We start from the raw sequence: 64,314 nt of genomic DNA, 5'->3' as shown, positions 1-64,314 counted from the left end.
CTTCCAAGTCTCTGTCTGAGAGAAGTTCTCAGGGCAAAGTGAGAGAAACCTTTGGTGAACTCTTTAAACATGATTGTTTTCTGTAAAATATACTTTCAAAACACTCCATCATTGATCAGATATGGAACAAACGGAAAAATCACGTCACACTTGGCAAAACTCATATTACTTGTTTGAGCATGTTTCATACTCTCTGAAAACCGTAAACTTCCATAACAACCCAAGGCTAGCTGGCAAATTTGATCAGAGATAGCCCTAAGGGTTAGAGTTAGGGTTAGGAGCTCCAAGGGGATCTGATCAGAGATAGCCCAGAGGGTTAGAGTTCGGGTTAGGAGCTCCAAGGGGATCTGATCAAAGATAGCCCTAAGGGTTAGAGTTAGGGTTAGGAGATCCAAGGGGATCTGATCAGAGATAGCCCTAAGGGTTAGAGTTAGGGTTAGGAGATCCAAGGGGATCTGATCAGAGATAGCCCTAATGGTCACAATAGCTACAAGGCACAAAAAGAAATTCCCCCAAAAACCCACAATCCTCACAAGAGGCAGAATATCCACTGCACATGTTTAAATTAACATAAAAGTATTGTACCTTCTCTCTGGAATCTCCAGCTGTTTTCCTCAAAGGACAGTGGCAGGACGCAGAGGTCTCCATGGCCGTGGTGGAGCCTACTGGAGTAGACAGAGAGAGAAATGGCAGAAAAGGAAAGGTAAACAGCTTTGGGCCGCTGATGCCAGGAGACTGGTCTGGGGCTCACAGTGATGATGGCCTATCACTGAACAAAGACCATCACTGCCATAAACCAACAGCAATAATGGATATAAAACTCAATGGGTAGGAGACAGACACACACAGCAACCGCTCAGGGGAAAGTCTCAGGTAGTCTCCTCCTTCTCCATTCCAGTTTCACAGTGACTGTCTGTTCCTTAACCTGTGTGAACCAGTCAACATGTAACCCACTCATAACCCATTTTAACATAAACCAGCCTACATGTAATCCACCATAACCCATTTTAACATAAACCAGCCTACATGTAATCCACCATAACCCATTTTAACATAAACCAGCCCACATGTAATCCGCCATAACCCATTTTAACATAAACCAGCCTACATGCCCATATGGTCATTTAGACCTACACTGTATAGACCTGTGAGTACCGTGTTTTAATTCCTTAATTCAAGAAAATAATATTGACATCCATCCTTGTGTAATATACTCTATGTGACACCATTCACTGTAACATTGAATTATTTGCAGTTACCTAAACGTTAGATCTGCCTGTGGCTCAGTCATACTGAGAGTACCTGAGGAGAAAAGACGAGTGTGAGCTTGTAGGGCTGGCATCATGCGTACAGAATAATACTGGTGGATAAGTGTGGGAATGTGCGTCAGACGAATATGACTCATGGCAAGACGATGCATGGGTGGACGAGGACCAAATACTAAAACCAAACACAGAGACAATTTGCTTAGAAATTTGTGAGTCCAGAGAAATGTTTTTGTTTTGGGATAGAATAGAGTTTATCGGCAATAGAAAAGCAAAGAGATTCCAGGGTGCAATGGAAGTTTAAAACACAAATTGTCTCAGTAGTTTATGACATCATCAGAATAAGCTCCCAACCCCTTTTGTCTTCTTGTATGGCGTTATCCTCTCGCTCAACGTATCAGCAGCAGTGCAGCTTGGAACTGACCAGAGCTGGAGCAGACTGGGCCTCAAACCGGACTGAGTCAGACGTGCACTGTCAGGGCTCTCAGCTCTCACTCTAGGCTCTGTCTCAAATGGCACACTATTCCCTAGATAGTGCACTACTTTTGACCAGCGCTGGTCAAAGGTAGTGCACTATATAGGGAATAGGGTGTCATTTGAGACAGAGCCTAGAGACATCAGGCCACGAGACTGAGAGGTAGTCACCACTAGGATTACCTTCGCAACACCCTCTCCTCTTAGCAGTCCAGGTGTTTGTATTGCAGTGAGTAAGTAAGGAGGCCAAACAGAGCGGTTGATAGGGCTGCTATAGTTGTCATTTAATTTTATTCAGGGTTGCTTTCTCTAAAGTCTGATAATATTCCAAAATAATGTACAATCTTTTTTTGACTGTCTATTATATAATTTACAGTCATTTAACAGTCATTTGTGCTGGACTGCATTGTGTAAACTGTAGCAATCCGCCAGGATTGTGGGTTTGACTCCCACGGGGACAAGTACAAAAAAGTAAGAAAATGTATTCACTCACTACTGTAAGTCGCTCTGGATAAGAGCGTCCACTAAAGGACTAAAATGTAAATGTAAAACGCAATACCTCTTTGTTTTTTGTCACTCTGACAGTCTGGTTCAGCTGTTGCTCAGGGTTGGCACATTAATAATTGAGGATAGAGACTGGAGACTCGAGACTGTCACCCTCTGCAGCTATACAGGAGGGGAGGATGTCACTCACGACAATCACTGCAGGAGCAAAGTCAATTTAAGAAAGATTACTGTGACATAACTAAGGGGGACAGCCCAGACTGGCTCTATTGTGGCTCTGTCCCCTTTTAGAGGACAGTGAACAAAGACTACCCTACTTGGTTTATAATAGACCCAGACCAGGGAACTGCAGGCGTTTGTACTGAGAGAGGAAGAAAAGGACACCCAAGCTTCTAATTCTTTAGTAAAGGTCCTCTGATGGTAAAATGAAGTTGTGATTCTTTCAAATTTGAAACACTTTCATGAAGCAATTTTTGCTTCAAACACGTAACACAATAGAGAGACTCAAAAAAGACTTGAAGATTGGTTGGGCCTATGTTCTATTTTCCTCACACAAACATCCATGATGTCAAATATAACCATCTGATGGTGATCAATGAACCCCAGCTTGACTCTGACTGGATTTCCCTTGGTATTATTCACAAACAATCACTGCGTATTTCATCGATTCTGACATATCCTGGAGTGCATTGTACAAATGAGGTAAATCAATGTGTCTGAGTGGCAAAGGTTGATCCCCCGGGGCCCTTCACCACTCAATCTAAATTTAAACATGGCCATGTGTCCCACAGCTTCCAACAGGAGGTCCTATTGTAGATGAGGTAACCTTTACACGGGTCGTGACTACCTGACCAAGTTGAGAAGTCGGAAGATCCTCCTATTTCTACAATTTCTCTTCTTAAAAGCTGATTACAGATTTTAAACCTGACCATGACCCTGACCTTAACCTTAACCCTAAACATTAACCACACTGTTAACCTTATGCCAAACCATAACCTTTAATTAAGACCAAAAAGCTCCTTTTAGTTTTCATACATTTTTACAATATAGTTGACTTGACTTTGCAGTTTGGCCATCTAGTGAGAACCCTTTCCACATGACTGTGTCCACATACGTCAGTGTCCAAGAGGGACAGCATTAGTGTAGAGCTCAACACACCTACCTACCTCACCACTTGATTGAGAATTCTACCAAATGTATTTCATTATCTCCATTGAGAGGTATTGGGCTTGTTGTTAGACCCCTGTCAAGACTCATGTTCACACTACACACGTTTCTTTAAGTATTGATAAATGTTGATAAAATACTTTCTAATTCTTCAACTTATTTTTCAGCCTTCCTCTACGAATGAATTATATATCTCTTTCTAAATGTATCTTTCCTCTCCTCAGCAGCCTCCACTGTTCTCCAGCTGTATGAGCATGACTCAGAGGAATCAAAGGTTTTGGTCACCAATGAATGAATGGTCATACAGTATGTCATTCTGACTCAACATGTTTTGTTTTATTGTCTTACGTAAGGAAAACACAGAAACAATGTTTGAAACATTGAAACAGTAAACCAAGATTTTTGAGGAAAGCAGACTATGGAGAAGGATCACGGCTTAGAGGATAATGGGCAGAGACCAGAATAAAGCAAAATAAGGCAGATATTTTCCTTCTTCCAGCAGAGTGATGGAGAACCCTGGGTGTCCTGTAACATGTGGTGGTTCAGAGTGATGGAGAACCCTGGGTGTCCTGTAACAGGTGGTGGTTCAGAGTGATGGATCGCCCTGGGTGTCCTGTAACAGGTGGTGGTTCAGAGTGATGGATCGCCCTGGGTGTCCTGTAACAGGTGGTGGTTCAGAGTGATGGAGAACCCTGGGTGTCCTGTAACAGGTGGTGGTTCAGAGTGATGGAGAACCCTGGGTGTCCTGTAACATGTGGTAGTTCAGAGTGATGGAGAACCCTGGGTGTCCTGTAACAGGTGGTGGTTCAGAGTGATGGATCGCCCTGGGTGTCCTGTAACAGGTGGTGGTTCAGAGTGATGGAGAACCCTGGGTGTCCTGTAACAGGTGGTGGTTCAGAGTGATGGAGAACCCTGGGTGTCCTGTAACAGGTGGTGGTTCAGAGTGATGGAGAACCCTGGGTGTCCTGTAACAGGTGGTGGTTCAGAGTGATGGATCACCCTGGGTGTCCTGTAACATGTGGTGGTTCAGAGTGATGGAGAACCCTGGGTGTCCTGTAACAGGTGGTAGTTCAGAGTGATGGAGAGTCCTTTGTGTCCTGTAACAGGTGGTGGTTCAGAGTGATGGATCGCCCTGGGTGTCCTGTAACATGTGGTGGTTCAGAGTGATGGAGAACCCTGGGTGTCCTGTAACAGGTGGTGGTTCAGAGTGATGGAGAGTCCTTTGTGTTCTGTAACAGGTGGTGGTTCAGAGTGATGGAGAACCCTGGGTGTCCTGTAACATGTGGTGGTTCAGAGTGATGGAGAACCCTGGGTGTCCTGTAACAGGTGGTAGTTCAGAGTGATGGAGAGTCCTTTGTGTCCTGTAACAGGTGGTGGTTCAGAGTGATGGATCGCCCTGGGTGTCCTGTAACATGTGGTGGTTCAGAGTGATGGAGAACCCTGGGTGTCCTGTAACAGGTGGTGGTTCAGAGTGATGGAGAACCCTGGGTGTCCTGTAACAGGTGGTGGTTCAGAGTGATGGAGAACCCTGGGTGTCCTGTAACAGGTGGTGGTTCAGAGTGATGGATCGCCCTGGGTGTCCTGTAACAGGTGGTGGTTCAGAGTGATGGAGAACCCTGGGTGTCCTGTAACAGGTGGTAGTTCAGAGTGATGGAGAACCCTGGGTGTCCTGTAACAGGTGGTGGTTCAGAGTGATGGAGAACCCTGGGTGTCCTGTAACAGGTGGTGGTTCAGAGTGATGGAGAACCCTGGGTGTCCTGTAACAGGTGGTGGTTCAGAGTGATGGAGAACCCTGGGTGTCCTGTAACAGGTGGTAGTTCAGAGTGATGGAGAGTCCTTTGTGTCCTGTAACAGGTGGTGGTTCAGAGTGATGGATCGCCCTGGGTGTCCTGTAACATGTGGTGGTTCAGAGTGATGGAGAACCCTGGGTGTCCTGTAACAGGTGGTAGTTCAGAGTGATGGAGAACCCTGGGTGTCCTGTAACAGGTGGTGGTTCAGAGTGATGGATCGCCCTGGGTGTCCTGTAACAGGTGGTGGTTCAGAGTGATGGATCGCCCTGGGTGTCCTGTAACATGTGGTGGTTCAGAGTGATGGAGAACCCTGGGTGTCCTGTAACAGGTGGTGGTTCAGAGTGATGGAGAGCCCTGGGTGTCCTGTAACATGTGGTGGTTCAGAGTGATGGAGAACCCTGGGTGTCCTGTAACAGGTGGTAGTTCAGAGTGATGGAGAACCCTGGGTGTCCTGTAACAGGTGGTGGGGAGGATAATCCAGGTAAAGTCTTTAATGCATGGAAGGGAGGACCTGGAAGAGCAAGGGAGGGGCGGAAGCCAATGGAGGCGGAGGAAAGGCGTGCACAACAGGGAGGGCTAATCGGGGCCCCCTAATCCCTCCCTGGCCCCCACCTCCTCCTCCTGAGGGAGGCCAAGCAGGAGATGACTCCACCCGGCTCTGGACTATTCAAACGGACATAAGGGGGACCAGGGATCTATCTGTAGGCCTATTTACAGGGTACCTGCTGGACAACACTGTGCTCAACTCTGACGATTCACCATAGAATGAGTCTTTGTCTCTTACCTGTCCTCTTTCCTGCCTTCTGAAGCACATCATTCAACATGGGAGAAGTTCAAAAGGTAATCCAGCGTTGCTACTTTCTGCTGATCTTTGAGTTTGATGGGAATGTACATGTTGATGAGTCCTAGAGCGTGATTCAGGGACAGATTGTTTTCCCTTTTTAATAAGAAGCTAACTGATGAGTTGACACTTTCTCTGCAAATAAACTACATAGTAGTCCCTTACAAGCTTCCTAATTGCTTTCTGTGTCTGTTTGTAATATCCTATTCTGTCTCATTTCGCTCAGGGGTTCTTTTCGGTGCTACAGAAATTAAAAGGAACCACAGAACAGGAACTTCGGATAGTCCTCCTGGGTCTAGACAACGCTGGCAAAACAACGCTGCTAAAACAGCTATCATCCGAGGATGTCAACACCATTACTCCCACACAGGTCAGATCCGATCCTGGCGTGCTCTGAACTTACATAAGCAGGCCATGTAGTTTTGTAATGACAACCCTGTGACACTTCCTCCCTCAGGTTGTTGCCCAAGGCAACGTACCACATAATGGCACTTACTCAATAGAAGCATTTTTTTTACCTGCCTATTCAAAATCTGATCTCTGATCATATCAATGTCTTAGATGACTGTACCAGGGTCAGGACACTCCAGGTCAAACGCTACGCGGCTCTGGAAGTAGACAAGTAGTATACTCCAATCTGGACTTTAACACATCAAATAAGATGTTCATATGTCTCAAAATACCACAGAAGTGATGCTTGACTTGGTTCTTCTTCATACCATGTTATCTGGTAGCAAAGCATCACAGCCGGTTGGTTTGTGCAGTCCCTCTGTCGCAGAAAATAGCACATTTGCAATTATACATTTAGCTAGACTAAGAATAGAGACTAGGCTGAGACTTTAATCCGGGGGTTGAAGATTACTTAACCATAAAGTCAGATAGGGTGCAACACGCATTTTGTAAGCTCCAGGTAACAAATCGAGGTTCAAGTTTTATATCATTGTATCTGTCTTTCTGGTCATGTCAGGATTTGGTTCTAATAAAATGATGTTATAAATAAATGCTTATTTAGAGCCACTAGTAACAGAATAAAGCTGTGTTCTGCTAAACTGTGTTAGATCAATGAATTTTGCTTCTCCATTGATGCCAAAGGGCTTCAACATTAAGAGTCTCACGTCTCACGGAATGAAACTGAACGTGTGGGACATCGGAGGACAGAGGAAGATCCGGCCCTTCTGGAAGAAATATCTGGAAAACACAGATTTGTTGGTGTGTAAATTATGTTAGCACTTTTCTCATTTTATTTTGTCTTATTACAGTGGGGCAAAAAAGTATTTAGTCAGCCACCAATTGTGCAAGTTCTCCCACTTAAAAAGATGAGAGAGGCCTGTAATTTTCATCATAGGTACACTTCAACTATGACAGACAAAATGAGAAAAAAAAATCCAGAAAATCACATTGTAGGATTTTTTATGAATTTATTTGCAAATTATGGTGGAAAATAAGTATTTGGTCACCTACAAACAAGCAAGATTTCTGGCTCTCACAGACCTGTAACTTCTTCTTTAAGAGGCTCCTCTGTCCTCCACTCGTTACCTGTATTAATGGCACCTGTTTGAACTTGTTATCAGTATAAAAGACACCTGTCCACAACCTCAAACAGTCACACTCCAAACTCCACTATGGCCAAGACCAAAGAGCTGTCAAAGGACACCAGAAACAAAATTGTAGACCTGCACCAGGCTGGGAAGACTGAATCTGCAATAGGTAAGCAGCTTGGTTTGAAGAAATCAACTGTGGGAGCAATTATTAGGAAATGGAAGACATACAAGACCACTGATAATCTCCCTCGATCTGGGGCTCCACGCAAGATCTCACCCCGTGGGGTCAAAATGATCACAAGAACGGTGAGCAAAAATCCCAGAACCACACGGGGGGACCTAGTGAATGACCTGCAGAGAGCTGGGACCAAAGTAACAAAGCCTACCATCAGTAACACACTACGCCGCCAGGGACTCAAATCCTGCAGTGCCAGACGTGTCCCCCTGCTTAAGCCAGTACATGTCCAGGCCCGTCTGAAGTTTGCTAGAGAGCATTTGGATGATCCAGAAGAAGATTGGGAGAATGTCATATGGTCAGATGAAACCAAAATATAACTTTTTGGTAAAAACTCAACTCGTCGTGTTTGGAGGACAAAGAGGGCTGAGTTGCATCCAAAGAACACCATACCTACTGTGAAGCATGGGGGTGGAAACATCATGCTTTGGGGCTGTTTTTCTGCAAAGGGACCAGGACGACTGATCCGTGTAAAGGAAAGAATGAATAGGGCCATGTATCATGAGATTTTGAGTGAAAACCTCCTTCCATCAGCAAGGGCATTGAAGATGAAACGTGGCTGGGTCTTTCAGCATGACAATGATCCCAAACACACCGCCCGGGCAACGAAGGAGTGGCTTCGTAAGAAGCATTTCAAGGTCCTGGAGTGGCCTAGCCAGTCTCCAGATCTCAACCCCATAGAAAATCTTTGGAGGGAGTTGAAAGTCCGTGTTGCCCAGCAACAGCCCCAAAACATCACTGCTCTAGAGGAGATCTGCATGGAGGAATGGGCCAAAATACCAGCAACAGTGTGTGAAAACCTTACAGAAAAGACTTACAGAAAACGTTTGACCTCTGTCATTGCCAACAAAGGGTATATAACAAAGTATTGAGATAAACTTTTGTTATTGACCAAATACTTATTTTCCACCATCATTTGCAAATAAATTCATTAAATCCTACAATGTGATTTTCTGGATTTTTTATCTAATTTTGTCTGTCATAGTTGAAGTGTACCTATGATGAAAATTACAGGCCTCTCTCATCTTTTTAAGTGGGAGAACTTGCACAATTGGTGGCTGACTAAATACTTTTTTGCCCCACTGTATATCTGTAATCTGTTTCAGAGAGTAAAATAGTTTCCATTAACTACCGTTTAGATTTAGACTACAGCCTGTTCTATTGGTTGGGGGAAAAAACTGGGCATTAGTTTACTTCAGAATCTTCAATCTCAATAAAAGCTAGAAACCGAATAGAGAATCAAACTTATTTATGTTACAAGATAATAAATGTCTCAGTTTGATTCATTATTCTTCTTTCCTCTTTTCTCTATCCTCCAGATATATGTCATAGACAGTACAGACAAGAAGCGGTTTGAAGAAACAGGACTGGTGAGACCAACTGAAATAGCTGTTATACCCTATTCCACAAGTGTTGTCTTGTGTAACGTTAATGTTAACAGTAAGCTTTGCATATTAACAGTGGACATGCAAACCTTGAAGTGCTGGCAACACAGATGTAGTCTCCAAGACTTTGTTCAGCTCTGAGTCAGATAACACTGCTGGTCCTTTGATCTCTCAGGAACTATCAGAGCTGATTGATGAGGAGAACCTGAAGGGGGTTCCGGTGCTCATCTTTGCTAACAAGCAGGACTTGGCCACGGCCTCGCCCGCCAGCGAGATCGCAGAGGGCCTGAACCTGCACACATACCGCGACCGGGCGTGGCAGATCCAGGCCTGCTCAGCTGTCTCTGGAGAGGGTGTACAGGTAGGCCACAACATCTCTCTCAAAATAGGACAAATCATATCAGTTTTATGAAGTTAGATGGACACCGTATCATGATATAAAATAACAACAGTACTGTATCATCCTCTAGGATTTACAAGACAGATATTAAAGGCATCATCCGATATCAGTTCATGTTCTATTCCTCTTCATGTGGTACAGAAGGGGAAGTGCAGCCTGTCTGCACTGTAGAAAATATCCTCTTCTCACTCTGTTCATGTAGTAAAATAATTGAGAGCCCACAGGAGAATCAGAAGTTATTCTCTGCTGGCCACCATGTCATTAGTAGAATCTTTTCCTAATATTTTCAGATCGTCTCACATACTGTGCAGGAGATTCTGTCATTACAGTTTACAGTAGGGTTGTCGGAGCAACATCTCAGTAGGGGGGAAATTAAGAGCGAAAACAAACTGGTGGGGGGGTCGACAAATGTTTTGCCTCATTGTCGTGACACAACATGGATGCCGTGTAAAGCTCCAGATTATCATCTGCCCCTGAGTACTGTGCTGGAGGATCAGGTCAGGAGGTCAGGCATGATGTCCTATGACCATACGTAACACAGTACAGTATACATTTACAACCGGTGTATGCTTTGATTGCTTTGGGAAATTCTGTAGCTTGGAATATTTCATGTGTATATGTGATGTATTTGTTTTCACAGGACGGCATGAACTGGATTTCCAACAACATTGTAAATAAGAAGAGAGATGACTAACCCCTGAATACCCAACGTGATGCTTTTTAAACACACTTTTGAGTGTTTCACGTACATATGTTGACACCCAATGCAATGGTGACAGGTTTTATAGATGAAGCCTTCTCTCTGAAGATGTCCCCAAAACATTTGAGAGCTTGCTGGCTTTTCAAATCCAGCCACAAGAAAATGGATGGAAGATTTTGGGTTCACAGAGACCATCAACAAGAGAAAAATCACAACTCCCGGTCCCATTAAGGGTTATTGCCACTGCTCTGGAATGATACTTTCTTTGATTTAGTCGATGAAAGAAAAAAACGATCCTTGAAGAGCACAAGTAAAAACAAGGGACAGAGCGTGTAATGGGCGAATAGCCCAGCAACGTTTTGAGTAGAACATCTCTCTTTAGTTTAAGGCTTCATTCATACACTCACAAAAAAAGGTTAGATTTTGTAGTTTGTGTGGTTTCACTGTTTGTAAAAAAAAAAAAATACAATAAATCTATATTGTGTGAATTGAGACTGTGATATCAAATAAATATTGAATTGGAAGAATCTCTTCATACTTGATGTGATATGCTTGCTTTGTACCATTAATGTAGACAAGCACCATTCCATCGCCTGTCACTGGTTGCCTTGTTGTCAGACAGTAAGTCAGTGCTGCCGCACAGTGGGCACTGTCGTCATTACACTTGAGGCAGGAATGGTAAACACACAAAAAAAACGATTTGGTCTGTGTCAAATTCATTGTACATTAATGTACTGTATATTCCTGAAGACTATTCAGTAAAATGTAGGTCACACACACGATGAGGGCACAGTGAACAACTGAGAGAATAGTATCTGTGTCTTTATAGACTATGGCCCTTAAATTCTATTGACCTTGATGCCAGTTCCACTGCTTCTTTTAATTCTTCCCTCGTATCAGGGACTGATTTAGACTGTGGACCTCGTAAGGTAAGATTTGAATACCCCTGGACTATGGTGTCCACTCAGGGTCTGTGTCAGCTAGATCATGTTTTTATTATCGGGGATAATGTGAGGAGCACACTCTGACTAGTGACCACCATTCACTAAAATAAGCCTGTGATCTAAGGTGGGTGGTCCGACCGTCAGAACCCAGTCTTCCACTAGCAAAGGAACCTCTGCCTTGAATAAAGAGACATAAGCAATTATTAAACAGTTTCTTACAGCCTCATTCAGGAGTGAGTTTGCTGATATCTGGAGGTAGTTCTGGAATTTCAATAGCAGGTAAGACATCATGATGACACAAGGATCTGTTCTGTCGGTTAGTCTCACATTATTACTGTATAACTCCGGTATAACTCATGTTCTATATACATTGTACGCTGCGTGACATTCGACAGAATGGCTTGGCTGTGACCAGTTTACTTGTCATATCTCTGGATGTTTACTTGTTACTAAGCTGGATTTTTATGTAGTAACAAGATTAGGGGAAAGGGAGATACCTAGTCAGTTGTACAACTGAATGCCATCAACTGAAATGTGTCTTCCGCATTTAACCCAACCCCTCTGAATCAGACAGGTATGGGGGGCTGCCATAATCGACATCCACGTCTTCAGTGCCCGAGGAACGCTGGGTTAATGCTCACGGGCAGAACGACAGATTTTTACCTTGTCAGCTCGGGGATTCGATCGGTTACTGGTCTCAACGCTCTCACCACTAGGCTATCTGCCGCCCCCTTATAACATAAGAACAACACATGCTTACAGAGACTGTTTCTATCTGCCATACTCTCTGATGGCAGGGTGTAATCATACTAGTCTCTGATGGCAGGGTGTAATAATACTAGTCTCTGATGGCAGGGTGTAATCATACTAGTCTCTGATGGCAGGGTGTAATCATACAACTCTCTGATGGCAGGGTGTAATCATACTACTCTCTGATGGCAGGGTGTAATAATACTACTCTCTGATGGCAGGGTGTAATCATACTGCTCTCTGATGGCAGGGTGTAATCATACTGCTCTCTGATGGCAGGGTGTAATAATACTACTCTCTGATGGCAGGGTGTAATCATACTGCTCTCTGATGGCAGGGTGTAATCATACTGCTCTCTGATGGCAGGGTGTAATCATACTAGTCTCTGATGGCAGGGTGTAATCATACTAGTCTCTGATGGCAGGGTGTAATCATACTACTCTCTGATGGCAGGGTGTAATCATACTGCTCTCTGATAGCAGGGTGTAATCATACTACTCTCTGATGGCAGGGTGTAATCATACTAGTCTCTGATGGAAGGGTGTAATCATACTACTCTCTGATGGCAGGGTGTAATCATACTAGTCTCTGATGGCAGGGTGTAATCATACTAGTCTCTGATGGCAGGGTGTAATCATACTAGTCTCTGATGGCAGGGTGTAATCATACTAGTCTCTGATGGCAGGGTGTAATCATACTACTCTCTGATGGCAGGGTGTAATCATACTAGTCTCTGATGGCAGGGTGTAATCATACTAGTCTCTGATGGCAGGGTGTAATCATACTAGTCTCTGATGGCAGGGTGTAATAATACTACTCTCTGATGGCAGGGTGTAATCATACTAGTCTCTGATGGCAGGGTGTAATCATACTAGTCTCTGATGGCAGGGTGTAATAATACTACTCTCTGATGGCAGGGTGTAATCATACTACTCTCTGATGGCAGGGTGTAATCATACTACTCTCTGATGGCAGGGTGTAATCACACTAGTCTCTGATGGCAGGGTGTAATCACACTACTCTCTGATGGCAGGGTGTAATCATAATAGTCTCCTTTTGGCAGGGTGTAATCATACTAGTCTCTGATGGCAGGGTGTAATAATACTAGTCTCTGATGGCAGGGTGTAATCCTACTAGTCTTTGATGGCAGGGTGTAATCATACTAGTCTCTGATGGCAGGGTGTAATCCTACTAGTCTTTGATGGCAGGGTGTAATCATACTAGTCTCTGGTGGCAGGGTGTAATCATACTAGTCTCTGATGGCAGGGTGTAATCCTACTAGTCTTTGATGGCAGGGTGTAATCATACTAGTCTCTGGTGGCAGGGTGTAATCATACTAGTCTTTGATGGCAGGGTGTAATCCTACAACTCTCTGATGGCAGGATGTAATCATACTGCTCTCTGATGGCAGGGTGTAATCCTACAACTCTCTGATGGCAGGGTGTAATCCTACAACTCTCTGATGGCAGGGTGTAATCACACTAGTCTCTGATGGCAGGGTGTAATCCTACAACTCTCTGATGGCAGGGTGTAATCCTACAACTCTCTGATGGCAGGATGTAATCATACTGCTCTCTGATGGCAGGGTGTAATAATACTACTCTCTGATGGCAGGGTGTAATCCTACAACTCTCTGATGGCAGGATGTAATCATACTAGTCTCTGATGGCAGGGTGTAATCCTATAACTCTCTGATGGCAGGATGTAATCATACTAGTCTCTGATGGCAGGGTGTAATAATACAACTCTCTGATGGCAGGATGTAATCATACTAGTTTTTGATGGCAGGGTGTAATCCTACAACTCTCTGATGGCAGGGTGTAATCCTACAACTCTCTGATGGCAGGATGTAATCATACTAGTCTCTGATGGCAGGGTGTAATCATACTAGTCTCTGATGGCAGGGTGTAATCATACTGCTCTCTGATGGCAGGATGTAATCACACTAGCCTCTGATGGCAGGGTGTAATCATACTGCTCTCTGATGGCAGGGTGTATTCATACTGCTCTCTGATGGCAGGGTGTAATAATACTAGTCTCTGATGGCAGGGTGTAATCATACTGCTTTCTGATGGCAGGATGTAATCATACTGCTCTCTGATGGCAGGGTGTAATCATACTGCTCTCCGATGGCAGGGTGTAATCATACTAGTCTCTGATGGCAGGGTGTAATCCCACTAGTCTCTGATGGCAGGGTGTAATCATACAACTCTCTGATGGCAGGGTGTAATCATACAACTCTCTGATGGCAGGGTGTAATCATACTAGTCTCCGTTTGGCAGGGTGTAATCACACTAGTCTCTGATGGCAGGGTGTACTCCCAATAGTCTCAGATGGCAGGGTGTAATCATACTACTCTCTGCTGGCAGGGTGTAATCATACTACTCTCTGATGGCAGCGTGTAATCATACTGCTCTCTGATGGCAGGGTGTAATCATACTGCTCTCTGATGGCAGGGTGTAATCCCACTGGTCTCTGATGACAGGGTGTAATCATACTGCTCTCTGACGGCAGGGTGTAATCATATTGGTCTCTGATGGCAGGGTGTAATCATACTGCTCTCTGATGGCAGGGTGTAATCATACTAGTCTCTGATGGCAGGGTGTAATCATACTAGTCTGGTGGCAGGGTGTAATCATACTAGTCTCTGACGGCAGGGTGTAATCATACTGCTCTCTGATGGCAGGGTGTAATCATATTGGTCTCTGACGGCAGGGTGTAATCATACTGCTCTCTGATGGCAGGGTGTAATCCCACTGCTCTCTGATGACAGGGTGTAATCATACTGCTCTCCGACGGCAGGGTGTAATCATATTGGTCTCTGATGGCAGGGTGTAATCATACTGCTCTCTGATGGCAGGGTGTAATCCCACTGGTCTCTGATGGCAGGGTGTAATCATACTAGTCTGATGGCAGGGTGTAATCATACTAGTCTCTGATGGCAGGGTGTAATCATACTAGTCTCTGATGGCAGGGTGTAATCATATTGGTCTCTGACGGCAGGGTGTAATCCCACTGGTCTGATGGCAGGGTGTAATCATACTGCTCTCTGATGGCAGGGTGTAATCATACTCTCTGCTGGCAGGGTGTAATCATACTAGTCTGATGACAGGGTGTAATCATACTAGTCTCTGATGGCAGGGTGTAATCATACTAGTCTGATGGCAGGGTGTAATCCCACTGGTCTCTGATGGCAGGGTGTAATCATACTAGTCTGATGGCAGGGTGTAATCCCACTACTCTCTGATGGCAGGGAGTAATCATACTAGTCTCTGATGGCAGGGTGTAATCATACTAGTCTGATGGCAGGGTGTAATCATACTAGTCTGATGGCAGGGTGTAATCATACTAGTCTGATGGCAGGGTGTAATCATACTGCTCTCTGATGGCAGGGTTAATCATACTGCTCTCTGATGGCAGGGTGTAATCATACTGCTCTCTGATGGCAGGGTGTAATCATACTAGTCTGATGGCAGGGTGTAATCATACTAGTCTCTGATGGCAGGGTGTAATCATACTGCTCTCTGATGGCAGGGTGTAATCATACTGCTCTCTGATGGCAGGGTGTAATCATACTGCTCTCTGATGGCAGGGTGTAATCATAATAGTCTGATGGCAGGGTGTAATCATACTAGTCTGATGGCAGGGTGTAATCCCAATAGTCTGATGGCAGGGTGTAATCATACTAGTCTGATGGCAGGGTGTAATCATACTGCTCTCTAATGGCAGGGTGTAATCCCACTGCTCTCTGATGGCAGGGTGTAATCACACTGCTCTCTGATGGCAGGGTGTAATCATACTAGTCTCTGATGGCAGGGTGTAATAATACTAGTCTCTGATGGCAGGGTGTAATCACACTAGTCTGATGGCAGGGTGTAATCACACTAGTCTCTGCTGGCAGGGTGTAATCATACTAGTCTGATGGCAGGGTGTAATCATACTGCTCTCTGATGGCAGGGTGTAATGACACTAGTCTCTGATGGCAGGGTGTAATCATACTAGTTTCTGATGGCAGGGTGTAATCATACTAGTCTCTGATGGCAGGGTGTAATCATACTGCTCTCTGATGGCAGGGTGTAATGACACTAGTCTCTGATGGCAGGGTGTAATCCTATTGACAGGGACGATGCAGGAACCAGACTGTGACCTGGCCAAGCAGAGGAAACAGTTGGTCCAGGAACTGTGCATGGAAAAACAAGGAGGTATGGCAACCACCACAGTCCACAGAGGGAGTCAAGACTCAGGACGAGCTATTGAAAAAGAAGGCCACATTGCATTATTATTTTATAGGAGAATTCCAGTATCTTTTGTTTCCCTTTCAATCCAGAAAAGTTCATATATTCAAGCTCAACAGGGCAAACGGCATTACTTCTGAGCTCAACTGTGAGAGTTGTGAATTATGAGGGAGTGAAGGGAGCGAGAACCCAGTAATGTATATCACTCCAGGGGAGGAATATCATTATGCTGAGGCGAGGTGTGACTCATAGTAGCAGGGTGGGGCAGAGCCATGAATCCAACATACACTACCTCATAACAAGAACAGCATGTCCCATACTCCTACAAGTGTCATGTTTAATGATTAAACATCTCCAGCAATCAAACACCTTCCTGAAGTAACCATCCTCAATCAGGGTCTGAAAACAGAACTCAATGTGCCAGAATCAGATACTGTTACAAACAGTGAGAGGTTAGCTGTATGATGTGTCTGAAATTCAGTCATGTACTGTTAGAGCCAGTTAGCCATATTCTATTGAACACAGAAGACATAGAGAACTTTGAATGAATCCAACTCCAGCTTGGGCAGTGACTTTGCTTGTAAGGTAAAGAGGTCACTACAGTCAAGTCAATAGACTGGAGGATATTGATACGTTAGTCTGTGTTTACCTCTCTACTTATTTGATTGTTCATCTGTCTACACTATCTACGTGTCTGCCTTTGTATGTTCTCTTGTCTCTGTGTTGCTGACACCTCAGAGCACTTTGACCTGGGAAAGAAGATCAGCGTTCCTCGGGACGTGATGATGGAAGAGCTTAACCTGCGGTCTAACAGAGGTTCCAGAATGTACCAGGAGAGACAGAAGAGGGTGGAGAGGTTCACCTTGGAGAACGTAGCACCAGACACTCACAGGGTGGTGCCCCTCGACCCCCAGCAGCCAGACCATAGCAGTACACACAACCAGGGAGCCTTACAAGGGGGGAAGAATAATTACCACACAGAGGTCTATATTGGACAACCAGGAAGAAACAGCCTAGTGAGATCCCTGAAGAACACAATAGCCAGTAAGGGAAACCCCAGTGTCCTGGCCCCAGGTAACTGAGTGTGAGAGTGTCTGTCTGTCTGATGGAAGGGGACAGGGTACTACCCCTACAATAACAATCCACCTCTCCCTCAAAGGTTACAATGGGCCTCTGAAAGAAGTTCCTCATGAGAGGTTCAACGTCACTGTGATTCCCAAGTCCTACTGCTCCCCATGGCAGATTCAGGACCAGAACGGTAACAGTGACAAGCTGCTGTCTGCCATCTCTGCCCATCTCCCTGAGCTGCCACAGAAGCTCACCCCAAACAACTACAGGTGCTTCAACAGGTGAGCCCAAGTGACTGGCTCTATAGCCTGCCCTTGACCACTCCCTACACCACCACAAAGCTTGTGGTTGACTAACCAAAGTGTGTGTTTTTGAGAAATACTCAAGAGTCAACCTTTCAGTACAGTCAAAGAATGTTTTAGGCCTCTGGTTTCCTCCTTGGCTGGCTTCTGAAACCTCTTTCTAAAAGGCTGTCTGCTTGTGAAACCAGAATCTGGCGCTGGCTCACACCAGACTGGGCCACTGAGTAAAGCATCTATTTTAAAACACAGTCTGTAAGCTGATGCCCACACAACTCTAGAAAACACTCAAGACAGATTTATATCAAGATACAAAGGTAAATTACTAATCAGAACTAGTCATCTGTTTGAGTCATTAAACTTTGAGAATCTACTCACCATGCTACCATGACCCACACACACACCAGAGGCCTTTTGATCAGATACATTTAATTTAATCTGTGGTTTAGGGAAAGGGGGATACCTAGTCAGATGTCCAACAATTTATTCAACTGAAATATGTCTTCCGCATTTAACCCAACCCCTCTGAATCAGAGGTGCAGGAGGCCGCCTTAATCGACATCCATGTCTTCGGCGCCCGGGGAACAGTGGGTTAACTGCCTTGCTCAGGGGCAGAATGACAGATTTTTACCTTGTCGGCCTGGGAATTCGTTTTACTTACTAACTGTAGATCCTGACACCCATGTATTTCTGTAGGGCCCCGATGCCATTTGGGGGGACAGCAGGTAGTGTGAGGATGTTCCCCCTGCCTGGGTTTGAGCTCCTGCAGGCCCATACTGAACCGAGTCGAACCTGGGAGAGCATATGTGACCGGCCCAACTTCAACCGCACCCCAAGGGGCTGGGCTGCCCACTACACTGCTGAAACAGAGACTTCAGACCTCTGAGCCCATGGCTGTGACGGAGAGCATCATGGGTAACTTGTGACTGACTGACCTACAAATAATATTTAGTTATTTATGCTGGAAGGTGATTTGTTGATCAGTCTCGACTCTCCTGTAAAGTCGGCTTCAATGTCGAACGTGCTCCATGACAGCTTTAGATAACCTCGTTACACTCTTACAGACATGAACTGCAAGTCCAAATAGTGGATACTAATGTGCAATTTTCTAGCATGTAATCACTTTAGAAAAATAATGTTCTCTCCTTGTCTTGTTCTGCCACAGCTAATGATATCCACCATGTCTTAGACCAGGTCATACTGCATCAAGGTCACAACTTGTTCAATTGTGCTATTACAAAAAATTAAAAAAACACTTTAAAAGAAAGGATAATATGTTTAATGAAGCAAAAAACGTGAACCATACACTTTTCACAGTTATAATAAAAGACGTTGACAATGCTGTGGAGTCATGGACACCTTTATCAATCTTAGATAATAGTGCCACCACATAGAAGTAAAATGGTCTTAACAATTGGATGTTCTGAAGACCGTTAACATCTGACAATTCTGCATAAAATGGTTTATAAGGAAAAAACATTTGTAGAAATGGTGACATTCTCTTCTATAAGGTTCAGTACAATATGCACAACTTGCAAACGTAACCCTCCCCCCTTTCAAATCTACAAGCCAGAGACAGAACATACACGTAACTGCCAAAATAAAGGAAACACTTTAGAAAATGAGGGATACAAAGTGTATTGAAAGCAGGTGTTTCCACACAGGTGTTACTGAGTTCATTAAGCAATTAACTTCCCATCATGCATAAAAATGCTCAGTTGCCCATTATTTTGGCTACCATGGTTAGAAGAGATCAGTGACTTTGAAAAAAAAAAAAAAGGCGTCTCATAGGAGCATAGGGGGTTTAAAATGTGTGTGTGTCTCAGTCACCAGGTCTCAACCCAATTGAACACGTACGGGAGATTCTGGAGCTGCGTCAGACAGCGTTTTCCACCACCATCAACAAAACACCAAATGAATGAATTTCTTGTGGAAGAATGGGTGTCGCATCCCTCCAATAAAGTTCCAGACGCTTGTAGAGTTCTATGCCAAGGCGCATTGAAGCGGTTCTGGCTTGTGGTGGCCCAACGCCCTATTAAGACACTTTGTTTCCTTTATTTTGGCAGTTACCTGTAGGTTCGATGGAGGAAGGTATAACGAATCATTTAAAACTATACTGTTCAGCACTCCAGTTTCCTAACGAGCAAGACCTTGCTGGTGCACAAAACAGAGGTTCTTCTCCATTACGCTTATATAAAAGAAGCATCTCACATCTGTGAACTGTGACTATAGTCACTGTGTCGGTTATTAATAGGGCGAAATTGGTCAAATTATCACGATGTTATTCATAAACAGTGAGGTACGAGGGTCTAGGAGCCTCCGTGACGGCTGGCGTGTGCACCCATGCGCTGTGGATCCTGGGAGGGGTAGTGGACATGACCAGGGGGCCTCATGCCCATGGGAGGGGGCATCCCCATGGGGTCCATGGAGTGGAACATGGGTGGCCCAAAGCCTGTAGGGAAAGAAACACCACAGGCTATAAAATCTTAGTTGAGGGGGATACAAAAATAAACTTGTCCTAATTTACTGTCTATCTGTACTTCAGAGGACAACACAATGAAAACACTTTAAAAAAATGTTTTATTTGTGGTCCACTTCTGGAGGGAGGTTCTTGTTTTACCTGGAGGGGGGGGCATAGCCACACCAGGGGGTGGGGGTAGACTGATGTTCATGACAGGAGGAGCTGAGTTTGGGCCCAGGTTGAAGTAGTTGGTAGGGGTGTCTTCATCCACAGGCGGTGGAGGTAGCGCTGCAGGACACACAGAGAGGGTCAGTATTGACAAGTCACATTACTGGAAGAGTATGGTAAAATGTCTGTGAGGGTTTTACTCGGGTTGAAACCGAAATTATTTTCAAATCGTTTCATTATGAGCAGAACCATTATATTTTTTATTCCGTTCCACTGCTCCTACCAGCAACCGGTTCGAACCCCCAAAAACGTACTGGTTGATATTGTTCCTTTTTAAACCTCTAAACCATTAAAATACTTCACCAATTAGTGGGGCTAGAGTAGCTTGCTATGGAGTGGGTAAGCAATTTAATCTGTATAGGAAAGTTGTATTTTGCCATAACAGCATGATTTCTGTTATTCAGCATGGTTTAATCATGACAAACCCACGCACTGTGCTGCCAGTTACAGTGTATGCCGCGAGATGCAACTGAAATTTTGCGAGAAGATGGAGGAAGCTTACCTTGAAGCGCTGGGTATCTTTTTATGACATGCATTATCTGAATTAGTCCCACAGAATTACCCCTACGGAGGGGTTTCTATGGAGGAACTTTGAATGTCTGAACTTCCGAGTTGGTTTAACATTGGACCAGAGCAATCGTTAGCAAGCTTGTGTGTACAGAGGAGCACAAGAATTAGAAACACATCTTAACTTTTTGTAGTTAATAAATCCAATGTGAAACATATAACTATAGTATCCTTAACTAGCATTGAAAAAGTTAATCCATTCTTTTAAAACATCTCTCCCTCATTTCTGAATCATGCTTGTAACGTCATCAGTAGGCTACAGTAACCTAGGCTTCAGTAACCTAGGCTTCAGTAACCTAGGCTTCAGTAACCTAGGCTTCAGTAACCTAGGCTTCAGTAACCTAGGCTTCAGAGGGGAGGAGCAGATAGCCTACACGCACACCTACTAGCAAAGACTTCCAGCTGGCAGGCGGAAGCTGGAATACGTTCGAGTGACAGAGTGAGGGTTTTGCATAGGCGCTTTGTTGCACGACTGGGATTTTTTGGGGGAATGTAATAGAGCGTTATTAACCGGTTACCCATGCATAAACATGTTTAGCATCTCCAGGCCTCCACACATACAAGTCGCTGATGCGTACCTTTGGAACGTCGACAAGTCTAATAAATCAATGCAATATACACCATCACAATAAATCCATTATTTTTGTCAGGTCTAAAGAAACATGATATGAAGAAAATGGATTTCAGAAGAACAGAATGAGTTGGCCTCCTGTATGCTATCTGGCTATGCATGACGCTGTAGGCTGGTTCGTTTAGCTGAAAATATATGCTTGTAAGTGCCATTATTTTATAGTAAGACGAATATAATTGAACTTAGCTGAATAAATAATAAAGGACAGTTTCCCCATTCTGGTGCGAGAATGCATGCATACGAATTGGCTATGTTGAGTGTAAAAGTTATCATTTGAAACAGGTCCGAAACTGTAGATTTAGAGTTATTTGCCAACTCTAGTTGTGAATGATACAAACCTTAGAAACCAAAACATATATGGGCTGCATGATGGGACTATAGGCTATGGATGATTTGAGAAAGTAGTAAAAAAAAAGAAGGTGTTTAAAGCGTGTGCTCTGTTCCTTGCCTCAGGCTGCACTCTGTATGCCATGGGCTCTTCAAACATGTTCCTGCAGCTACCCAATACTTAATTTGGGAAACCAAGTGAAGTCTGCTCAGGAACACAAATAGTAACGTGTTTTCACAACAACAAAAAAATCATTAAACTGTTGACAGCCCCACTCTCTTCACGCTGGTGGAAGAAACGTGAAAAGAGGAAATGGAAACTCTGATGAGATATTCTGTAGCTAAAAAGGTAAATGTTTCAACCTGTTAATTATGAAAACATAAAAACATGCCCTATTACTAGGCTATTCAAATACAAATTAACTATAGGCTGAATGTATTTAATTTATGCTAGACCAATAATGTTCCAAAGAGATCTCAAACCAGTCATTTTTATGCCGTGTGTAATATGCAGTAGGCTAGGGCTGGGCGACATGGCCAAAAATCTAATTTCCCGATATAGGTCATTTCATATCCCGATAACGATACATATCACGATATAGACATTCTGTAAATTCAATGAATATTATATAAAATGACCACACAAACAGGCCTATTCCTTTTACATTTTGAATTAACAAATAAAATGTATTTGCATTTGGCACCTTGGGTCGGGTGTTTGCACCAACTCACGAAACCCGTTTCTCGACCGTGTAAATTGGTGCCATGTCTTTGCAGACGTAAGTTTTAACGGCAGCTGCTATCTCCTTTCATCTTCGTGATTCTTTGCCATATGGTGTGTTGCGTGAAAAAGCCTCTTGCAACGTCTGAGTCTGGGGTTTGTTTTGAGCACTCAACTGTAGTTTTTTTGGGTCTCATCTGTAGACTTTCTCCATACTGTTTCACATGATTCTTGCGTAGGTGGTAAAGGAAGTTAGTGGTGTTTGAGCCTGTTGTCGGGACCGGCCTGTGGCATATTTTGCAGAGGAGGGATTTCTGGTCCGTGTCAGACTGTTCATACCCAAACCACGCCCATGCAACCGAAGTAGCCCCTCTGTTAGGTACGAGCTCTGTGTCTCCGTGCTCTGTCACGTTCACTCTCCTTCATGTTTGTTTGTGTTGCAAATTTCCTTCCACGCAAAGCGAAGTCCAATTGACTAAAATATTGCAGTATCGTGTGATTTGCAACAACTAAATAAACGATAGAGCATAATATTAAACGATAGAAAAATGTCATCCCACGATATACAGTTGAAATCAGAAGTTTACATACACTTACTTAGGTTGGAGATATTAAAACTCGTTTATCAACCACTCTGCAAATTTCTTGTTAACAGACTATAGTTTTGGTAAGTCGGTTAGGACATCTACTTTGTGCATGACACAAGTAATTTTTCCAACAATTGTTTACAGACAGACTATTTCAATGTATCACAATTCCAGTGGGTCAGAAGTTTACATACACTAAGTTGACTGTGCCTTTAAACAGCTTGGAAAATTCCAGAAAATGATGTCATGGCTTTAGAAGCTTCTGAAAGGCTAATTGACAGCATTTGAGTCAATTGGAGGTGTACCTGTGGATGTATTTCAAGGCCAACCTTCAAAATCAGTGTCTCTTTGCTTGACATCATGGGAAAATCAAAAGAAATCAGCATTTTTTTTTGTAGACCTCCACAAGTCTGGTTCATCCTTGGGAGCATTTTCCAAACGCCTGAAGGTACCACGTCCAAACAATAGTACGCAAGTATAAACACCATGAGACGACGCAGCCGTCATACTGCTCAGGAAGGAGACGCGTTCTGTCTCCTAGAGATGAACGTACTTTGGTGCGAAAAGTGAAATCAATTCCAGAACAACAGCAAAGGACCTTGTGAAGATGCTGGAGGAAACAGGTACAAAAGTATCTATACCAACAGTAAAACGAGTCCTATATCAACATAACCTGAAAGGCTGCTCAGCAAGAAAGAAGCCACTGCTCCAAAACCGCCATAAAATAACCAGACCACGGTTTGCAGCTGCACATGGGGACAAAGATTGTACTTTTTGGAGAAATGTCCTCTGGTCTGATGAAACAAAAATGGAACTGATTGGCCATAATGACCATCGTTATGTTTGGAGGAAAAAGGGGGAGGCTTGCAAACCGAAGAACACCATCCCAACCAATATTGAAGCAACATCTCAAGACATCAGTCAGGAAGTTAAAGCTTGTTCCCAAATGGGTCTTCCCAATGGACAATGACCCCAAGCATGCTTCCAAAGTTGTGGCAAAATGGCTTAAGGACAACAAAGTCAAGGTATTAGAGTGGCCATCACAAAGCCATGACCTCAACCCTGTAGAACATTTGTGAGCAGAACTGAAATAGCGTGTGCGAGCAAGGAGGCCTACAAACCTGACTCAGTTACACCAGCTCTGTCAGGAGGAATGGGCCAAATTTCACCCAACTTATTGTGGGAAGCTACCCAAAATGTTTGACCCAAGTTAAACATTTTAAAGGCAATGCTACCAAATACTAATTGAGTGTATGTAAACTTCTGACCCACTGGGAATGTGATGAACGAAATAAAAGCTGAAATAAATCATTCTCTACTATTATTCAGACATTTCACATTCTTAAAATAAAGTGGTGATCCTAACCTAAGACAGGGAATTTTTACTAGGATTAAATGTCAGGAATTGTGAAAAACTGAGTTTAAATGTATTTGGCTAAGGTGTATGTAAACTTCCGACTTCAACTGTATATCATCATATCGCCCAGCCCTACAGTAGGCCATGTATTGTATAACAGCGCAATCATTATTTTAATTAATTAATTGAACTTCTTTCTTTAAATTAATCAATCACAGTGAGGTGAGTTTTAAAAGCACGTACTGTTTCGATGATAAGTGTTTGATGTGATTTCGATTGCATTGATGTCAGAGTGGTTAGAGGGACAATAGAGTCCTGAGTACCAGATCATTAGTGACCTGATGAGTGTTAGCGAGTTGGGTACTACTAATGCATGTCCTGAGGGCACAAGAGGAGATTATCGTGACCGAGTCACGTAGAATTTTACTGCGGTCATGACTACCGGTGTGGTGATAATACGGTCACCGCGACAACCCTGGTTCCATTCTTCTAGCCTCCTTCTCAAACCCCATTGGAAGAGGTCTGAGGTCCCTCATCCTCTGACCTTCTCATCTAATGAGGATGAGGTGAGAGACAGAGGTAGCTAGGAAACAAGGAAATTAAATTGAGAATCTCCCTGTGTATAGCTCTCACCTCCAGGCAATCCAGGTACAGGCTCTAGCTTCAGCCCCATCTCAGTCAGCCCTTCTCCCCTTCCGTCCTTCCCCCCTCTCCCGTCCCTCCTTCCCCCCTCTCCCTGGGACCTGGAACAGAATAACACACAGTCAATCCATCACATCAACTCATGTCACACTGGAGGTGTTTTTACTTGCAATATCTGTGATAACAGAGCAATCAGTCAACAGAAACACAGGTACCTGCTGCCACAGCCACCTGTCACTAGTATTAGGAACCACAGGTGGAAATGTATGAGACTGTCATATCATAGGATGGTACTTTACCTGCCCCATTTGACGTTGAGTCTGCGACCGTTGATAATGAGCTTGTTGAAGGATTTCTCAGCAGCTAACTCTGCAGCCTGACGGGTGGCAAACTGGATGAAGGCACACTGCTGCCTCTGAACGATGGTGGTGGTTCGGATCTCCCCAAACTGGTAGAAATGGTTCCTGTTGGGGGACAAGCAGTTATATTGGCTCATTTATCCCCCCTCCTCTCCCCTGTAACTATTCCACAGGTCATTCCTGTAAATGAGAATGTGTTTTCAATCAACTTACCTGGTAAGTGAGCCCAGTCTGCTTCATTTGGAGTAAAAATGCATTATTCTGGGCAGGCACTCACCTGAGCTCCGAGTCTGTGATGGAGTCTCCGAGCCCCCCCACGTACAGTGTAGTGATGGACTTGTCCTCTGGAGTGTCCAGTCTCGGCATGGTGGAGGCTCTCTTCAGCAGCTTGTCAGCTACAGGGTCGTTGATACCATAGTAACGGTCCTTAATGTTCTGGTCTGCCAGGGGATCGTCTGGATCAGTTGGCTTCTCATGCCTGGAGTGCAGTAGTTCAGAGATAATGAGAGTTAACGCAAAACGTCTGTCAACATCTTGGAAACAATCTTCTTATCTTGGCCAATGTAGAGAACCAGACCTGTGCCACTGCATTGACTTTTTTTCCATTGGCTCATAAGTCAACAACTGCCCGATGCTTAACATGTGTCACGTATTTCTTTGCACCTATGGTTTCATGATGTTGAAAGTTGCTCACCTGTAAGGACACTCCTCTCCTCTCTTACACTCTCCCTTCACCCAGAAGGAGCAGATGTGTGGTCTGTTCCTCTTGTAGTAAGGCGTGGTGCGGGCTAGCTTCAGCAGCATGTCACTAGAGCTGGGGGCCTTACCCAGGAGACCCACCGGCCGGGTACCATCAGAGTTCCCTATCTGCAGTCAGGAGAGAGCGAATGTCAAGTGGATGCATTTCACCCCATTTAAACCATTTCATTTACCAGATCTCATGAATACTGAAATAATGACAAATGACCTGGCCACGGAAGGTCCACAACTAAGACCAGAGGACCAAAGACCAGATATTTCTGGGTGGTCCTTATGAATAAGTCATGTGACGTGGCGAGTAAACATTGTCTGGAATCTTGAAGGGAAAATGAGAAGGGTCAAAGGGTGCTATCTGAACCTTCTTGGCATTGAACACACTGTAAGGATATTTATGAAGCAAGCAGAATTAGGCTAGACGACAGAATGTAAACATTGATCTCTCTGGTAACATTACTGCCGTCACACAATTAGAAGTTTACACACGGGACTCAGATAATAATGTTACCAACTACCTTCGATCTTGAATAAGGGAAAATACATCACCTCTCTTTCCATGTTCTGTGTGTAGTATTCCTTGTTGACATCTGATTTTGGCACGTCGTCCTTGATTGACAGACCAGTGTCTCGGACCTGTATTGGCAAGCCTAGATGAAGGAGTAATGAAAATTAACATCCACACTGAACTTGTCGGACATGCAATTTTTTATTTTTTTTATACCTGTACAACTCTCTGTGTGTGTGTAGTCATTCTCTGGATGGTACAGATATAACCTGTTCCAAACCCTGTCCTTGTTGACTCACCATACTCTAGATCCAGCAGGCAGGTCTGACAGACATTCTTTATCTTGCTGCACGTCTGGCACGCCTCTGTCTTCTTGAAGCGCATGCGGGTCCCAGGACACCATCGGAACACAGTGAATGGTCTGGCACATATCTAAGGAGGACATAGCGGAAGCAGGAGGTCAGTGAAGGTTTAGATTGCAGTGGCATACTCTGTAGCAGGGTACTCTACTTATGTACAGGGTTTCTCCTCAGAACCTATGTTGGAAAACTCTGCTATATGTGTAACTGTGACTGATTAATCCAATTGAGCATTAATGCACTTGTGAATTTCTTACCTTGCACTCCTTGCCATACTTCTCCTTGGTCTAGCAAAAAAAACAGATTGTGATACAGGATGAGTACTTGTTTTGAATTACCATATGTAGAAGGACATGTCATTTAAAGATTCAGCTACATGGACATACATTTTGCAAAAAGGTGGTTAGCTCCTCGCTCTCGAAAACTCTAGGCAGCCTTCTGCCAACAGTTCTCAGCCATTAGCTTTGCCCATGACTGCCTCGAGTGAGCTACAGTCACGACACTGTGTTTTAACGCTTAGAAACGTCAATCAATGTTTGGGATATGGCTTTCCAACTATATGGCCCTTACCTTATATCAGAGAAAAACATAGGTTTAACAAAAATAAGCACTTATTGTAGCGGTTTTGAACAGATCCATACAGCTACGGGTGACTCCATCTGACAATCTACACTTCTGCTGCACTTCCCGAGTTACGCTTACACACAGGTGTTTGGCGCATGAGAGATCGCAAATTAGCACAGGTGGTCACCTCTTGTCTTCCGTCTCCAAACATGGATATATGGCTACACTAAACCTATGAAGGTGTGTATCAATTCACCTTTTTTAAAAACAATTATTTATCGCTGATATATAACAGTCTAGGTCCTTCCAAAAACGTACCGCAAGTGATACGTGTTAATGTTCTGACTGAGTGTCGGGGATCTTAATACAACTTCCCCCTACAGAAGACGCTCTTCGTCCAATGACTTGTGGTATGTGTAATGTAACTGTTAATGAACGGATACTCATGATAATGGGCTAACGTTAGTTAGCTCCCAGAGAACATTAACCCGAAGTCAGAGAATTGATTAAACGTACCATTCGAATATAAGGATTCTCTCCAAGACATGTCTGGCAGAGAATGGGGAAATCCTGTGGAAGGGAAGATGGCAACAAACAAAACAATTAACGTTAGCTAGCTAACATACAGTAGCTACTAGTAACGTGGTTAGCTAACGATAAAGCTAAAATCTGATATTTAAAAAAAATAGCTAGCTAGCTACTTTGAATAATCGATTAAATAGTTCAAGAACATTACATTTTTAGCTACGCAGCTGTGAATGTTTATTTTGCTAACTATTAAAAAGGGCAACGACTTAGCTAACTAGAAACCATCGGATTTGTCATTAAAGTTAGCTAACGTTAGTTAGCTAAGCGAGCTCCCAGGAAAACACTAAACGTATCTCGGGTACCACTGCTTATTGACACAATCAATATCGCAGAATAACAATTACATATTACATTTTCCTTTCAGATTAACTGAAAAATATCACTTAAAACATACCGCGTCTTCCCAATTTTGTCTATTGTAAGTGTTAGCTCCTAAAGATGTCGCCATTTTAGAAATCCTCTGTCAGTGTCTTCCCGGTAATCACTAGTTACCACAGCCACAAAGTCATAAACCACGCCCATTTCTAAAATGTATATATGTTTTTTAATCTGATCTTAAACCTAACCTTAACCACACTGCTAACCTTATGCTTAACGCTAACTTTAAACTAAGCCCGAAAAGCAAATTTTTGTTTGCATGAATTTTTACGATAGCCAATTTTGACTTGTGGCTATAGTAACTAATAGAATCCAATGCTTTGCACTAGATGACCAATGGGGGCGCTGTGTTGAAGCCACAGTGCCTCCATCTTGGCACTCCTCCACCGTTGTAAACAAATATTTTGGACGCTATAGAAATTTGTTAATGTCTACATTTGTTTTTTCCACATTTATTCTATTACTGACACCTTAATACATACTTTTAAATGATATTATGTGAGCTAAAACTAAACATAAAAACATAAAAAAATTAAACATAAAACATTTGTAAAACATAAAAAAATTATAACATTTCTTGACGACACAACAGTGGTAGGCCTGATAACCGACAGCGATGAAACAGCCTATAGGGAGGAGGTCAGAGACCTGGCAGTGTGGTGCCAGGACAACAACCTCTCCCTCAATGTGAGCAAGACAAAGGAGCTGATCGTGGACTACAGGAAAAGGCGGGCCGAACAGGCCCGCGGCTGTAGTGGAGCGGGTCGAGCATTTCCTTGGTGTCCACATCACCAACGAACTATCATGGTCCAAACACACCAAGACAGTTGTTAAGAGGGCACGACAACACCTTTTCCCCCTCAGGAAACTGAAAAGATTTGGAATGGGTCCCCAGATCCTCAAAAAGTTCTACAGCTGCACCATCGAGAGCATCGTGACCGGTTGCATCACCGCCTGGTATGGCAACTGGTTTTTGCCCTAGCACTACACAGCTGATTCAAATAATCAACTCATCATCAAGCTTTGATGATTTGAATCGGCTGTGGAGATAGTGATAGGGCAAAAACCAAAATGTGCACCCCTTGGGGTCCCCAGGAACGAGTTTGGGAAAACCTGCCCTTCACCCATTAAAACCGCACTACTATTCCACTACTTTGGCCCTGTCTGATCCTACACCAGGTCGGCAGCCTGGGAGAACGGACGCTGTCGTTCTACACACCTTGTAATTCTTTTGCAATAAAATCTTGTACACCCAAGAACTTCTCTGCAGCTGCCACCACAACATCTATTTTCGGTGACTTATGTTTAATGCAGTAGAGTTGATAACCATGGCTATGACCACTAAGAAGCCAACCTTACTGAAGCACATGTTATTCCTATGGTCTCTATTGGCCTCGGCCTACTCACAATGTCATCTTCAACCTAGCTTACGGACCCATCTTCCTTTACTACTGTCTTCACTGCCTCAGCATATGACACCTTCTGTACTACTCTGACCCTGGCTCAGTGTCTTCCCAGCATACACTGCAGCAAAAAGCATTCTCAAGTGATCAGACCAAAACACACACACACACACACACACACACACACACACACACACACACACACACACACACACACACACACACACACACACACACACACACACACACACACCACATAGACAGTTTTATAAAAGTGTATAACTATTATTTCAGTGGAAACAACATCTTCAACATTTATCTGTGGATAATTTTCTTGTGTATGGTGAATAATTCTAACCGCATGGTTGTGTATATATATAGGAGTGGTTCATTGAGGAAAGGGGAAAGTAATTTACCCCCAGTCTCTCAGGTGATGATAAGCATCCTGAGCTGAGGTTAAATATAACCTACTATTATTATTTTTAAATCACTTTCTTGCCATTTTCACAAGTATTTTGTACATTTTCGCAACTCTAAGCACAAAAATCTAAACAGATTATCAAAACAGCTCATGTTTCATAACTCTAAACACAAAAATCTAAACAGATTATCAAAACAGCTCATGTTTCATAACTCTAAACACAAAAATCTAAACAGATTATCAAAACAGCTCATGTTTCATAACTCTAAACACAAAAATCTAAACAGATTATCAAAACAGCTCATGCTTCATAACTCTAAGCACATTTTCAATTCACTGAGTAAAACAAAATTATTCACAAAGTCACTTGTCCACTGCACCAAATCACTCTTTCAATTTGGTAACATATTCAATCTAAGTATCTGCTTTTCAAAATGCAATATTCACTTTACTTTTGATATGATTTTCGTCATTTAGTCAAACTTCTCAAAACTACTGAACCAAAATTATGTAGTGCCTAGTTAAAGTATATAGTTTGATAACTGATGAACACTGTAAATGTCTATATTTTTACCTTATAAATGCAACAATTTGACATCAATTTATGTTGGAAGGTAAAACCAAATTATATATGGATGTGGCTGTAAATTCTACATCATCATTCTCCATCAGCCAGTATGCTTCAATAGGACATAGTTGAAGTGTACAATGCACTGCTGAAATACCTGGGTTGTATATAACAATATATTCCACTCATCATCTGAATTTCATTGATACACTGTAAGCTGATAAATTTTGCCAAGCAGAGAGACAGGCGATACTGTATCAGATGACAAGTCATATAGAAAAGGTGATCTTGTACAATGTTGCATGGGGCAGAAATGGCAGACAACACCGTAATACGTTTTCACAGTAGCCAACTGCTATACAGCACCCCTATTTCTGATGTTTTGTACAAGGTTAATGAAACTGTAAGACTAACATTTCTCAACATGCTCACAACCTGCCATTGGATACAAATTGTGAAGAAAAAAAATGTGCATGTCAAATACTGTATGGAAAATTATATTTATCATCCACTATTCTTTCTATTCAACACTTCAAAAAGAACAGTTTTGAATTGTGTATCTTGTATTTTTGATATTGGATAACAATTTGTATTAAAATATGTTTTATTGTCGCATACACCGGATAGGTGCAGTGAAATGTGTTGTTTACTAAAGAAAATGTACTCATTATATTTCACTGAACTTTACTCAGGGGCAGTGGCGGTTCTTTTATGGCTCCCTGGGTGAACCCCCCTGCACTAACTGTACCATTCTGCACTAACTGTCATTTTTATTCAGACATTTGGAACAACACAAATAAATAATCATAACATTTAAAACTATATAAATATAAAAATATTGACAAAAATAAGACTCATATCAAAAAGAAGTAACAAAGACAAATAGAAACAAATTTGTGTTGATTTGGCACTGAGCATCAATAAATTACCCATCCCCCAACACTGTTGGAGGATGGGTCAAGAATAAACCAATTCACCTTGGTGGTGTGCAGACTGGTTTTATATTATTCTTAACGATTTCACATAAACCAGAAAAAAAAGCTAAAATATGTCCGTGAAACTATATATTCACAGTATTATGAATGAATTGTGGTTAATTTGGTAGTATTTCGTAGTGTGACTGATTTACTAATTGCATTAGTACTGTGCAAAGTTAGAGGTGCGCTATTTGATAGATTCCCCCGCTCCCCCTACCTCTGGCTTCCAGTGGGGAGACCTGAGGTCAACCTACCCCCGCCCTCCTCCCCATCTCGTACTTCTGTTAACTATCAAATAGCGCTATCAAATAGTTAACTGTTAACTCAGGTTAACTGACCCACAGTCCCACACGGTGACATGATATCATTGCCGTGACGTGCAAATGAGCGATAGAAAACCGATCACGCAAATGTCACCATTCCGATTTTTTTTTGTGTGGGTGCAGGGGTGAAAGATGCATGAAACCCCAATGAATGCACAATTAAAGGTTCTGAACATAAGATAGGGGGCATTGCAAGTGTTATCAATTTAGTGTTATAAGAAAATATACCACTTGCATCTGAACATGGGTTTGGCCGGGGGGGGGGGGGGGGGCTTTACTTGGCTCATTGCGCTCTAGCGACTCCTTGTGACGGGCCGGGCGCCTGCAGGATGACTTCGGTCGTCAGTTGAACGGTGTTTCCTCCGACACATTGGTGCAGCTGGCTTCTGGGTTAAGCGGGTGGGTGTTAAGAAGAGTGGTTAGCCGGGTCATGTTTTGGAGGACGCATGACTCTACCTTCGCCTCTCTCTCTCATAATTGGATAGAAATTTGGGAGCAAAAGGGAGTAAAAATACATATATATTTATATCACAGAAATACCTTATTTACATAAGTATTCAGATCCTTTGCTATGAGACTTCAAATTGACCTCAGGTACATCCTGTTTCCATTGATCATGCTTGAGATGTTTCTACAACTTGATTGGAGAGTCCACCTATGGTAAATTCAATTGATTGGACATGATTTGGAAAGGCACACACCTGTCTATATAAGGTCCCATAGTTGACAATGCATGTCAGAGCAAAAAATCAAGCCATGAGGTCGAAGGAACTGTCCGTAGAGCTCCAAGACAGGATTGTGTTGAGGCACAGATCTGGGGAAGGGTACCAAAATATTTCTGCAGCATTGAAGGTCCCCAAGAACACAGTGGCCTCAATCATTCTTAAATGCAAAAAATTTGTAATCACCAGGACTCTTCCTAGAGCTGGCCACCCGGCCAAACTAAGCAATCGGGGGAGAATCAGGCCTTTATGGTAGAGTGGCCAGACTGAAGCCACTCCTGAGTAAAAGGCACATGACAGCCCACTTGGAGTTTGCCAAAAGGCACCTAAAGGACTCTCAGACCATGAGAAACAAGATTCTTTGGTCTGATGAAACCAAGATTGAATTATTTGGCTTGAATGCCAAAAGTCACATCTGGAGGCAACCTGGCACCATCCCTATGGTGGTGGGGATGTTTTTCAGCGTCAAGGAGACTAGTCAGGATCGAGTGAAAGATCAACTGCGTAAATTACAGAGATCCTTGATGAAAACCTGCTCCAGAGCGCTCAGGACCTCAGACTGGGGAGAAGGTTCACCTTCCAACAGGACAACGACCCTAACCACACAGCCAAGACACTGCAGGAGTGGATTCGGAACAAGTCTCTGAATGTCCAGAGCCCAGACTTGAACCTGATCGAACATCTCTGGATAGACCTGAAAATAGCTGTGCAGCGACGCTCCCCATCCAACCTGACAGAGCTTGAGAAGACTCGAGGCTGTAATCGCTGCCAAAGGTGCTTTAACAAAGTACTGAGTAATGGGTTTGAATGCTTAAGTAAATGTGATATTTCAGTTTAATATTTTTAGTTAATTTGCAAAAATGTCAAAACTGTTTTTGCTTTGTCATTATAGGATATTGTGTGTAGATTGGGGGGAGGGGGGCAATTTGATCAATTTTAGAATAAGGCTGTAACGTAACAAAATGTGGGAAAAAGTCAAGGGGTCTGAATACTTTCCCGAATGCACTGTAGGCCTATGTATGACAGTGATTTTAATAAGTGCATTATGGCATGCACAGATCTAAAGACCCATGTATCTGTTGAAAAGCAATGGACCAACTGTAAACTCAGAGGACATTCAGGTCCCTGCCCCATAAGTGTCAGAAGGCATCTAGTATGAAACCCATTTTCCTTAAAAGTGGGAGATTGCGGGAGCTAGAGAGAGACTTTTCTTATCACATCAATAATATTCAGTGGAATGCCATACAAGCATCATTGACCATAGTCATTTTTTCCAAAGTAAATTTTTTTCAACAATAGAAAATTACAATGAGCCCTATCAGCTTGTTTTCAACATACAATTGCTTTATAAAACAGTATAGACACGTTTGTTTTGTTTTAGTTGGATGGAGGGGGCGCAGGGCACTGGAGGTGTTATTACGCCCTCTAGCGAGCAATCGCTTCTCCGAGAAGGCGACGAGGTGAAGGAGGGTGGCGAGTCCTCATGTTTCTCTCCACCAGTAACAAACCACATCTAAACCGGGACGCCCCAATACTGGTAAAGCTAGCTACTGCCTAATGTCAAACTCTAAATCCAGATTGTATACACCAAGCTGGTCGTGTCGACGAAACAATCAAGTTGGTAAGTTGCTATTTTGTTAAATGTGTTTGTCTAGTAAGCGTGCAGCTGGAAAGCACGCACGGTTTATGGGAACGCTAGCCTCTGAAAGTCCCCTTTCTCCGAATTCGACTCAAGAGTGAGTGGCAGCTAGCTAGGTAAGCTACAAAGCAACGAGGACATGGCTAACGTTAGTTAGCTAGATATGTAAATGTTCGTGTCTAAAATCTTAACTACTGTTGCTTGTGAGCTGTCTTTATAACAAAACAAAGAGTTTACAGTGATTTATTATTCTGGAAAACTGCCATGCTGTTGCATGATAGCTCGTTTGCTAGCCTGTTAGTTTTTCACTGATTCAATTAGCCAGCTAGTTCATTTAGCCAGCTAATTATGACTTGAAAAACCCCGAAACTAGCTGGCAGGCTATGTTATCTATTAAACTGACTAGCTAGTTAACGTTGGGGAGGATAGCGTTTACGTACATTGTAGCAAGAACATTTGTTTTCATGCACAGTTGCTGAGTAATGATTGATGATTAGATCTACTATAATGCGTGCTGATTTAACGTTACTTAGATTTCAGAAGACTCACACTTTGCTTTGGGCTGATAAATATATAACAACATAGTAACAAGGATATGTTGAATGCATCTTATTATGCCTATGTGTAAGTGTAACCATACCGGTTTCCAATGCACACTTTATAATATAACGTGAGAACTCCAGTGATGGAGTCTGCCGCAATGGAATTCGCACGTAAACCATAACATTCGTTTTGTGTGTACTTTGCCATGGCTACTAAATTGGTAAATTACGCTCCCAGTTTGAGTGTAATAACTGAAGTGTAACTAACTTAAAATGCAATAATGCCAATTTTTGGTTGTCACTTGTGTGTTGAAGTAGGCTACCTTTGTTGAGTTGACTGGTCTGTTGTACAATGCCATTTCAAATCGACTCGGTTTGCTATGGATATATCGTGCTTTCAGAAAGTATTCATGCCCCTTAACTTATTCCACATTCTATTACAGCCTGAATTCAAAATGACTAAAATAAATTCTTAGTCTACACAATACCTTATATTGACAAAGCGAATTTCTTTTTAGAAATATGTTTACAGATATCTCATGTACACAAGTATTCACATCCCAGAGCCAATACCTGTTAGAATTACACTTGGCAGTGATTACAGCTGAGTCTTTCTGGATTGTACAGTATTTGCACATTCTACTTTAAAAAGAATAATTCTTCCAGCTCTGTCAAGTTGATTGTTAACCATTGCTAGACAGGAACTCTGCTGAAAGGTGAATTCATCTCCCAGTGTCTGTTGGAAAGCAGACTGAACCAGGTTTTTCTCTAGAATTTTGAGTGTGCCTAGCGATATTCCATTTATTTTTGTTTAAAAAAAACCTCCCTAGTCCTTGCCTATGACAGGCGTACCCATAACATGATGCAGCCACCATCATGCTTGAACATATTAAGTTGTTGCAGTGTTGTTAGATTTGCCCCAAACAGCCGTTCAACTCTATCTGTTTTAAAGTCACCATTGGGCTCATGGTGAAATCTGTGAGTGGTTTCCTTCCACTCCTGCAACTGATTTCAGAATGACGCCTGTATCTTTGTGGTGACTGGATATATTGATACACGATCCAACGTGTAATTAAAAACTTCATGCTTAAAGGGATATTCAACGTCTACTTCCCCCCCATCTGCCAATAGGTGCCCATCTTTGCAAGGCATTGGAAAATCTCCCTGGTCTTTGTGTTTGAATCAGTGTTTGAAATTTGAGGGACCTTACAATTATCTGTATGTGTGAGGTACAGAGATGAGGTAGTCATTCAAAAATTGTTAACCACTTATCACAGTCAATGTACAGTTGAAGTCGGAGGTTTACATACACTTAGGTTGCAGTCATTAAAACACCGTTTTTCAACCACAGCACAAATTTCTTGTTAACAAACTACAGTTTTGGCAAGTCGGTTAGGACATCTACTTTGTGCCTGACACAAGTCATTTGTCCAACAATTGTTTACAGACCGATTTATTTCACTTATAATTCACTGTATCACAATTCCAGTGGGTCAGAAGTTTACATGCACTAAATTGACTGTGCCTTTAAACAGCTTGAAAAATTCCATAAAATGTCATGGCTTTAGAAGCTTCTGATAGGCTAATTGACAGCATTTGAGTCAATTGGAGGTGTACCTGTGGATGTATTTCAAGGTCTACCTTCAAACTTAGTGCCTCTTTGCTTGACATCATGGGAAAATCAAAAGAAATCAGCCAAGACCCCAGAAAAAAAATTGTAGACCTCCACAAGTCTGGTTCATCCTTGGGAGCAATTTCCATACGCTTGAAGGTACCACGTTCATCTGTACAAACAATAGTACGCAAGTATAAACACCATGGGACCACGCAGCCGTCATACCGCTCAGGAAGGAGACGCTTTCTGTCTCCTAGAGATGAACGTACTTTGGTGCGAAAAGTGCAAATCAATCCCAGAACAACAGCAAAGGACCTTGTGAAGATGTTGGAGGAAACGGGTACAAAAGTATCTATACCCACAGTAAAACGAGTCCTATATCAACATAACCTGAAAGGCTGCTCAGCAAGAAAGAAGCCACTGCTCCAAAACCGCCATATAATAGCCAGACTATGGTTTGCAACTGCACATGGGGACAAAGATTGTACTTTTGGAGAAATGTCCTCTGGTCTGATGAAACAAAAATGGAGCTGTTTGGCCATAATGACCATCGTTATGTTTGGAGGAAAAGGGGGGAGGCTTGCAAACCGAAGAACACCATCCCAACCAATATTGAAGCAACATCTCAAGATATCAGTCAGGAAGTTAAAGCTTGTTCCCAAATGGCTCTTCCCAATGGACAATGACCCCAAGCATGCTTCCAAAGTTGTAGCAAAATGGCTTAAGGACAACTAAGTCATGGTATTGGAGTGGCCATCACAAAGCCATGACCTCAACCCTGTAGAACATTTGTGGGCAGAACTGAAAAAGCCTGTGCGAGCAAGGATTGAGTGTATGTAAACTTCAGACCAATTTAGGAATGTAATGAAAGAAATAAAAGCTGAAATAAATCATTCTCTCTACTATTATTCTGACAATTCACGTTCTTAAAATAAAGTGGTGATCCTAACTGACCTAAGACAGGGAATTTTTCCTAGGATTAATTGTCAGGAATTGTGAAACTGAGTTCAAATGTATTTGGCTAAGGTGTATGTGAACTTCTGACTTCAACTGTAACTACTAAGTGCATTTTTACTCCTGAATTTATTTAGACTTTCCATAGCAAAGGGGTTGAATACTTATTGACTCAAGACATTTCAGCTTTTAATTTAAATAATTTGGAAAAATATTTTAGACTTCCACTTGCCATGATGGGGTATTGTGTGTTGGACCGTGACATATAATCTCAATTTAATCCATTTTAAATTCAGGTTGTTGTTTATCCACAAAATGTGGATAAAGTCGAGGGGTGTGAATACTTTCTGAAGGCACTGTATGTTCAAAGTCTTTGCTGGCTTTTTTTGTGTTAAGTAACGGCTCCTTACAGCTATAGCATAATCCATGCACACCAATAGCCAATTCTCATTTAATGTAAAAGGACTCATGAGCACGAACGTGATGGGACCATATCATATTGGATGTCAAATGAAAGCTAAGAGTCTATATATTTTTGACAAATTAAGGCATATATTAATTTTCCATCCTAGAAATTAGGTTTAGGGGAATGTTTTGATTTCTGTTCAGACAGATGGAAAAGGGGTCTTTGAAAACATCTACCAGAAACAAGTGTTAAAGTATTAGAAATACATCAAAACACAATTTTGAAGACCCCTGCCAACTAATATGAACACTTTTATATATACACTGAACAAAAATATAAACGCAACATGTAAAGTGTTGGTTTCATGGGCTGAAATAAAACATTCCAGAAATGTTCCATATGCTCAAATCTTTTTCTCAATTTTTGTGCACAAATTTGTTTACATCCCTGTTAGTGAGCATTTCTCCTTTGCCAAGATAATCCATCCACCTGACAGGTGTAGCATATCAAGAAGCTGATTTAACGTCATGATAATTGCACAGGTGCACCTTGTGCAAGGGACAACAAAAACCCACTCAAATGTGCAGATTTATCACACAATGCCACAGATGTCTCAAGTTTTGCGGGAGCATGCAGTTGGCATGCTGACTGCAGGAATGTTCATTAGAGCTGTTGCCAGAGAATTTAATGTTAATTTCTTATCGTAAACCAACTTATGTTTCAGCATGATAATGCACAGCCCCATGTCGCAAAGATCTGTACACAATTCCTGGAAGCTGAAAATATCCCAGTTCTTCCATGGCCTGCATACTCACCAGACATATGCCACCCGTTTGAGCATGATTGGCATGCTTTGGATTGACGTGTACGACAGCGTGTTCCAGTTCCTGCCACTATCCAGCAACACAGCCATTGAAGAGGAGTGGGACAACATTCCACAGACCACAATCAACAGCCTGATCAACTCTATGCGAAGGAGATGCCGCGCTGCATGAGGCAAATGGTGATCACACCAGATACTAACTGGTTTTCTGATCCATGCCTCTACTTAAAAGATATGTGACCAACAGATGCATGTCTGTATTCCCAGTCATGTGAAATCCATAGATTAGGACCTAATGAATTTCTTTCAACTGACTGATTTCCTTATGAACTGTAACAAAGTAAAATCTTAATTGTTGCATGATACATTTCATTTTGTTCATGGTATATATGACGTCAACGCTACGGCTGTCCGCTTTACAGCGCTGTATGGGTTTCAACTGACGGCCCTTCTAATCGTGTGTACCACGCACAGAAAAATGTCCCCATCCCTCCCGCTAATTGGGATTCTTTTGCAGTTTTTTTTTTGTGAGGGTGAGGGGAATGCTGTATATCGAGATGAGTCGATGTGCTCTGAAAGATGAGTTGTTTATAGTAAATAGTTTTGATGTCATACAAGCAAGCCACACACCCGAGAGTACAAATGTGCACTTCACATTTCCATATTTGAAAATTCATGTTATTTACAGTATGAACATTTATGATCGCTATGTTTGATATACCCTGGGTTGTCCTGATAGGAATGAGCCTATGTTTGATGTACAGTTAAAAGGATGACGTGCGCTATACCCTGGGTTGTCCTGATAGGAATGATCGCTATGTTTGATGTACAGTTAAAAGGATGACGTGCGCTATACCCTGGGTTGTCCTGATAGGAATGATCGCTATGTTTGATGTACAGTTAAAAGGATGACGTGCGCTATACCCTGGGTTGTCCTGATAGGAATGATCGCTATGTTTGATGTACAGTTAAAAGGATGACGTGCGCTATACCCTGGGTTGTCCTGATAGGAATGATCGCTATGTTTGATGTACAGTTAAAAGGATGACGTGCGCTATACCCTGGGTTGTCCTGATAGGAATGATCGCTATGTTTGATGTACAGTTAAAAGGATGACGTGCGCTATACCCTGGGTTGTCCTGATAGGAATGAGCCTATGTTTGATGTACAGTTAAAATGATGACGTGCGCTATACCCTGGGTTGTCCTGATAGGAATGATCGCTATGTTTGATGTACAGTTAAAAGGATGACGTGCGCTATACCCTGGGTTGTCCTGATAGGAATGAGCCTATGTTTGATGTACAGTTAAAAGGATGACGTGCGCTATACCCTGGGTTGTCCTGATAGGAATGATCGCTATGTTTGATGTACAGTTAAAAGGATGACGTGCGCTATACCCTGGGTTGTCCTGATAGGAATGATCGCTATGTTTGATGTACAGTTAAAAGGATGACGTGCGCTATACCCTGGGTTGTCCTGATAGGAATGATCGCTATGTTTGATGTACAGTTAAAAGGATGACGTGCGCTATACCCTGGGTTGTCCTGATAGGAATGATCGCTATGTTTGATGTACAGTTAAAAGGATGACGTGCGCTATACCCTGGGTTGTCCTGATAGGAATGATCGCTATGTTTGATGTACAGTTAAAAGGATGACGTGCGCTATACCCTGGGTTGTCCTGATAGGAATGAGCCTATGTTTGATGTACAGTTAAAATGATGACGTGCGCTATACCCTGGGTTGTCCTGATAGGAATGATCGCTATGTTTGATGTACAGTTAAAAGGATGACGTGCGCTATACCCTGGGTTGTCCTGATAGGAATGAGCCTATGTTTGATGTACAGTTAAAAGGATGACGTGCGCTATACCCTGGGTTGTCCTGATAGGAATGATCGCTATGTTTGATGTACAGTTAAAAGGATGACGTGCGCTATACCCTGGGTTGTCCTGATAGGAATGATCGCTATGTTTGATGTACAGTTAAAAGGATGACGTGCGCTATACCCTGGGTTGTCCTGATAGGAATGATCGCTATGTTTGATGTACAGTTAAAAGGATGACGTGCGCTATACCCTGGGTTGTCCTGATAGGAATGATCGCTATGTTTGATGTACAGTTAAAAGGATGACGTGCGCTATACCCTGGGTTGTCCTGATAGGAATGATCGCTATGTTTGATGTACAGTTAAAAGGATGACGTGCGCTATACCCTGGGTTGTCCTGATAGGAATGATCGCTATGTTTGATGTACAGTTAAAAGGATGACGTGCGCTATACCCTGGGTTGTCCTGATAGGAATGAGCCTATGTTTGATGTACAGTTAAAAGGATGACGTGCGCTATACCCTGGGTTGTCCTGATAGGAATGATCGCTATGTTTGATGTACAGTTAAAAGGATGACGTGCGCTATACCCTGGGTTGTCCTGATAGGAATGATCGCTATGTTTGATGTACAGTTAAAAGGATGACGTGCGCTATACCCTGGGTTGTCCTGATAGGAATGATCGCTATGTTTGATGTACAGTTAAAAGGATGACGTGCGCTATACCCTGGGTTGTCCTGATAGGAATGATCGCTATGTTTGATGTACAGTTAAAAGGATGACGTGCGCTATACCCTGGGTTGTCCTGATAGGAATGATCGCTATGTTTGATGTACAGTTAAAAGGATGACGTGCGCTATACCCTGGGTTGTCCTGATAGGAATGAGCCTATGTTTGATGTACAGTTAAAAGGATGACGTGCGCTATACCCTGGGTTGTCCTGATAGGAATGATCGCTATGTTTGATGTACAGTTAAAAGGATGACGTGCGCTATACCCTGGGTTGTCCTGATAGGAATGAGCCTATGTTTGATGTACAGTTAAAAGGATGACGTGCGCTATACCCTGGGTTGTCCTGATAGGAATGATCGCTATGTTTGATGTACAGTTAAAAGGATGACGTGCGCTATACCCTGGGTTGTCCTGATAGGAATGAGCCTATGTTTGATGTACAGTTAAAAGGATGACGTGCGCTATACCCTGGGTTGTCCTGATAGGAATGATCGCTATGTTTGATGTACAGTTAAAAGGATGACGTGCGCTATACCCTGGGTTGTCCTGATAGGAATGATCGCTATGTTTGATGTACAGTTAAAAGGATGACGTGCGCTATACCCTGGGTTGTCCTGATAGGAATGAGCCTATGTTTGATGTACAGTTAAAAGGATGACGTGCGCTATACCCTGGGTTGTCCTGATAGGAATGAGCCTATGTTTGATGTACAGTTAAAAGGATGACGTGCGCTATACCCTGGGTTGTCCTGATAGGAATGAGCCTATGTTTGATGTACAGTTAAAAGGATGACGTGCGCTATACCCTGGGTTGTCCTGATAGGAATGATCGCTATGTTTGATGTACAGTTAAAAGGATGACGTGCGCTATACCCTGGGTTGTCCTGATAGGAATGAGCCTATGTTTGTCGTATTGTGACGAAAATTAGCCGTGCAACACCCACTTGACTGCACTCATGACTCCATTCTAGGCACACCAAAATTACAATCTGTTTGTCTGAATTGCCCTGTGAAAGCCTAACACTAAGGTTTTATGTTATAACTTATGTTGGCAATATAACAGGCTTTCAAATGATGCCCACCTGACCCAGATTGAGATTTACAATGGAATGTTTTTGCATTGCTTAAACAACAACAGTAATTGTGTGGATGTAGGGCTGTGTTCTAAACAAACTGTGTGGTTGCTTCAGTTCCTCAATGGCAAAGATAGGAGAGCTAAAAAACAACAACATTTTAAGGCTATTTCCTTCAGTCAAAAGTGCTTTGAAATTACTTAGGATCTGTGCTCAGTTTGGAGAGGTGTGTGTGGCCACTTGGAGACAAAGGTCAGAGGTCTGATACCAAACCCTTGTAATAATTTTTTTCTAATGTTGCACCTACCCCAACATTTTCAGGAATGCTCTTTTCAGATTTTTGTTGTTGACAAATGCTGCGAGAAGTACAGTAAATGTCAAATGCACAATATCAACAGTGTAATGTTTTGGAGTCAGTCTTGTCAGGTGAACTGTTGTCCTCACCTTCTTTTTTTTTTTTTTTTGGTCTGATCATTTCTCCAAAGTTCTCTCTCTTTCAGTGCTACCATGGTCATCCATTTGCTTTTTATAGTTCTTCTGTAAGAAACATTTTAAATGTTGTCCTATCCATGTAGGTGTGTTAAGCCTCACGCTTCTCCTATGTGATGGATTGTAGAGTAATAATAACTAATACTCACTCTTCTTATTCCACCATTTAGTGTAATTGACCACAAGCAATTGCGTTTCAGCCCATCTTGTGCTCGTATAACCTGTCTAATGGACCTTTTTTTTAGCAAAATGAAGACCAGCTGTTTTTACACAGTAATCTTTTTAATGTTGTATGGACCCAGACTGTAGATTTTAGTATTCTTGAGAATTATCCCTCTAAGCTTTGAAATGCTCTTTTAAAAGCTGCACTGTTTCTCGGTATTATCAAGATCATCCTAAACTTGTGCAATATCCATTAGTATATTCCATTTAAACCTTTACCAGAGATGCTTATGCATGTGTTAGTGTGCCGCAGATTGATATGCTCCCCAGATTGGCTTCCCCCTGCTCCCATAACCGGCATTGTGTCGGTGTCCGGTTGAAATATTGGTCAATTGAGATGTAGTGAATGGTGAGACAATCCTACTTAAATAACTATTTTGAGGCTGTGAAGCATGACCTGGGTTGCTCATCAAGCCATCTATTGCTTGTGCAATAATGTTCCCATTTTGTAATGTTTGCCGAATAAAAGTTAAGTAGCTCATCTCCCATTCAGATAGCCTATCAGCTTGGTAGTTGTATCAGGGGGTTCTACTTGGTCCATGATTGCACAAAATAAGTAACTTAAGATGACATAGACTTACTCAAATCAAAGTTTATTGGTCACGTGCACACGGTACAGTGAAATGCTTGCTAATTTTCCTCAATGCAGTAACATCAAGAATCAAATGCCATCTCAAAGTCCAAAAAATAAAAAGTAGTGGTAATAGCAGTATGAAAGATTAATCAAAATGAATGAAGACTAGTAAAGTGACTCTGTATAGCAGCTTAAATAAATAGTATTAATAAATAGTAACAGTAATAATATCAACTCTCATGTCCCGTCATTTGGCTCTGTAGTCTAAAATATACTGAACAAAAATATAAACGCAACATGCAACAATTTAAACGATTTTACTGAGTTACAGTTCATTTAAGGAAATCAGTCAATTGAAATCAATTCATTAGGCCCTAATCAATGGATTTTACATGACTGGGAAGAGACGCAGCCATGGGTGGGCCTGGGAGGGCATAGGCCCACCCACTGGGGAGCCAGGTCCAGCCAATCAGAATGAGTTTTTCCCCCACAGACAAATACTCCTTAGTTCCATCAGCTGGCCGGGTGGCTTGTCTCAGACGATCCCGCAGGTGAAGAAAACGGATGTGGAGGTCCTGGGCTGGCGTGGTTACACATGGTTGTGAAGCTGGTTGGAAGTACTGCCAATTTCTCTAAAACAATGTGGTAGAGAAATGAACATGAAATGATCTGGAAACAGCTCTGGTGGACATTACTGCATTTAACATGCCAATTGCACGCTCCCTCAACTTGAGACATCTGTGGCATTGTGTTGTCACAAATTTTTGTGGCCTTTTATATTCCCAAGCACAAGGTGCAACTGTATAATGATCATGCTGTTATCGGCTTCTTGATATGCCACACCTGTCAAGTGGATGGATTATCTTGGCAAAGGAGAAATGCTCATTAACAGTGATGTAAACAAATTTCTGCACATTTCAGAAATAAGCTTTTTGCGCGTATGGAACATTTCTGGGATATTTAATTTAGGTTCATGAAACATGGGACCAACACTTGACATGTTGTGTTTTTAAAATATTTTTGTTCTGTATATATTTGTCAGCACACTGCCATTAAATATTTAGTGGCCTACTAACCGCTGCCTAACTCGATTCTATACATTCTGGCAGCACGTTTCCTACCAAAACAACTGACCTTAACGCCACTAAATTAAATGGCCACTAACTTAACTGCCTAACGTTACCCTTTACACTCGTACCTGTATGCGGGTTGAAAATTGCTAATTTGGACCCTGCTAAACATCTAAATTGGAACCCAGTGGCTGTTCAGTAACATGCTATACATGACGTCAGAGCTCAGGCTCTGCGCTGTATGAGTTTTGACTGACAGCCATTCTGAACTTGTGCACCTCCCACGACAAGAACTTGCCCCAATACCCCCTGCTAATTGGGACACTAAAGCAATTTTTTTGAGTGAGGGGAAATACTGTATAAAAAACACATTTACACATTTTACCAGGTAAGTTGACTGAACACATTCTCATTTATGACCTGGGGAATAGTTACGGGGAGATGAATGAGCCTATTGGAAGCTGGGGATGATTAGGTGGCCATGATGGTATGAGGGCCAGATTGGTAATTTAGCTAGGACACCGGGGTTAACACCCCTACTCTTACGATAAGTGCCATTTTGTCCCTACAAAGGGCAATGTCCCCAATCGCTGTAAATTAAGAGGATGTATTTTGAAGGATGAGACGTTGAGGGTTATAATAAATACCTCTGTCATACAACCAAGCCAAACACCCATGAGTCCAAACGTGCACTTCACATTTCCATATCATAAAATTCATGTCATATACAGTGTCAGAGTTTATGATCACTATGACGTACAGTTACCAGATGACATGGTGTCATACCCTGTGTTCTTCTGAACAGAATGAGCCTGTTTGATGTACAGTTAAAAGATGACATGGAGTCAAACCCGGTGTTATTCTGAACATGTTTGACTATTGTGGAGGAAATTCGATGTGGAGCACGCACCTGAATACATGCATGACCCCTTTTGTATGCACACAAATTATGATTGGTTTCCTTGAATTGCCCTGTGATAGCCTAACACTGTAAGACCGTACGTTATAACTTATCTAGAAATGTTGGCAATAGAACAAGCTTTCAAATGATGCCCACCTGACCCAGATTGATTTATAATGGGCTGTTTTTGGATTGCGTAAACAACAACAGTAATTGTGTGAGGGCGGGGATGCAGGGCTGAGTTCCAAACAAAACAACTGAAAGTGTGCTTGCTCTAGTTCCTCAACAGCACAGCTAGGAGAACTTAAAAAAACACCTTATAGTTAAAGATTCTTCTTTGAGTCATAAAAGTGCATTGAAATGACTTAGGAACTGGGCACACTTGGGAGAGATGTGTAGCCACTTGGAGACACCAGTTAGTCTTCTCACTCAAACCCTTGTCATTTTTTTGTCTTAAGGTGTACCTAACCCATATTTTCCAGGAATATTCTTATATTACTGAATGTCTCCAGAGTGTTTTCAGATTTTGTTTTCACCAAATGCGGCAAAGTACAGTAAATGGAAAATGCACATAAAGTCAAGTGTAAAGTTTGGATTCAGTCCTGTCAGGTGAATTGTTTTGAACTCACCTTTTGGTCTAATCATTTCCCCTTAATCTCAAAACTGTTCCTGGCTGTGGGTTGTTGGGTAGCCAGAAGTGAAGGGACCGAGCCACGTAATGCCTTTGCCTGCCTGTCACTGGTCCTCGTCCCTGTAGTGCCAGTCAGCCAGCCAGCGTCTCTCTCCCCTTCAGCGCTCATTCTGTTCGACGTGGAGGAAAGAGTAATTCATCTCTGGAAGGAGCGTGCCAAATCTGGGGACTGCATAACAATTTTCTTCGCCAGGGGCACTGCCAAGTTCTGCCTAGCCGCCCAGTCACCCTCTCGGCTGGAACCAACACTGAGCAAGCTGTCACTTTGACTCTCTGTCAACACACTTTGCCTCTCTGTCAACACACTTTGCCTCTGTCAACATTTGTGTTAAACTCGCCCAAGTATCAACTCCTTCTCATTCACAGTGGGATACATCGGCAGCTGGCCTCTTATCTCTTGGCAGGACGAGCCGCTTGACTTCATTAATAAGGTGCATGTGATCTGGAAATGTATGGGGTTTAAATTCAGATAGTGACAGATGATGATAGAGATCTGTCAAACTGCTCTAAAGTAAGGCACAGTGACGTGCAAGTTTACCCTTTCGTTAGATGTATTCCTAAGCCTCCATCCCTTGTAAAACCCTCCAAGTCAGACATACTGTATTCAAAGTCCAGGGACCGGTTTCCCAAAAGCATCTTAAGGCTAAGTTCACCCTTAGAACCTTCATAGAAGCATTGTTAAATCTCCGAGCTGTTTCCCAAAACCATCGTTATTAACGTTGTGCTTGAAAACACTCGTAATCGAACACCTGCCTTAGACCACTCGTAGAACAGCTAAGTGCGTCATTAGATGGTTTTTTTTGCCCTCTTGCATCACTTTATACACAGAATATCAGATAAACATAGAATCACATGGTTTATCCATCTCTCTGTGACCACCGATAACTTCAGAATATAGTTGACTACAAATACAAAGTTGCCAATGTCTTTGCAGTTGATACAAATAAGCAACGTATAAAAATATGCTTCAAATGAAACCTGAGAACTGCATTAAAATATAAATCATGGAAGTACATTATATAGTCAAGTATGCTGTCTGTAATTTGACTCCGTATATTTAATCTGTAGCCTAACGTGCACAATGATGTGGCAAATCTGTGGTTTTGTGCTTTTTTTCTAGGATAAGCCGCCACAATATTCGCAGCCTTAGGTGGTAGGCCTAATATCTCTCTAGGAATTGGTCTGTCGTCAGTATTGTGAAATGATGTTAAGGGAAGATTTGAATGGAGAAGGGGAATCTGAGAGCAGCGCTCCCCTTCTTTCCATCCTGTCGGTATCGAAACATGCTTCAACGACGCACTTAGCGATCGTTCTCTCTGCGTGCTGTTCTGGGAAACGCATGTTACATCTTCGTCCGTTTTTTATAGGGAAGATGTATTGTTAAAACACATGAGAGCCAAAGTTTTATCAGGAAACCGGCCCTGGTTAATTACGTGTTCGTCTGTGCTTGCGAGGAGACAACTAGCTGATTTTCTGTAATGACTGGGATTACTCTGTTGATCTATGGTTTTACGCTAATGATTATCCAGGTGTCCTTGTTACTATTGTAGACCACACTAATGTCATTTGTTTGGCGTAGCTCAGCTCCTTATGTTTATTCTACTGAATCCTTTTGACTGGTTGAAATGGAATTAGGATTTACTGAGAGTAGTTAAGTGATAGAAAGATGCAGACTCGCTGTCTGCTCGCATGTTCGGAATGCAGTTTATTATATCATGACATAGACAGTGTCTAAATGCTATAAGAATGTGCCACTGTTTTGTACTAATGAGTCACTTATTGCTCTGTGGAGACCAGAGTTGAAGAAGTTTGTTGGCAGTAGGAGTCGTCCTTTAATGCAGCAGTGTTTGTGCCCGTCTTCTGATTAGTCCGCTTTGACCCGACAATGTCATGCAGGTCCATATTGATTCCATTAGGAGAGATTCTCACCAACCAATCTACGCCAATTTAGATTTGGCTGGTGTCCACGTTGTTGTCACAATTGATGTGTACAGCATTGCTGACAGTAAAGAGCCTCTGACACGTGAGCCACCATGTTTCAGTGCGTGTCAAATTAGCAAAACCCTGCGGTTAGCGCCCTTAGCACAGTAGTTAGCCTCTCTTGGGTACGTGAGACGTTAGCGAAATTCAGAAAACAAAACATACACTGCTCAAAAAAATAAAGGGAACACTAAAATAACACATCCTAGATCTGAATGAATGAAATATTCTTATTAAATACTTTTTTCTTTACATAGTTGAATGTGCTGACAACAAAATCACACAAAAATTATCAATGGAAATCAAATTTATCAACCCATGGAGGTCTGGATTTGGAGTCACACTCAAAATTAAAAGTGGAAAACCACACTACAGGCTGATCCAACTTTGATGTAATGTCCTTAAAACAAGTCAAAATGAGGCTCAGTAGTGTGTGTGGCCTCCACGTGCCTGTATGACCTCCCTACAACGCCTGGGCATGCTCCTGATGAGGTGGCGGATGGTCTCCTGAGGGATCTCCTCCCAGACCTGGACTAAAGCATCCGCCAACTCCTGGACAGTCTGTGGTGCAACGTGGCGTTGGTGGATGGAGCGAGACATGATGTCCCAGATGTGCTCAATTGGATTCAGGTCTGGGGAACGGGCGGGCCAGTCCATAGCATCAATGCCTTCCTCTTGCAGGAACTGCTGACACACTCCAGCCACATGAGGTCTAGCATTGTCTTGCATTAGGAGGAACCCAGGGCCAACCGCACCAGCATATGGTCTCACAAGGGGTCTGAGGATCTCATCTCGGTACCTAATGGCAGTCAGGCTACCTCTGGCGAGCACATGGAGGGCTGTGCGGCCCCACAAAGAAATGCCACCCCACACCATGACTGACCCACCGCCAAACCGGTCATGCTGGAGGATGTTGCAGGCAGCAGAACGTTCTCCACGGCGTCTCCAGACTGTCACTTCTGTCACATGTGCTCAGTGTGAACCTGCTTTCATCTGTAAAGAGCACAGGGCGCCAGTGGCGAATTTGCCAATCTTGGTGTACTCTGGCAAATGCCAAACGTCCTGCACGGTGTTGGGCTGTAAGCACAACCCCCACCTGTGGACGTCGGGCCCTCATACCACCCTCATGGAGTCTGTTTCTGACCGTTTGAGCAGACACATGCACATTTGTGGCCTGCTGGAGGTCATTTGGCAGGGCTCTGGCAGTGCTCCTCCTGCTCCTCCTTGCACAAAGGCGGAGGTAGCGGTCCTGCTGCTGGGTTGTTGCCCTCCTACGGCCTCCTCCACGTCTCCTGATGTACTGGCCCGTCTCCTGGTAGCGCCTCCATGCTCTGGACACTACGCTGACAGACACAGCAAACCTTTTTGCCACAGCTCGCATTGATGTGCCATCCTGGATGAACTGCACTACCTGAGCCACTTGTGTGGGTTGTAGACTCCGTCTCATGCTACCACTAGAGTGAGAGCACCGCCAGCATTCAAAAGTGACCAAAACATCAGCCAGGAAGCATAGGAACTGAGAAGTGGTCTGTGGTCACCACCTGCAGAACCACTCCTTTATTGGGGGTGTCTTGCTAATTACCTATAATTTCCACCTGTTGTCTATTCCATTTGCACAACAGCATGTGAAATTTATTGTCAATCAGTGTTGCTTCCTAAGTGGACAGTTTGATTTCACAGAAGTGTGATTGACTTGGAGTTACATTGTGTTGTTTAAGTGTTCCCTTTATTTTTTTGAGCAGTGTATTTTACATAATCTTTAAACCTAAGTTCTTGTGAATCCAACCACGGTGTCAGATTTAAAAAATGCTTTACGGCGAAAGCATACCGTACGATTATTTGAGAACATAGCCCACTAGACAAATCATTACAAACAGTAACCAGCCAAGTAGAACAGTTACACAAGTCAGAAATGGAGATAAAATTAATCCCTTACCTTTGATGATCTTCATATGGTTGCACTCAGCAGACATTAATTTACTCAATAAATGTTCCTTTTGTTCGATAAAGTCTCTTTATATCCAAAAACCTCAGTTTTCTTCAGTAATCCACAGGCTCAAACGCAGTCAAAACAGGAAGGCAAAATCCAAATTGTATCCGTAAAGTTCATAGAAACATGTCAAACGATGTTTATATTCAATCCTCAGGTTGTTTTTAGCCTAAATAATCGATAATATTTCAACCGGACAATAACGTCGTCAATTTAAAAGGTAAACAAGAAACGCACTCTCTCGGTCTCGTGCATGAAAAAGCTCTGTGACACTTTACGGTCCACTGATTCAGACTGCTCTTACTTCTCCATTTTTCAGAATACAAGCCTGAAACAATTTCTAAAGACTGTTGACATCTAGTGGAAGGCATAGAAACTGCAATTTGAGTCCTAAGTCAATGGATACTGTAATGGCATTGAATAGAAAACTACAAAAACCACCAAGAAAACTACAAGAACTACCAAAAAAACTACTTCTTGAATGGCTTTTTCTCAGGTTTTTGCCTGCCAAATCAGTTCTGTTATACTCAGACACTATTTTAACTGTTTTGGAAACTAGAGTGTTTTCTATCCAAATCTACCAGTTATATGCATATCATATCTTCTGGGCCCGAGAAGCAGGCAGTTTAATTTGGGCATGCATTTCATCCAAAATTCCGAATGCTGCCCCCTACCCTAGAGAAGTTAGGCTAGATGGGCTGTTTTACTCAATTGGCCATTGCCAGCTGACACTCGGGGTTGCAACAACTTTAATTTGAACAAGAATCCTCATAAACACAAATTGTTCAATGCATACTCTCTCAATACCAGTGTACATTTGTCACGCTGTAAGGCTTATTAAATGCCAATCACAACGACAGGTATTTACCAGCATGTCAAATCCACTGATCTGACAAACCAGTGAGGTCTAAAATTCACCTGTTAGCATCATGATAAATGCCCGGCCAGGCCAGCAGCAAAAATGACTGGAATAATGCTGAGTAGGCTATAATGTTAATCTGTGTATGATCCCATAATCTGGTGGGAATGAGCCATGCAGCTCTACCACTGTAGGTGGCCTCCACTCTTAGTGTTATCATTAAGCCTGCATTTATAATCACATGGATCCAGATAAGCAAATCTCCATTCAGCCTATGTGAATTAGTCTACATGCATATTGACTTTGTAAACGTTGACACACACACACACACACACACACACACCTGCGGGAATGGTATACCACTGCATGTGTATCAGACTGCCATACCTTTCATTTTCAGTCAGCTGTGATACAATGGGAAGTCTGCTGCTATGTGATTTTTATTTTTTTCCCCAGGTGAGATTGGCATGATGGTCCTAGTCTACAGTAGGGTTGAGTGATACGTTTACTGTGGGATTTCAGTATTTTATAATATTACAGTTTACACCAAGCTATCTATTCTACACACAAATATTAGATGTGTGTGTCTCCAGTCCCATGTTCTATTGCTATCAACTGATTTCGCCCAGCCTTGATCTGCTCTCCAGGTTTGCTTTTGGTACAGTCCAGGTTTTCACTGATGTCATGCACCACAGTATGGACCTGTCACAATGACTGATGTAGTTTTAGATTCCTTTCATCAGTCAGGGATGGTGCATGTCTTGTTCTGAACATGAAGAATTGATGAGAAGCATTCACGTAAGTGTTGAGTCAGAGATTGTAGGCCAGGTCTCTTCCAGCAGGACTAGACAGTATTTCCTTATGGATGTGAAGCTGACTGCTGTCCATTTTTGTGACTTTGGGTCTTAGGTGCAGTCAGTCATTCTATTGATTTGCAGCCCTGTATCTGTACTTATAATATTTTGTTTTTATTAAGGGCCCCCATTAGTTCCTGCCAAGGCAGCAGCACTTCTTCCTGGGGTGTGTGTTGTGGTGGTGGTGTTGGTGGTGTTGTGGATCAGAAAGCCAGTCAGTATCTGGTGTGACCACCATTTGCCTCATGCAGCATGAGTTGATCAGGCTGTTGATTGTGGAATGTTATCTCACTCCTCTTTAATGGCTGGGTGAAGTTGCTGGATATTGGCGGGATATGGAACACACTGTCGTACACGTAGATCCAGAGCATCCCTAACATGCTCAGTGGGTGACCTGTCTGAGTATGCAGGTCATGGAAGAACTGGGACATTTTTAAGCTTCCGAGAATTGTGTACAGATCGTTGCGACATGGGGCTGTGCTATATCATGGTGAAACGTGAGGTGATTGCGGCGGATGAATGGCACGACAACGGGCCACAGGATCTCGTCACGGTATCTCTGTGCATTCTAATTGCTATCGATAAAATGCACCCACACGACGCCATACACGCTGTCTTCCATGCCCCTGGTACTATTGAAACTGGGATTAATCCGTGAAGAGCACACTTCTCCAGCGTGTGCATAAAGGTAAGCGTTTGCCCGTTGAAGCAGGTTATGACGCGGAGCTGCATTCAGGTCCAGATCCTGGTGAGGATGACGAGCATGTAGATGAGCTGCTCTGAGGTGGCTTCTGAAAGTTTCTGAAGAAATTCTTCGGTTGGAGGCAGCTTATGGTACAGAAATGAACATTTAAATTCTCTGGCAACAGCTCTGTTGTACATTCCTGCAGTCAGCATGCCAATTGCACGCTCCCTCAATACCTCAGACATTTGTGGCATTGTGTTGCATGATAAAACTGCACATTTTCGTGGGCTTTTATTATCCCCAGCACAAGGCGCACCTGTATAATGATCATGCTGTTTAATCAGCTTCAAGATGCCACACCTGTCAGGTGGATGGATTATATCTTGGCAAAGGGAAACATTTTACTGTTCTTTTGCCGTGGCGGCCATGATTTAGCAGGTAGTCAACAATTTGGTCACCTCTTCCCCACACACTTTACAGAATTCAACAGTACAATGCTTGTTTTTCATATTTTGGTCAGTTATGCATGGATGTGTAGGTTCAGAGTTTTGAGTTGGCATGTCATGCCTACATTTTTTTCTAATCATGCCAGTAAATGGATTCTCCATTTAAAAGTTGTCATGCGTAGATGTCCAGTAGGTATGTTTCTTAACAAGCAGCTAAACTCCAGTGGCCGGGACACTGTTTACATCCCTAATGATGTCAGGCACCAGTGTCTTGATGGGTATTAGTTGCAGAAAGCAGATGTGGCTGAGCCCTGCACTCCAGAATTGTTCACTTTAAATGAAGCAAAAACTGACGAGATTGTCATGCACTGTTTTACAATTATATAGCAATTGCTCCTCTTAGTGGAATTTAATTAAATCATTTGATTGTGCAGCCTGTGTACTTGTTCCATTCCAGGTTGTGATATTGCGTCAATGTGTTTACTGCGCAGTGTTTGCAGACAGAGAAAACAACAGCGGCAAGCAGACAGGGGTCACTGCATCACACAGCCCTGGAAGAAATGCTCAATCCCAGACATGGTCAAGGCCAGAATTGGCATTTCGTCTCAGTTAAATCGTTTTTCAAAAATTGTTTTTTCTAACTTGCTCAAACAGAATGAATAACTGATTTTGCTCATCTCAATGCTTGCATATGACACACACACTGCTATTTATTTCACTCGCTTCTTTTCCTTCTGTCAGCCGAAGTGTGATCTCATCCAGGCAAGCAAGCTGTTTGAATTACATTGCTGTTGGAGGGAGAAAAAATTGGGCTCAAATGTCAAGAGCGGTGACAAAAATGACTGACTTGTTTTTGCTTCCCTGTCTGTTGTTTCACTGGAGAGCTGACAAAGGTGGAGTTGTCATGGAGAGGAAAGGCTGATGAAACGTGGAGGAGAGATGTGGCAGGCAGCAGTCCAAGCCTCTGCTCCATAGACACTTTCCTTCTCTCATTATGTAATTCCACTGCTCTGGCTGGCGTGGAGCCTGAGACCTTCGGTTGCACCAGAGTCCCTACGCCCTGGAACACACCCATCTCACATGGACATCTGATTTATTTTCTTATTACATTGCACGCTGGAATGTTCTATCCAATCTTCCGATACATTTTTCTGAACTGCATGTATTTCTGTCTTCTGGGAAAGACTGATTTGAGCTTGCTGTTGCAGTAGATCTGTGTCAGTGCTCACATACTGCTCCCCGTTCTCTCTCTGACATAGTCTACTGTAACATGAAGGGCATACTGCTCCCCCGTTCTCTCTTTGACATAGTCTACTGTAACATGAAGGGCATACTGCTCCCCCGTTCTCTCTCTGACATAGTCTACTGTAACATGAAGGGTATACTGCTCCCCCGTTCTCTCTCTGACATAGTCTACTGTAACATGAAGGGTATACTGCTCCCCGTTCTCTCTCTGACATAGTCTACTGTAACATGAAGGGCATACTGCTCCCCCGTTCTCTCTTTGACATAGTCTACTGTAACATGAAGGGCATACTGCTCCCCCGTTCTCTCTTTGACATAGTCTACTGTAACATGAAGGGCATACTGCTCCCCCGTTCTCTCTCTGACATAGTCTACTGTAACATGAAGGGCATACTGCTCCCCCGTTCTCTCTCTGACATAGTCTACTGTAACATGAAGGGTATACTGCTCCCCCGTTCTCTCTCTGACATAGTCTACTGTAACATGAAGGGCATACTGCTCCCCCGTTCTCTCTCTGACAGTCTACTGTAACATGAAGGGCATACTGCTCCCCCTTCTCTCTCCTACAGTAACATGAAGGGCATATTGCCCCCCCCCCCCCCCTCTCTCCAGGGATGCAAACTAGTCACCTTTAGGTGAAATTTGCCGTTTTGAATCCAAAATAGGTGACCTACGTGATTCATGTAGATCCGATGAGAACAGTTTAGTAAGGGGAGGGGTTGGATCACTACTGTAAGCAAACGAGTGATGCACGTTTGGAGCAATACTGGCTGCTTTATCCAAGGCTCAGCCAATCATTTACGTAACAGAATGCAGCGCAGCACCCGACTGAAGAAAGAAGAGACCACCAACTTACTAGTTACAGCATCAACGCGCGTTTTGGAAAGTCAGCTTCCCAGTTACAGCAGCGTGTCCACTGAACGATAAGGAAGAGGTAGGTGAGAAGCCTGACCACGGAGACATGGGTGAGAAGGTGATGAAGCGTACTTCATGAGCTGTAACCGAACAACTATTGGCATTTGGAAAGTTTTTGAGGTGAGGGAGAAAGTGTGGTGGAACAAGAGTTAGCATTAAGTATCTTGCTATCTGGATTGAATTCTCCGTTAGCTAGCCAGATAAATGTTGAGCGACGTTAGCCAATTTATCTGATAAAATAATTGAGTTTATGGTGTGAATTAGCTTGCTAATAAAGTTAGACAGTGAACGTTAGCTCATATGATGTTGTAACTAGAGGTCGACCGATTATGATTTTTCAACGCCGATATCGATTTATTGGAGGACAAAAAAAGCCGATACCGATTAATCGGCCGATTTAATAAAATAATAATAATTTAAAAAATATATATCACACATTTTTGTAATAATGATAATTGCAACAATACCGAATTAACAATGAACACTTTTATTTTAACTTAATATAATACATAAATAAAATCAATTTAGTCTCAAATAACATGAGAACATATGTTAAAACGAACCACCAGCTTTCATGGGTCTTCAATATTCCCAGTTAAGAAGTTTTAGGTTGTAGTGCAGAAAGCAGAGCTTGTCTGCATGGCACAGACCTTATTTGAAGTAGATCAAGACATTCTCTATGGAAGACATGAACGGTAAAATAACAAAGGAACCCCTTTCAAATTCAGCCGCAAGTTATTACAGGAATTATAACGCGTCGACTATTTCTCTCTAAATCATATACCTTTGACTAATCTGGAAACTATCACCTCGAAAACAAAACGTTTATTCCGTTCCGTATTTTATCTAACGGGTGGCATCCATGAGTCTAAATATTCCTGTTACATTGCACAACCTTCAATGTTATGTCATAATTACGTAAAATTCTGGCAAATTAGTTCGCAAAGAGCCAAGCGGCCCAAACTGTTGCATATACCCTGACTCTGCGTGCAATGAACGCAAGAGAAATGACACAATTTCACCTGGTTAATATTGCCTGCTAACCTGGATTTCTTTTAGCTAAATATGCAGGTTTAAAAATATATACTTGTGTATTGATTTTAAGAAAGGCATTGATGTTTATGGTTAAGTACACATTGGAGCAATGACAGTCATTTGATTGATTGTTTTTTATAAGATAAGTTTAATGCTAGCTAGCAACTTACCTTAGCTTACTGCATTCGCGTAACAGGCAGGCTCCTCGTGGAGTGCAATGTAATCAGGTGTTAGAGCATTGGACTAGTTAACTGTAAGGTTGCAAGATTGGATCCCCCGAGCTGACAAGGTTAAAAATCTGTCGATGCAGAACGTTCCTAGGCTGTCATTGAATATAAGAATGTGTTCTTAACTGACTTGCCTAGCTAAATAAAGATTAGATAAAGGTGTAAAAAAAATAATAATAAAAAAACGGCAAACCGGCGCACAAAAATAGATTTCCGATTGTTACGAAAGCTTGAAATCGGCCCTAATTAATCGGCCATTCCGATTAATCGGTCGACCTCTAGTTGTAACACTAGCTAACATTAGTAACCTAACCAATTCGCTATAGTATTAACTGGTATACGACTCCTTGCTGTTCCTCAAGTTAATGCGTTAGTTGCTTACTGGACCCTGGCAATCTGAAATGTTAACTAGCTAATGAACTAACCACGAGCTGTTAACTAATGTTTTCCCTCTACAGTATGTGGTTAATTTTCAGAATGAGAGAATTGGGTGAATTTATTTAATTATTTTTTTCTTTTTAACTAGGCAAGTCTGTTATGAACAAATTCTTATTTTCAATGACGACCTAGGAACAGTGGGTTAACTGCCTTGTTCAGGGGCAGAACGAAATATTTTTACCTTGTCAGATCGGGGATTCAATCTTGCAACCTTACTGGCCCAATGCTCTAACCACTAGGCTATCTGCCACCCCGTGTGACCACCAGAATTAGGTGAAAATTAGGCGTTGCTTGTTGAACAAGTGGATTCAGGGATTAAGCTGGATGCCACTATAGAGGTGAAAGGAACACCACACAATTTTCTTCTTTCTCACTTTTGCTGGCACATTGTAGAACAGATGTCCACAGGCAGAAAGTGTACAATGTAATAATGTGTAGTGTAGCAGCCCAAATATATTGTTTTTTTTGTTTAACTTGACAGTAACACGTGACAGTAACACGTGTCAACGTGACAGTAACACGTGTCAACGTGACAGTAACACGTGTCAACGTGACAGTAACACGTGTCAACGTGACAGTAACACGTGTCAACGTGACAGTAACACGTGTCAAATTGTTTTGTTTTTTTACTCGGTGAACGTTATTTTTGCACACATGTAGCCTTGTGCACTTGATCTATATCTTTAGTGGCCACTATAATATAGCAAAAATAGAATGCCAGTTTGTTTCAATCTATTTCTACTATAAGATGTTTTTTCCCCCCAAGTGCAATGTGTCTGCATTTAACACTGCTGGTTTGACAGTCTGTCTGTCCCGCCTCTTGATACGTGTGTGTGTGTGTGTGTGTGTGTGCTGTGGTGGCAGTCAAATGTCTTTACACTGAGGAAGAGAGCATGAATTTGCACATCCCATATAAATTGTTTATTTGCCCTTCATCTACTTCCCCAGATTCGGGTGAACTCTAGTTAGCATTAGACCAAGTGAAACTACACTACATGGCCAAATGTATGTGGACACCCTTTCAAATTAGTGGATTCGGCAACTTCAGCCATACCCGTTGCTGACAGGTGTATAAACTCGAGCACACAGCCATGCAATCTCCATAGACAAACATTTGCAGTAGAATGGCCTTACTGAAGAGCTCAGTGACTTAACTTTGCACCGTCATAGGGTGCCACCTTTCCAAGAAGTCCGTTTGTGAAATTTCTGCCCTGCTAGAGCTGCCCCTGTCAGCTGTAAGTGCTGTTACTGTGAAGTGGAAACATCTAGGAGCAACAACTGCTCAGTCTCGAAGTGGTCGGCCACACAATCTCACCGAACGGGACGGCTGAGTGCTGTAGCACGTGAAAATCGCCTGTCTTCGGTTGCAACACTCACTACCGAGTTCCAAACTGACTCTGGTAGCAACGTCAGTATGATAACTGTTGGGAGCTTCATGAAATGGGTTTCCATGGACGAGCAGCCGCACACAAGCCTAAGATCACCATGCGCAATACCAAGCGTCAAGTGGACTGGTGTACACGCTTAGAACAGATGTTCACAGGCAAAGTGTACAATGTAATAATGTGCAGTGTAGCAGCCCAAATATATTGGTATCTGGTGCAGCGGAAACGCATTCTCTGGCGCGATGAATCACGCTTCACCATTTGGCAGTCCGACAGATGACTCTGGGTTTGGAGGATGCCAGGAGAATGCTACCTGCTCAAATGCATAGTGACAACTAAAGTTTGGAGGAGGAATAATGGTCTGCGGTGGTTTTTCATGGTTCGGTCTGGGCCCCTTAGTTCCAGTGAAGGGAAATCTTAATGTTACAGCATACAATGACATTCTAGACTAACTCTGGTTGGCTGGACCCACCACCCTAGCCCGGGGGAGCCTGGCTGGCTACTTTTTCTATTAGGCTGGCTACTCCATTTGCTTGTGGAATAAACACTGTTTTTCCCTGGCAGCACAATATGATCAGCCTAAGCTTGTGTTTAGGTGCACTAGGCCTATATATGTCTAAGCTGGGGCTGAGCTTTTCTGCAGACTCACATGCCTTCCTCTAGTCTATAAGATAATAAGGATCTTAGCCCCGATTTTGTTAAAGCCTGTAGCCTGTTCTCTGTGCTGCAGAACTGCTGACGCGAGGACTGTTTTCTTCCCCCCCAATCTGAACTTTTTAAGTGTCTGCCTTTTGTTGCTCTAGTTTCCAGTGCCTTGCACCCACGTGCACATCCGATATGGCGCGACACTGGTGCTGTGTGTGTGTAATTTCTCCTGCTGTTTCCATCTGTTGTCTGGGTCTGTATGGGGAAGAGATTGAATGTGCAACATGGAAGGAAGGAAAAATGTATTTTCTTCATTTGCCTCAGGGCCCCTCAGGTGGGAAACTAGCTCCACTTATCAGGCACAAAAACATGAAGCTGCTTTCTGGGATGTTGTTTTAATGTTTACTTTGGAATGTAATCGGAGTTAACATTGCATTACTTACTACTTACAATATGATACATAGGTTAAGAAGGCAGACTAGCTCTGTTGTGAGATAACGGGGCAATCAAGGTTTTGTGAGAGCTGTGCAATAGGCTGTGGCAAAGCATAAATTATGTTCAGCCGACATGGCATGGGGCACTAAATGTGAGCCGCAATCAATCTCTCATTATAGGACACTGTTTTTTATCAACTCTGAGCTGTTGAAGGTCATCTACATTTTCTGAGATTGTACTAGGACATGGCCCTTTGGCTCAGAGGAAAACACACAGATTGCCTGGCTTAGAGCTTGTTGTTTGGGGACGTGAATGTAAACGATGAGCTGCACGCCTGTAAGCTTGGCTCTTTAATCTTGAGCATCTAGGCCAGTTGTCAGTGAACTCATCATACATGCATCTAACCTCCCAGAATCAGCTTCATCCATGCCTTAGTTCTAGATCTAGGTTGCTTTTACCTCAGCTGCTGCCTCAGTCTTGACCTATTCAGGAGAAGCGAGCGCTAATATGTTCTCTTTAACTAAAAGCCTTCATTCCCACAGCACAGGAATGTAGGTAGTGGTGTTGTTTTAGAGGGGCCCTAAGGTGTTTCTGCTTCATGTACTATTTTATACTGTTTTATACCGTTTTATATGATCACTAACTGTTTTATACTGGGGTTTTTTATATGGTAACTAGCTGTTTTATACCGGCCGTGATCTGGAGACCCATAGGGCGGCGCACAATTGGCCCAGCGTCGTCGGGGTTAGGGGGAGGGTTTGTCCCGGGGTAGGCAGTCAAATAATAAGAATTTTGTAAAATAAGAATTTGTTCTTAACTGACTTGCCTAGTTAAATAAAATAAAAGTATATATGGGAGCTAGCTGTTATGTTTTATATGGTAGCTACTGTAGCTGTTTTCTACTGTTTTCTATGGGAGCTAGCTGTTTTAAACTGTTTTGGTGAAGTTGCCAGTAGAGGTTCTCTTTTATCCATTGTTTTTTTTTTCTCTGAGGGAAAATGCAGTGGATATTTTGTTTTGGTGTGTCTAGGGATGAAGCTTTAACGTCTTGTGTAATTACAACTTCCAGGCTGACACTATGTAGTTGATGATTATACCTTACCAGTCAAAAGTTTGGACTCCTACTCATTCCAGGGTTTGCTATTTTCTACATTGTAGAATACTAGTGAAGACATCAACAAAACTATGAGCTAACAAATTTTATATTTGAGATTCTTCAAAGTAGCCACCCTGTGCCTTGACAGCCTCTCAACCAGCTTCATGAGTTAGTCACCTGGAATGCATTTCAATTAACAGGTGTGCCTTGTTAAAAGTAACTGTGCCTTGAAATCCACAAATTAAAACAGCATGGCTAGCACAGCATTCTGCAGCGATACGCCATCCCATCTGGTTTGCGCTTAGTGGGACTAATGTTCAACAGGACAATGACCCAAAACACACCTCCAGGCTGTGTAAGGGCTATTTCACCAGGAAGGCGAGTGATGCAGTGCTGCATCAGATGACCTGGCCTCCAAAATCACCCAACCTCAACCAAATTGAGATGGTTTGGGATGAGTCGGACCACAGAGCGAAGGAAAAGCAGCCAACAACTGCTCAGCATATGTGGGAACTCCTTCAAGACTGCTGGAAAAGCATTTCAGGTGAAGCTGGTTGAGAGAATGCCAAGAGTGCAAAGCTGTCATCAAGGCAAAGGGTGGCTACTTTGAAGAATCTGAAATATATAAAACACTTTTTTTGGTTACTACATGATTTCATGTGTTATTTCATAGTTTTGATGTCTTCACTATTATTCTATAATGTAGAAAATAGTAAAAATAAAGAAAAACCCTTGAATGAGCAGGTGTTCTAAAACTTTTGACAGGTAGTGTATGTATGTGAAGATGATCACGGAGTGAAAGACTGGAAACTACCTGGCTCATCCTCCATGTTCCCAGTTCTATCAGCACTAACAGCTGCTAAAGGATAGAAGCAGCCGCAGCTCACAACTGTGCTCTTTATTAAGCTTTTGCTGAAAAGATTGCAATTAATGAATTCGTTTTTTCCGCAAAGATGTTTTGTTATATCGGGACAGAATTAGGCTAATGCTTTGCCATGGTCATTATCAAAATAACATTCTTGTGTTTGTGGGGAAATTACAGAAACAACAATGTAATCACATAACTGCAATGGTAGTCATAGCACAATTATAATGTGTCCTTCACTCAGCTTTGCGTTCTTTATCTGTTGTTATGGTCACGAAATGTCATGAAATTATTGCCATGTCTCATTGAGTTCTGTGGAAAACACTAAGGGGCTTTCACACCGAATTGGTTTGGAACGGTTTTTGCGAACTCTGGTGTGTTAGCCCGCTTGGTTTGTTTGGACTGGTGTAAAGTGAACACACTACACATTTTATTAAATGGAGGTCTCGGTCAGATTCAATTTGTACAGTGGTGTGGTTTGCTGCAGGTGAGAAAGTATTCAGGATCAAACAAAGGAGAAGAACCAGAATCGCGCAGTATTAATGGTTGTTTGACAGCAGCACATTGCTGAGCACATCTGATGCAGATTAGGGGAGACGGGGGCTGTACCGGGGATATAGGCTATTGAATATAGACTTCACTTAGAGTGGGTATTGCGCTGTTTCCTCCCACATGTTGTTGGAAGTGGAAATCGAAAGTAATGAAGATGACACAAGTTGTGTTTCTTTATAAATATAGATTGATTTAACATGATCAATTTTTGGCTATTGGGAATTGTTTTATTTTTTTAAATTTCACCTTTATTTAACCAGGTAGGCTAGTTAACAACAAGTTCTCATTTACAACTGCGACCTGCCAAGATAAAGCAAAGCAGTGCGACACAAACAACAACAGAGTTACACATGGAAGAAACAAGCATATGGTCAATAATAAAATAAAGTCTATATACAGTGTGTGCAAATGAGGTAGGATAAGGGGGGTGAGGCAATAAACAGGCCATAGTGGTGCAATTATTACAATATGGCAAATTAAACACTGGTGTGATAGTTATGCAGAAGTTGAGTGTGCAAGTAGCGATACTGGGGTGCAAAATAATAAAATAAATAACAATATCGTGATGAGGTAGTTGGATGGACTATTTACAGATTGGCTATGTGTCACGTTCCTGACCTGTTTTCTGTTGTTTGGTATGTGTTTATTGGTCAGGGCGTGAGTTTTGGGTGGGCAGTCTATGTTTTCTGTTTCTATGTTGGTTTTGGGTACCTGATATGGTTCTCAATTAGAGGCAGGTGGTTTTCATCTCCTCTGATTGAGAATCATATTAAGGTAGGTGTTTTCACACTGTTTGTTTGTGGGTGGTTGTCTCCTGTGTCTGTGTTTGTCGCGCCACACGGGACTGTCTCGGTTTGTTTGTACGTTCGTTCTTTTGTGTAGTCATTTTCCTGTTCGTGAGTTCTTCGTTTTATGTAAGTTCGCATGTCCAGGTCTGTCTACTCCGTTTTGTTATTTTGTTAGTTATTCAAGTTAGTTCGTTTTTTGTCTTGTCTAATAAATCATTATGAATTCACACCCCGCTGCACTTTGGTCGAATCACTACTCCTCCTCTTCGTATGAAGAGGAGGAGGAATTCCGTTACAGAACCACCCACCAAACCCAGATCAAGCAGCGGGTTAACGGACAGCAACGACAGCAGCAGTGGGCACTATGTGCAGTGATCTGTGAGCTGCTCTGACAGCTGGTGCTTAAAGTTAGTGAGGGAGATATGAGTCTCCAGCTTCAGTGATTTTTGCAGTTCGTTCCAGTCATTGGCAGCAGAGAACTGGAAGGAAAGGCAGCTGAAGGAGGAATTGACTTTAGTGGTGACCAGTGAAATATACCTGCTGGAGCGCGTGCTGCGGGTGGGTGCTGCTCTGGTGACCAGTGAGCTGAGAAAAGGCAGGGCTTTACCTAGCAACGACTTATAGATGACCTGGAGCCAGTGGGTTTGGCAACGGACATGAAGCGAGGGCCAGCCAACGAGAGCATACAGGTCGCAGTGGTGGGTAGTATATGGGGCGTTGGTGACAAAATGGATGGCTCTGTGATAGACTGCATCCAATTTGCTGAGTAGAGTGTTGGAGGCTATTTTGTAAATGACATCGCCGAAGTCGAGGATCGGTAGGATAGTCAGTTTTACTCTATGTATGGAATGTAAAACCACCCGGACCAAATGGAGAAACAAATAATCAAACCCAAATTCGAACTTTAGCTCAGAACTGTGTGAAAACGACCTTCGTGTGCATTGAGGACTGGCATGTGAGATGAGTTCAGAGCACATTTGTGGAGCAGCCAGTTAAGTGTTGGGGCTGAGCCTGAGACCAAACCTTGGGGTGGCTCTATCAGAATATGCTTTATTTGCGAAGTACATTTTCACATACCCGGATTTGACTTGGTGAAGTGGTGATGCTAGCGATAGACTAAATATACAGACATAATATGGAGGAATTTACACAATCTCTAGATATAAACAGTATATAAAATAATTTTGTCGCAAGTCACGTGCTGCCTCACTGAGCACCACATAGATAGCTAAGTACATTAGCATGGATGGATTCTCTGGGCGATATGCTCCTTGGTA

General features: G+C 42.7%; 3 protein-coding genes across 3 annotated transcripts; 2 read left to right on the top strand and 1 right to left on the bottom strand.

The window, feature by feature from the left end:
• The first annotated feature begins 6,022 nt into the window (after window positions 1-6,022).
• LOC120021909 (ADP-ribosylation factor-like protein 3) lies at window positions 6,023-10,686 on the top strand. Its single transcript, XM_038965747.1, has 6 exons — window positions 6,023-6,040; window positions 6,268-6,411; window positions 7,134-7,250; window positions 9,137-9,187; window positions 9,378-9,563; window positions 10,243-10,686. The coding sequence occupies exons 1-6, from the start codon at window positions 6,023-6,025 to the stop codon at window positions 10,294-10,296; spliced, it is 570 nt and encodes a 189-aa protein (XP_038821675.1). The 3' UTR covers window positions 10,297-10,686.
• A 5,436-nt stretch (window positions 10,687-16,122) lies between these two features.
• Window positions 16,123-18,484, top strand: LOC120021114 (myozenin-2-like). Its single transcript, XM_038964753.1, has 4 exons — window positions 16,123-16,198; window positions 16,970-17,305; window positions 17,391-17,580; window positions 18,295-18,484. The coding sequence occupies exons 1-4, from the start codon at window positions 16,123-16,125 to the stop codon at window positions 18,482-18,484; spliced, it is 792 nt and encodes a 263-aa protein (XP_038820681.1).
• Window positions 18,485-19,457: 973 nt separating this feature from the next.
• Window positions 19,458-28,727, bottom strand: LOC120021520 (pre-mRNA-splicing factor RBM22). The gene is made up of 11 exons (XM_038965310.1): window positions 28,645-28,727; window positions 28,179-28,232; window positions 27,356-27,385; window positions 27,039-27,171; window positions 26,781-26,881; window positions 26,173-26,345; window positions 25,756-25,956; window positions 25,419-25,583; window positions 25,111-25,220; window positions 20,219-20,347; window positions 19,458-20,050 (listed from the first exon to the last, which is right to left on the bottom strand). The coding sequence occupies exons 1-11, from the start codon at window positions 28,696-28,698 to the stop codon at window positions 19,908-19,910; spliced, it is 1,293 nt and encodes a 430-aa protein (XP_038821238.1). The 5' UTR covers window positions 28,699-28,727; the 3' UTR covers window positions 19,458-19,907.
• Between the last annotated feature and the right edge of the window lie 35,587 nt (window positions 28,728-64,314).

The sequence above is a fragment of the Salvelinus namaycush genome, chromosome 26 (genome assembly GCF_016432855.1).
Source record: "Salvelinus namaycush isolate Seneca chromosome 26, SaNama_1.0, whole genome shotgun sequence".
NCBI lineage: Eukaryota > Metazoa > Chordata > Actinopteri > Salmoniformes > Salmonidae > Salvelinus > Salvelinus namaycush.
Note: the sequence above shows the minus strand (reverse complement) of the source record. Positions and strands in the feature narration are given on the sequence as shown.

Bases quoted from the DNA above. Each gene is read 5' to 3' on its own strand.
- LOC120021909 (XM_038965747.1), top strand. The intron at 9,188-9,377 runs GTGAGACCAACT...TTGATCTCTCAG, and splicing joins GGTTTGAAGAAACAGGACTG to GAACTATCAGAGCTGATTGA. The intron at 9,564-10,242 runs GTAGGCCACAAC...TTGTTTTCACAG, and splicing joins TCTCTGGAGAGGGTGTACAG to GACGGCATGAACTGGATTTC.
- LOC120021114 (XM_038964753.1), top strand. From the start codon at position 16,123: ATGCAGGAACCAGACTGTGACCTGGCCAAGCAGAGGAAACAGTTGGTC. The intron at 16,199-16,969 runs GTATGGCAACCA...CTGACACCTCAG, and splicing joins GTGCATGGAAAAACAAGGAG to AGCACTTTGACCTGGGAAAG. The intron at 17,581-18,294 runs GTGAGCCCAAGT...GTATTTCTGTAG, and splicing joins AACTACAGGTGCTTCAACAG to GGCCCCGATGCCATTTGGGG.
- LOC120021520 (XM_038965310.1), bottom strand. From the start codon at position 28,698: ATGGCGACATCTTTAGGAGCTAACACTTACAATAGACAAAATTGGGAA. The intron at 20,348-25,110 runs GTGAGAGCTATA...TGTGTCCTGCAG, and splicing joins TGTACCTGGATTGCCTGGAG to CGCTACCTCCACCGCCTGTG. The intron at 20,051-20,218 runs GTAAAACAAGAA...CTTTCCCTACAG, and splicing joins GGCTATGCCCCCCCCTCCAG to GCTTTGGGCCACCCATGTTC.